General features: G+C 38.0%; 6 protein-coding genes across 11 annotated transcripts in view; 3 read left to right on the forward strand and 3 right to left on the reverse strand.

The window, feature by feature from the left end:
• Positions 1-805, forward strand: part of LOC149385466 (uncharacterized) — a 1,040-nt gene extending 235 nt beyond the window's left edge. Inside the window, exons 2-3 of the mRNA XM_089627362.1 lie at positions 1-41; positions 217-805. The exon at positions 1-41 is cut by the window's left edge and continues 44 nt beyond it. Of these exons, the coding sequence (XP_089483488.1) occupies positions 1-41; positions 217-662 (487 nt within the window). The 3' untranslated portion in view covers positions 663-805. The remainder of the gene's footprint in view (positions 42-216) is intronic.
• Positions 806-13,462: 12,657 nt separating this feature from the next.
• LOC149385467 (uncharacterized) lies at positions 13,463-13,906 on the forward strand. Its single transcript, XM_089626342.1, has one exon. The coding sequence runs from the start codon at positions 13,463-13,465 to the stop codon at positions 13,904-13,906; it is 444 nt and encodes a 147-aa protein (XP_089482468.1).
• A 9,563-nt stretch (positions 13,907-23,469) lies between these two features.
• LOC149385468 (uncharacterized) lies at positions 23,470-45,983 on the forward strand. Of its 6 annotated transcripts, XR_016301397.1 has the most exons (12): positions 23,470-23,588; positions 24,219-24,272; positions 24,384-24,437; positions 24,532-24,593; positions 24,674-24,838; positions 24,944-25,238; positions 33,117-33,192; positions 33,687-33,816; positions 34,380-34,512; positions 35,242-35,304; positions 35,784-35,839; positions 35,954-36,359. XR_016301397.1 is itself a non-coding variant. In XM_089626775.1 (6 exons), exons 2-6 carry the CDS (start codon positions 24,237-24,239, stop codon positions 25,179-25,181), a joined length of 555 nt encoding a protein of 184 aa, XP_089482901.1. In that variant the 5' UTR covers positions 23,470-23,588; positions 24,219-24,236; the 3' UTR covers positions 25,182-25,241. The 6 variants fall into 6 exon arrangements, 1 of the variants encoding a protein (XP_089482901.1); XR_016301395.1 differs by having other exon boundaries at positions 35,784-36,360; XR_016301396.1 differs by lacking the exon at positions 35,784-35,839.
• Positions 45,984-46,568: 585 nt separating this feature from the next.
• Positions 46,569-48,445, reverse strand: LOC149385469 (F-box/kelch-repeat protein At3g06240-like). Its single transcript, XM_089626340.1, has 2 exons — positions 48,313-48,445; positions 46,569-48,225 (listed from the first exon to the last, which is right to left on the reverse strand). Exon 2 carries the CDS (start codon positions 48,214-48,216, stop codon positions 46,861-46,863), a length of 1,356 nt encoding a protein of 451 aa, XP_089482466.1. The 5' UTR covers positions 48,217-48,225; positions 48,313-48,445; the 3' UTR covers positions 46,569-46,860.
• A 16,606-nt stretch (positions 48,446-65,051) lies between these two features.
• Positions 65,052-66,562, reverse strand: LOC149385470 (uncharacterized). Its single transcript, XM_089627067.1, has 3 exons — positions 66,357-66,562; positions 65,942-66,026; positions 65,052-65,864 (listed from the first exon to the last, which is right to left on the reverse strand). Exons 1-3 carry the CDS (start codon positions 66,369-66,371, stop codon positions 65,293-65,295), a joined length of 672 nt encoding a protein of 223 aa, XP_089483193.1. The 5' UTR covers positions 66,372-66,562; the 3' UTR covers positions 65,052-65,292.
• Positions 66,563-69,916: 3,354 nt separating this feature from the next.
• On the reverse strand, positions 69,917-71,334 carry LOC149385471 (uncharacterized). The gene is made up of 3 exons (XM_089627189.1): positions 71,201-71,334; positions 70,844-70,928; positions 69,917-70,754 (listed from the first exon to the last, which is right to left on the reverse strand). The coding sequence occupies exons 1-3, from the start codon at positions 71,213-71,215 to the stop codon at positions 70,084-70,086; spliced, it is 771 nt and encodes a 256-aa protein (XP_089483315.1). The 5' UTR covers positions 71,216-71,334; the 3' UTR covers positions 69,917-70,083.
• Between the last annotated feature and the right edge of the window lie 755 nt (positions 71,335-72,089).

Here is a 72,089-nt window from a genome sequence, read left to right on the forward strand (position 1 = left end):
GTGCTATAAGAAGATCAGAAGAATTCTCTGCAAATTTCCCCGTGAGTTTTCCCACCAAAATATTAAATGATAACACAAATTGGATAATCTTCCATTATCTATTTAACTTAGCCAGTACTGCATGTATCATAAACATATCCCATATATATATAAACATGAAAAGTAATAAATAATCAAATGACCATACAACCGTTTGGTGTCCAAAAATAAGCACAGAGATACAAGACCAGGTATACGACGAGGGACAAAACACGGTGACAATCAAAGTGAGATGTTGCAGCCCCGAGAAGATGAAGAACAAAATCATGTGCAAGGCCATAGACATACTCAAGAGCATCGAGATCAAAGTCCCCGAGACCCCGAATCCCCCGGAGCCGACTCCAGCGCCACCGCCGGAGCCCGAGCCGGCCAAGCCAGACCCGGAACCCGCAGAAGCAGCTCCAACGCCACCGGCACCGGTTCCTAAGACGTGCTGCGAGGATTGTCTCGAACGCTGCCATCACGGCCACGGCCACTGCCACTGCAAGGGTTGGAATCAGTGGCCGTGCAATCCGCCGCCGCCGTGCGGTGGTTATTATTATGGATATGGAAGGCCGGCGTGTGAGGATGTGGTCGTGGTTCGCTATGACGACAATTATGGACCGCCCTGCACTATTATGTGATTCATACACGTGGCTCCCCAACAAAAAGGCTTCTTTTGGAGTAAATGACTTTTTTAATTTTTGCAATTGTGGTACTTCTTAGATAAATAACCACTTTTAGTTATTAGTTCACGTCATCTTTATGACTGTTTAATTAAGATTTACGAAACGTTGCTTATATAGTAATTCTATATGTTTTCATATTTATCTTTTTTTTTTTTAAAGCATTTTGGTCTATCATTTATGATTTCGTAGTATTTTTGTAATTAAAAATAAATTTCTTGTATGAAATTTGACGCTTAAACAGCTTATAAAAAATTCTATAAACTTGTTCAACTTATTGATTTTACAAAAAAAAAAATAGAAAACTAATAAACGTATATTTGTATCCTGGAAGACTAGAGAATTCAGCGGTTGCAATAAGATTAGTAACGGCCACATAAACAATATATAACTGTTCAGACCCACTGAGGCTCATTTAGTTATTAAAGTTAGAGTAAATGGTGGCATAAATATAATATGTTTACGGGTTGTTGTAGATATATACCTAAAGTTTAAAAGTTGCGGTAAAAATACCTAATGTCGAATGTTTGTCTTTCCGTCACTACCAGGGTCTGTTAGTTTGGATGTATAGATAATGAACGGTGAGGATACATTTGGCTTCTAAAAATTGAATTAAAAATACTCTAAAAACAAAAAACAATTTTAAGGTAACATAATATATTTCATAACAAAAAAACAAAACAAAGAGCTATGATTCAATACAATTTTAAGGTAAAATAATATCCTCGTGGTTGCTTCAACAAGCTTCAGGCTTTTCTCGTCAGTGCTAAGAGCTACAGAGAAGGAAAAAAAATTAAAAAAAAAATCTGAGAGCTATGATCATCTTGAAAACATCGATTTCGTCTTCGTCTGAAGAGTTTTTTTTATCGTCGTGTATCTCTCCATGTCTTCGTCTTAAAATTTTTTCTTATCGTCGAGCCTCATAAGCAAGCTCATCATGTTTAATCGTTTAATTCTGATCACACAAAGTCAGATGAAGCCTTTCGATCCACCGTGCCGAATCCGCCAAGACAGTGAGCAGCTATGGACACCTCTCTCTCTCTCTCTCTCTCTCTCTCTCTCTCTCTCTCTCTCTCTCTCTCTCTCTCTCTCTGCGAACCACCTTCTCCGGCCGAATGCTAATTTCTTGCTCATAGAAAGAAACCCAAAAAATAAAACACAAATCCATGCCCTAGAATTAATATAAATAAAACACAAATCCACACCCTGAAACAATTTCGTCTTTATACAAAACCATTTCGCAAAAACACAACAAACAAGGTTATTGGAAGTTGTCCAAACTCATTTCAATGATCTCTCTTAGTTTGCCTTGCTCCTCCGTCAAAATCCCTCTCTTCGCTTCTCATATGCATCGGAAGATTCTCGATCGCTACCAGCGCTTCGTCGTCATTTTCCTCATAGTCTTGACCTTGGCGTGGTTGCTACTCCTTACCACATTAGAACTCGCGTCGTCAATTCCGGAGATTTTGAAGTTCTCGGGCGTAGATGATGAACAATTGAGATTTTAGGGATTTCGAATTGGGAGTTTTTCTTTTCTGCGCGAAGAAGTTCTCAATTTTTTTGCTTTGTTTTAATATATTTTGTATTTCAATTGTGAAAAAAGTAAAATGATAATAATTTGTATTTTGTATTTTTTGAGCCTCATTTTATATTCTTTTCGAGTTTTCAGATGACATCACAGCCTTCCACGTGTACATACATCCAAATTAACAGACTTTGGTAGTGATGGAAAGACAAACATTCAACATTAGATATTTTTACCGCAACTTTTAAACTTTAGGTATATATCCACAACAACCCGTAAATATATGGTATGTATGCCACCCTTTACTCTTAAAGTTATATCATAGAATTACTTACATAGCACAAACTGTTCAAAGGTGATCAGGCCACGATCTAAGTTCATCCACGCTTATAAAAAGTGGAACAATCCCAAACAACAAGACTCTAGGCATTCAACCAAACATCTTTTCCATATACTAATCTGGCCTAAATTATCGTTCAACCAAACATCTTTTCCATATACTAATCTCAACCAAGAAAATTGTTCTACTTATTTTTTGTCATCAGCACTATACATTTGAAAAAACAGATAAAGTTAGTTTAGTTTGTAAATAAATCTTAAGTTGTATACGTGTTGAATTTTATATTAAATTAGTTCTTTTTAGGGGAAAAAGAGTTTAATAAATTATTTAAGAATATACTAAAAAATGTAACCAAAAATATGACAAACGATTACGAACTATTGCTTAAAAAAAAGGGTAAATAATCATATGATATGTTTACGAGCTGGTATAGTGACATGAGACAAGTAAAATATACTCGCAACTGGCTTCACGCTATTCTATTTCTAAGGGTTGTTGTAATGTTGTGTGAGCGTCAAAAAAATAATAATAATTAATAATAAAAGGAAGGGGGAGGTGGGTGGTCCGTGGTTGTACTTTTTTAAGTGTCAATGGAATTCGATTGTTTCGTTATTTTAGAAAATATACTTGCTTTTTCTATTATTATTATGATGGAAGTATATATGTATGCTCAATTAAATGTGTTTATGCATAAAGTTTAAATACTATATGCAACAAATTAAGTTAGTTGGCATGATTCAAATAATTAATTTGGTTCAAATTTGGTCGTGGTTGACGTGAATATAGTCTGTTGCACGTCTTGTGGGAAGTTGTAATCGTATTAAAAAAAAAGTGTATTATACTTTTAAGCGTACGTACTTTTATATGTTGTCCAAATCACAATCAGTCAGTCTACAAGAAATCTTCATATGTTTAGCTTAAGTTTATTTCAAATTGCCATCTCTTAGAGTTTTTGCTGGCAAGCTCATCAAACAATATAGACTTTGAGGGGATGCTTTCTTCTGAACTCTTTTTTTTTCCCCCTTCTAAATTAAAGAGGTTTTAATCCGGTTTTATTTTATAACAATGTCTATTGTTTGCCCTTCTTATTATTATAGTTATAGTTTTCTGTAAATTTATCTCAATTTTTATTTTTAAGTAATCATTTGTAATATTGCTAATAACGTATTAAGCAATAAAGTGGTATAATCAATTAATCGCATGCACAGTTCGGAAGCTAGATTTTTACTATTTTTTATTTATTTATATGAATTGGTTTGATTTTCTTTGTTAGCATTCATTGGTAGCTAGTTAACATTACTTTTTTGTTTTGCATACATTACTTGTGTTATGTGGAGGAGTATTGTTATGCCACAAATCCCCAACAACAAAAACATAATATAAAATAATAGAAAAAAAAAACTCAGTCCAAAAACGACGACAGAAAAAGACAAGCGAGCCACTACTCTAAGGGCAGGGTCGAACCAAGGCCCACAGTTATTCGAACAGCATGACACCTGCGCCAAATCCCTCGAAAGATACGGGCAAAAGATCCTTGGCCATGTGCCAAGGACAACCCAATGAAGCTCCTGGGCCAAAGCCCTTGTCAGGCCTAGGCCAAGGCCTTTGGCAATGTGACGAGGGCAAGCCAAACGAGGCACCCGGGCAAATGTCCTTGGTAGGACCACGCAAAGGGTCTTAGGCCACGACCGGGGAACTCACCCGGCCACCCAATGGCCCTTCACATACGGTTTGGGAGGGGGACATTGTGTCTTGACACCCGGTCGCCCAGTGGCCCCTCAGTCATGACTGAGGGATGTGCTCGGTCACCCGGTGGCCCCTCGGCCAAGACCAAGTCGGGGACTAGGACATGTTGACCGTGGTCCGTCCACATGACTAGCATGACTCGGCCAAGGGCCACTCCTATAAATACAAGCCTCACTTAAAAGAAAGGTAACAAATTCTTAGCTCCTGAAACTCTGCAGAAATCACTCTCCTTCATTTACAAATACAAGCCTCGACCAACGCCCAAACACATAATCATCTCACCTCTAATAATGTTGAACGTTGGTACCTCAAATTTTTTTCATCTTATTACAGGAATCGACAACAAATGTGACTCAGCTACTCATAGGAAGTCGGAGCGTTAGGATTCGATGCATCTTGACTCAAGTGCAATTACAGGGTAAGACCCTAGATCAAACCATTCAAGTTCTTTAGTGTTGTCTGAAAACGAGCGAAAACAAGTATCCCACCCATAGAAGGAATTTAATCTGTTCTGATCGCATATGTTTAATGAAAGAGCTTTTAGACGTTAAAGAAAGGGAATAAATTATTGTACTACTATATATTATTCTTATCTTATACCCCAAACAATATTATTACAGTTTCTGTAGTTCATAATAATTCCACGACATGAATTGGTATAAAAAAATGGGGACTTTTTCTTTGTAGCTTAGTCTCCTCGATAGATAGTTAACGTTCTTTTTCTCCTCTAACATTGTTTTTATCTTATATGGAAAATAATATTATGGCATGTTATAACTAAATAGTCAACTAAAATTAACAGTTTTGTAAATTAGTTAAAGATTGTCTAAAATTAGTGAAATAGTTCAATATAAGATTCAATATTTTTGACCCTGTAATTAAAATTTTCAAAGTGATAAATTGTTTATATGAATCGTCAAACATTTTAATCACAATTGTGTAAAAAAAAAAAAATTTAACGACATAACTTTGACTACTTTATTGATCATCAATTAGCTTCATATGACTATTTTGTATTATTTTTCATAATATTATTACCTGGTCAATTTATCATACCGCAACATCATTTGATATAATAAAATAACAATAGAAAAAACGGGATTGCCTATTTCCATAGATATATATGTGTGTTATTGTCATATTGATGGTTTTCCCAATTAAGTACAGACTGATTAATTGGTATTTGGTTCGACGCGTTTGACACACTTAGATGCGCACTTTTCGACTCTAAAATGCATCGGACTTGGGCGGTGGTGATGGCCGTGTCTCTTGAGCGCTTGGTGCTCGAGACGGTTGAGCAAGAATATATCCCCAACGCTTTCTATAGATGTGTCACGCAGAGTGTTATATATAAGTCCACCCATTGCACTATAACTATTGAGAATTAAGGTTTTATTTTAGTTTAGATCAGGTGATTGAGTTGTACGTTAGTTATGTGTACAGGTTTAGTTAAATGACTTGTATATTTTATGTCGTTTTCTTTCTGCTTTGTAGTTGTTAGTTGAACGACGCCGTTTGGTTTGTAAGTGGTGCATTATGCTCTTTTGCTATTTGTATAATCAACTAACATTCAAGTTGAATGATTTATTAAGTCAATTCTCAATAAAACATACGATGTTTTTTTTCTCTAATTCATCTTCTCCAAAGATTCTTCTTCTCTGAAGCTTAGTTGTAAAATGGTATCAGAGCTTTCGCGTTTTACCTAGCAACCAAGCCTTCTTCCTCATACCTTCAGAGATTCGTTTCTTGATGAATCCTCCACAAGATGACAGAATAAAAAACCCAACCGGATAGAAGCGCTATAACTAGAAACACTGGAGGATCGTGAACCAGATCTGATGTGACAATCCAATTTGAGCCTTTTGTATCTTCATCACTCAGATTCACCAGGCATTATTCTTTTCTTCATGTCTTCACTGGAGACAACTATGTTTCTTAGTCTCGATCGATGAAGATTGCATTATCAGTGAAAAACAAGATCGGCTTCATCGACGGAACGATCGCGAAGCCAAATCCTACGGAAGTCATCCTATGCAATGCCTGGAATTGCAACAACAACATTTTCCTCTCATGGATCTTGAATTCTTGTTCCAAAGAGATCTAATCCAACATTCTCTATGGCGATTCAACGTACAAAGTGTGGAAAGACCTAGAAGAGAGGTATCAGCATTCGAATGCGTCGAGAATCTTCCAATTAAGACGCGAACTGATGAATTTGATCCAAGATTAGAAGCATGTGAGTGCCTATTTAACGAATTTGAAAGGAATTTGAGAGGAGCTCTCAAATTTTTGACCTAATTGTTCTTGTGGAAATGCACTTATGGAAGCGTCAAGGATCTCGAAGCGTTCATTTAGAATAGTATGTAATGGAATTTCTGATAGGATTAAACGAATCCTACACTCAAGTTCGTGATCAAGTATTGTTGATGGATCCTATTCCACAGATGAACACATTTTTTTGCGATAGTCTCTCAAGAATAGGAACAAAGATCGGTTAGTATTGATGTTCTTGGATGAACATATCACTTAAGCACGATGGCGATGGTTGTGCACGAAGAACTGAAGAAGTTCATCAAGAAAGACCGGCCGATGTGCACTCATTGCAAAATGTTGGGACACAGCATCGACAAGTGCTACAAACTCCATGGCTATCCACATGGATTCAAGCCTAAATTCAAAGGCCAAGCAAATACAAATGCGATGGAAGGCTCAGACAAGTTCAGTGATTTGGTCAATGATACGTCTACATCAACTTCAAATCTCTCTGCAAGTCATATACACTAGATCATCCAGACTCTTTCCAACCAGGTAGCTTCTTCTAATGGAGCAAGCATCGCCAATGACATCAAAACAACCTACCTTAAAACAGGTTTTTCTAACCTTATGGGTAGTGATAGTAGTAATGCCAATTCTGATAATATATGGATCGTAGATTATGGTGCATCTAGGCATATCAGTGTTAACACCTCTCTTTACATGAATCTTATACCTATATACAACTCTAATATTACTCTACCTAACCATATTGAGATACCTATTGTTCGTTGTGTTGATATTAGTCTTAGTTTTGACATCATTCTGAAAGATGTGCTACTAGTACTAGGTTTCAAAACCTTGAAGGTGATTGGCAGGGGTAGAAGAAGAGATGATTTGTATGTACTGTCCAGAATTTCAAGAAAAGCATAAATCAACGGAGTTTCGGCACAAATATGGCATGATAGATTATGAAAACTTTCTTTCAAGAAATTGGAGACAAAGAAGAAAAAGCAGGCATATCATTCTTCTACAGATAGAAAGAACATGTCTCATTTGTCCCTTGACCAAGCAAAGACGCTTGCCTTATATTTCTATGAATCGTTTATCTACTAATGCTTTTGATCTTGTTCACTATAATGTTTGCTGGCCATATTCAGTGGCGCTTCTAGACTTGATCACATATTTTTTCTTACTTTAGTATATGATAGTACTCGGTATTGTTGGATCTTTCTCATGAAGAACAAATCAGAAGTTCATCGCATTATTCCTCGGTTTTGCCCTTTCATCTCTAATCAATTCAATACTATTAAATAATTTTGATATGATAATGCAAAAGAACTTGTTTTCACATAATTTTTTTTGCCAAACAAGGTATCCTTCATTAATATTCATGTGTTGAGACACCTGAGCAAAATTCAGTAGTAGACAGGAAACATCAACATCTCTTGAATGTTGCACGTTCTCTGTTCTTTCAATCTCATGTCCGTATAGATTATTGGTCAGAATGTGTACTCACAATAACACTATTTAATCAATAGAACTCCTACCCAAGTGTTACAACACAAAACTCCTTTTGAGAGATATGTAATAAAGAAGTTGATTATGAGTTCATGATAGTCTTTGGTTGTTTAGCATTTGCTTCAACCTTAGATCTCATCGAACAAAGTTTCAACTTCATGCCAGGAAATGTGTATTCATTTGATATACACCTGGAATCAAAGGATACAATCTCATTGATAATTAAACAAAAGAAATTTTCATGTCAAGAAACGTGGTGTTTCATGAAAACTACTTCCTTTTTTAAACTCTTAGTGATATTGATAATGTTGCAAGTCCTTTTGATGATATGGTTCTATCAAGTGTTACACAGTCAAGACAGAACCAATTCATCCTCCAAGTTTACATACTCCAACACCTTCTAGGTAAGAAGAACACATTCCCAATGATACTGATGTCAACACAGGTCCAACACAAGTTCCATAAACAACTCAGTTGGGCAGCATACATCCATCTCATGGTGATCAAACCTTGATAAGATCATCAGGACAGTGGTTATACCTCATTACCTTCAAGATTACCACTGCAATTAATTGCATAAACTCTTAGGTCAAAGTTATAATACTAAACAATCTATTCAATCAGTTGTTTCTTATGATCATTTATCTAGTTCATTTCGCGAGTTTGTGCTTTCCGCTTTCCATTTCAGCTCACTATACTCCAAATTACTACCATCAAGCTGTCAAGCACGTAGAATGGACGAGAGATATGGATGAAGAACTACAAGCCATGATAGCAAATAAAACATGGTTAGTGGTTAACTTACCAGTCAATGCCAAAACTATCAGATGCAGATGGATCTACACCAACAAACTTAATACAAATGGCTCTCTAGCTTGACATGAAGTTAGATGAGCAGTCAAGGGTTAGAACCAAAAGGAAATGGTCAATTATATCGACATTTTCTCACTGGTGGCCAAATTGGTAACGGTGTGTTGCTAGCACTGTCAGCTTCTTAAAACTAGATATTGACATAACTAGATATTCATAATGCATTTTAGAATGGAGATCTATTTGAAGAGGTTCTAATGGAGCTACCACATGGATTCATTCATCGGGGGGAGTCATAGAAAGGTCAACGGAAGCTAGTTTGCAAGCTCCATAAGTCAATATATAGGTTAAGCAAGCATCTCGCCAGTGGAATCTCAAATTCACATAATCTATTCTCAGTGGAGGTTTCTGTTGGAATTGATCTAGGGTTTAAGAAAAAGTTTAACGCTTCGGTAAGCGGCGGAATTTTAAAAAATTTCTTTTTCAAGTAAAACAGTTTTTACTAACCTAGACAAAGAGCAAGCACATGTAAATAAAAACTAGTATGAGCATAAAAGATTACTAACCTTTTTAGAAGCTTGAACGTTGAGAAGCTTTTGGAAAAGGTTGCAACGTTCGTCTCCCTCGCAGCACGTCTCTCTTCCTTTCCTCGTTAACTCGAGCAACCACGAAAGTTTCTATCACTAAATCACTCGAGAGAAAAGGAATTAGTGAGTGGGCACTTTTAAACACTACGACTTAAGAACGAGTCTTGAAGTCGCAAAGCTAAACACTTTGTCAAATGAGGACCTAGGTACCAAAAAAAATCGAAAATTAACTAGAGAGAGAGAGAGGGGATCGGCCAAGTTCTAGAGAGAGAGTCTCTCAAATCTCTTAAACTTGGATGAATGAAATGTGTGGAATGAGGCTCCTATTTATAGGAGAGGTCTCACCTTCTATAAGGTAGTTTCATTTTCTATAGAATATCACATATTCATGAGCCAATTTCCCTTTTTCCTTCATAGAGTCACACGGCCAACATAGGCTTCAATAAGCCTTGGATTTGTTTCCTATTTTGTTCCATGTCTTGCCTTTGACTCTCTCTTGGCCGAATATCCTCATGCATGCATGGGAAATTTGTTTCCTCTTTTTCTTTTGGCAAGTATCTTGATACATTTATGCACAAAATATTATCTCTTTCTCTTGGGTATTTGGGCGCCCATTTCAACTCTAGAATGAGCTTCTAGAAGCTTCTTCATTTGTTCATGACAACATGAAAAAGGCCCATTAAGAATTTTCAATAAAATTCTTATGAAATGAAATTAATCCACAAGGCCCAATGATCAAGTCATGGCCGAGTGTTATTGAGTCATCAAATGACCTTGTCAAAAAATTTATTGACATTCATTTCACCCTATGTCTCAAAAGACAAAAATACCCTTTTGACTATTTTCGTTCTTATTTTGACTTAGCTTTCAGTTTAACTATTCCTACTCGATGTGATTCGTGACAGTGACCTCATGGATCCAAATGAACAAAGCTTGAGCTAAACACTTGGACTCAAAAGTTCACAAAACCTTTTCCAAGTTTAGCTTAATGTCAACTGACTCCACTAAAAAGTTGACACTGAAAATCTCTCGGTTCAAATGAATTTATTTTCTACTCAAGAATTCAACCTAATTGTAATGAGTGGATCCACAGAATATTATCAGTGTTTACCCTTCATGAATATCATCAGCTAGTCGGGATTTACAAAATTACCATTTTACCCTTCTAGCTGTTATTTCCTCAACTCATTTGTCGCTTGTGAATAAGTTAGAAACAATGTATTGACGAGGAGCTAACAAGTCACATTGTTTCATCCAAAAGAGTCAAGACTCAATTTGGACACTGGCCAGTTCATTTATTCACACTCTAAGGAACAAAGCATGAGGTGATATACATTGCATTTCAGCAATTTGTACATGAATTCCATATCTACGAGAACTTCACAAAGTTACTCATGACTCTCACAACTTAGTACTTCACCAATAGGCCTTGTTCGGAATCACATAGTGAGTCAGAACTCTGACTTTCTCAAATGAGAATACGTAAGGTGTGAAATGGCATGTCTCATTTCAGGATTAAGGTAAGCACGATGCAATTCATACGTAGTGACTTCGAGACATAGGAGGTTAAATGGTTTGTTCTTATCTTGTCTCTAGAAGTGCACTGGTCAATTCAGTACCTTCGGAAGATACCTAGAAGAACTATAGAGTCTCCAACTCTCAATGCCTCATAACCAGACATCATAGATTCTTCTAACAATCATACTGAGGTCAATAGTCCTTTGACCCTTAGATTGCGAATATATCGTTTTAAGCAAACTACGAAGAGTTTGTTCATGCAAATCTACATTTGTCTCTTCGTAAGTTGTTTAGTTTGTTTATGGACTAAAGACTAATGTTTTATCATAAAGCTTCAAACAAACAAGGAGGAATGAATGAACGTTTCAACTTTTTATTAATGAGTAAGCAATTACAAGCAAGAGTCTTCATGAGACTTTATTACATCAAATGTACAATAAAAAGATTACAACTCTTCTTGTGGGCACCATTGACAACAGTTTCACACAATCAAAGTCAGATTATAGTCTCTTTACTAGAGGGTCAGGCTCACAATTTTTTGCCATTCTATGACGATGACATAATTTTGGTTGGACCAAACGTTGTAGTGATCAGTGAAGTCAAGGAATTTCTCACGTCACAATTTTGACTGAGAGATCTGGGAGCGTTAAAGTATTTTTTGGGATTAGAGATTGTACATTTGAAGGGTGGGATTGTAGTCAGCGAAAGACATTATGCCTTGTAACTGCTTGAAGACTTTTGTTTTTTAGACTTTAATCCTGTCCAATTACCAATGAATCTAAGAATGGCTTTATCTGTCTCTGAATGAGTACTAGTTGAAGATGCTATGCACTATCGCAGATTCATTTGGGAGGTTATTCTATCTGACAATAACTAGGTCAGATATTACCTATTCAGTCCATGCCTTGAGTTAATTCCTACAAGCTCCCCAAGACATTCATCTCAAAGTTGTACACCACTTACTGAGATACATCAAGGGTCAACCTGGGTCGGGTCTTAGTTTTTTTGCAGCTTCTTCGACGAGTCTGAGAGCATTTTCAGACGTTGATTGGGCCACGTGTCTTGGTACGAGCATTCTGTTACAAGATAATGTGTCTTTATAGGTGACTCGTTGATCGCTTGGAAGTCGAAGAAAGAGAGAACAATTTCTCGTTCTTCTGCATAAGCGGAATATAGAGCAATGACGGCCACGACTTCCAAGTTGATATGGATTCAACAATTGCTGAAGGATTTTGGTGTTACACAACCATCTACTTCAGTTTTGTTTTTTGATAACCGAGCCGCAACCCATATTGCTTCTAATTTGTCTTTTCACGAAAGAACAAAGCATATCGAGATCGATTTGCACTTTGTTCGTGACCGCATCAAGTCAGGGTCGCTCAAGTTATTGCCAATCCGAACTCAAGACCAGCTCGCCGATCCTTTCACTAAGCCTCTTTCAGCTCCTCACTTGCGTCACCTTCTTTGCAAGATGAACTTCACATATATTTATGTCGGGGAGTATTAAGAATTAAGGCTTTATGTTCGTTTAGATCGGTTGTTTGAGCTGTACGTTAGTTATGTGTATAGGTTTAGCTAAACGACTTGTTTATGTTATGCCGTTTTCTTTCTGCTTTTTAGTTGTTAGTTGAAGGATACCATTTGGTTTGTAAGCGGTGCGTTCTGCTTGTTTGCTTTTTGTATAAGTAATGAACATTCAAGTTGAATGATTCTTTAAGTCAATACTCAATAAAACATTCAATGTATTTTTTCTCGGCTTCATCTCCTCCAAAGATTCTTTTTCTCTGAAGTTTAGTCGTAAAAATAACATCTAATTTCATGTGTGAAATAAATATATATATATATATAATAATTTTTTTATTCTGTTTAATAAATTTCTATAACGCGGTAGATAATTAATAAATTAAAGAATAAAGGTTAACTTTAAAAAAAAAAATAAAAAAAAAATAAAGGTTAACAAAGAAAGCCAGACTTTTTTGTTAATATTTTCCGTAATGTATAACCGATTGAATTTCTTCGTGGCAATAGCTAGTTGACATTCCGCGTCATATATAACATATTATTGTTATTCTTATCTTACGGTACCCCAAATATGCTGTTCAATGCACATGAGACGTTTGACTTCAATTGCGTTAATAATAATTAATAACTTCAGCTACAAGAACATTGTTAGAGCAAAGGTCCCACACAAAGTCTTTCACCGTCCAAACTCAAATGAATTAATACAAAAAAAACAATAGCAAAGAATATATATATAATATATATATATCAACATATAAAACCAAACTAACCTAATTAGTAGACATCTGTGCACGTTGCGAAAAACCCCGTTGTCTCTGTCTTTGACGTGCATGAAAAATACTACAAAACCCACCGTATAAATTTCGAAAATTCTCTTTCATATCATCAAAAATCAAAACAAACAACCAATTCAAAACTAATAATAACAAAATACGCAATGGGTAATTGCATGCATGTCTCGTATCAAGTTCAAGAGAAAAAGAAGAGCGTGAGAGTTATCACCTACAGCGGAGAGGTATTAGAGTTCAAAGGCTCGACCAAGGTGAAGAAAGTCACTTCGGGACCGTACGGTGGCTACAATCTGGTCCACCGTTCACAGCCATTTTCGAAATTACCTCCGAAAGTAAAGCTCAAATCCGGCGAGGTTTATTACCTCGTCCCAGATTCGGCAAAGGTGTTCTCTCAGGACTCGAGACAGAAGATAAAGATAGTGGTGACAAGGGAAGACTTGGAGAAGCTTTTGGGAAGCTCGGAGAAATTTCAGATAAGCAGAGAGGTCGTTTTTTGTCACGCTGACTTTTCAGGCGATGATCAGAGTTTAGGAGGGTCTCCCAAATGGAGACCTTCGCTATCGTCCATTTCAGAAGTTAAGGACTTTTGACGGAGGGGTTTCTTTTATTTTCTAGTTGGGCCCGTAGATTGGTCCATTTTAACTTGCATAATTACTTCAGGCCCAGTTACTTTTTGTCTTGGGCTTGTTGATACTATTTTTATTTATATTTCATAAATTCATGGTGTAATTAATCTCAACAAGGATGTGATTATTGTTGCCTAGTGACATTGACCCCAAAATAGAGATATTTCGGTACTCGGGTACACTTTGAGGTGGCCTTATGAACGAGAATATTATAAAGGAGGTGGTCAAACAATGGATATTGACACTAATATTATCATTTGACTGCTACTTGTCAAAAATTAACAAAAAAAATGAAATGTTGAGTGGACTATTATTAAAGATAACTGAGATAATTTTTTTCTTACAAACCTACCCTCAACAAAAAATCTCTCATATTCTCCTTTTTTTTCTTTTTTCTTTTTCTTTACTGTTCCACCATTTCGTCCGTAACTCTCCCGGTCTCTCTCGATTACTAGCTCTCTCCTATTGACGACAAGGACGATGATTTCGTCATCGTAGACTAGATCATTTTCAACAACAGGGCCGGCCCAACAAAGAACGAAGCCTAGGCAAAAACTAAAAATTTGGCCTTTTATAAATTAATAAATATTAAAAAAAAAAAGTAAAATTTTCAACCATAGTTATTAAAAATTTCAAAATAATATAATGCTTGATAAACCATAAAAAAAAAAAAACCCACTAACAAAAATTTTCAGTTGATATCTCATTTCTTCAAATTTTTCATTTTCAATTCATGTATACAGTCGTACTCTCCAAAAATAAAAATAAAACCAGTTCAATTTCTTGCCCTAACATGTTTCTTTTTCTTTTTTTTTTATTTCCAATATCAATGTCCAAAAATAAATAAATTAAAAAAAGATAAGACCAATTTCTAGGATTTTGTTTCACAAATAAATCACCTAAAGTCTGAAAAAGTGTATGAAGTGTGGACATGTATACTTGGTGTTTTAAGAAATTAACCAAGGCCAAATTGTGCTTTTGTTTTAATTTCCTTCCGTTCACATTAGAGAAATTACTTCAACTACTATCGTTTGATAATTTTTTTCCCATTTCCCACCAAAAAACATAATTTGGTCAAATATACTAGTAAGACAAGTGTGCAAATACTTTTTCACCCTCTCTCTCTCTTTTCTTTCTCTTTTCCTTCTTTCTTTCACGCTTATTCTCTTAAATCCATAACTGATTACAACAACTGGTTGAGATTTTCTCTCTCTCCCCAAAAATAGATTTCTCTTTTTTTTCATCTTCTGATCATCATCTTCATCATAATCAAAAGTCCAACACTATCGTCACCACCAACAACAACAGGCTTCAGCCTACTATCTCAACAGTCATACCCAATTTCACCTGGACAGAAATAGAGATGCGAGAAGAAAGACTACGGCGACGGCGAATGGCTTTCCGCGAAGGAGACAGAGGAGCAGCGGACTTAAAGATTCTCCAGCCATGGCAGCGGTGACTGGCTGAGCTATGAGTTTTCGCGCGGAACCGATGTTCTCCTCCATGAGCTCCGACGTCGTAATGCATGTCGTCGTTGTCGTTCTCAGCCGTGAAGCCGATGCGGTGGCCGACAGAGTAGGCGACGAGTTCAACGAGATCACCGCTGGAGTTTGAGGACAAAACGTGAATCGAAATTTCCGTCGGATTTGTGGTTCTGGTCGCCATAGAGATTTTTTGGCACTGGATTTCGCGGAGGATGATTTTCTCTTCGCGTTTGAAGCAATCGTAGAGATCGTCGATGGAGAGAATGAAGATGGCGAGGCTGCTTCAACCGAGGGCGGTGGCGGGTGGCAGTGGTGGTCAGGGTTGCGTGGTTTAGCTTCGTTTGGAGAGGGAGATAGCTCTCGTCAGAAACAGAAAGAAGACGGCGAGGCTCAGAATTTGCCATGACTGTGTACAGAATCGTAAAGAAAGAAAACAAGGAAGATGAAAACTCTTCTACTTTGCCTCTACTCCCCAAGAGCCAAGGTTTTAGTTTTTCTATTTAAATTCATGTTTTTGTTACGGGTTAATGGTGGCATAAATACCTAATGTTTGAACGAAACTATACTTATGTACTTAATCTTTTTTTTTCGACGGCAATAATACCGAACGTTACGTTTTTGTGTTTCCGTCACTACCTCCACTGTTAACTTATAACGGATGTCCACGTGGCATCATCATATTTAATCTGCATATTTTGCATTAAAGATTGTCTCTTGTCAAAGCTTATTTCTTTCTTTATCACGCAAAAAGTTGCTCGAGAGACAATTCCACGAATCCAAAACCGTCCTATTCTCGGAGGCGATACAATCCGGAAATTTCCCAGTGAGAAAGTTGCTCGAGAGGTCGACGAACTCGAGCTCGGGATTGCAAGTCGCTTTCGCCGAGATCCCTCCGCTGAGCTGGTTCCCGGCCAATCCGAGGGACCGGATTGAAGGCATCGAGAAGAGCGAGGCCGGGACGGGCCCCACAAAATCGTTCCCGGAGATGTCGAGCCTCTCCAATCCGATCAGCTCCAGCGGAATCTGCGACCTGAGCGAGTTGTTCCTCAAATCGAGCTCTTCGAGGAGAGTCAAGCTCTCGAGACCAGGCACGGTTCCGTTGAACGAGTTCTCGGCCAAGACAAGGCTTCTCAGCGACTTCATCGAGGACACCGAGCTCGGAATCTCTCCGGCGAGGAAGTTCGAGCTCACGTTGAGCGTCTCGAGCGATTTCAGCCGGCTGATCTTCGCCGGAAAAGGACCCCAAATCCCTAGAGACGCCAAAGACAATACCTTTAAAGCTGAGAGCTTTGTGACGACCGTGAAGAGCGAGTCTGTTGAGAAGGATTTTGACATCGGAGATGTTCTGTTTCCGACGATGCTCAGCTTCGTGATGACTCGGTGTTCTTTGTCGCAGACGATCTTGAGAGAAGGCGAGCTTGGATATAGCAGAATATGCAGATTAAATATGATGATGCCATGTGGACATCCGTTATAAGTTAACGGTGGAGGTAGTGACGGAAACACAAAAACGTAACGTTCGGTAGTCGTCGAAAAAAAAAAGATTAGGTACATAAGTATAGTTTCGTTCAAACATTAAGTATTTATGCCACCATTAACCCTTTTGTTACTAACTTTATTGTCAATTAGAACCAACATGTGCTTTTTATTTGTAATTTTTTTATATATATAATTAGAACCCAACACGTGCTTGACATAATGTCCACGAACTCCATCAAGCTTTTGTGACAATGTGGAGTTGATCAACAACTTTCTCTGACAATGTGGAATTGATCAACAATGATAAGGAGATATTGATTTATGTGTGTTACCTATGTCCAAGATTTCATATATCCCAGAGAAAAATTTACTGGTTTTATATGTGTGCTAAATCAACAACTACATAATTCTCTGTTACTTAATATATATTGTTTTTAGGCTAATAATGCTAAAATCTGTGGATGTTTCATCCAAAACTATACAACATTTACATGACGTAGGTTCTGCGATTTATTGGGTCAAGTGGGTTTTTAATTTCAGATGAAAGCATTTGAATTGAGATGGTTATTGAGGTCTATAGGTGTGGTCGATTTTTTTTTTCTTTTATGAGTTGTTAATTGATTGTTGCAAAAACAAGTTTAGGTTGGGTAGTCTTGACTTTAATTTTACAATAAAAGTTTACATTTGTTGATAATTACATCTACAATTGACCGTAATTGTTGACAACTATGTCAACAATATGCTTCAAATGTTGACGTCGTTGTCAACAATAGATAGTAACTGTTGACGTCGTTGTCAACAATATATAGTAATTGTTGACAACTATGTCAATAATTGACAGTAATTGTTGACATTTATATAAATGTCAACAATTAATATCAATTGTTGATATAGTTGTCAACAAAATCTGTCAATTGTTGACATGTAATTGTCAACAAATGTCAACTTTTATTGTAAAATTAAAGTCACGACTACACAGCTTAAACTTGTTTTTGCAATAATCAAATTCACAACTCATAAAAGTAAAAAAAAAAAAAAAAAAAAAAAAAAAAACTATATATTAAAGTATTTATTCGATTTATATTTAATGGGATCTCAAAAGATGTTGTAAATGGAACATAATTAAACTAAAAATAAAGGAAAGAAAAGAATAGAAAAACTGTATCGATTAAGCTTTTTATTTTGAGCGAGGTCGCCAGACGTAAAGATACTTAGCGAACTCATGATTACAATTTGAACGTAACTTGCGGAATATGAAATACAAAGGTGTATGCGCAAGGAAAAAATTTGTGCAATTCTTCTCTAAAGAAAAGAATTTATAGACTAGGCGAGATGCAGAATTCGCGGAGACGCGCGGTGAAGACTTCGTCCGCCTCATGACACGTCGCCTAATTGTTTAAACGAACGTTGGTTGAAGCCATCTCAGATCCGGTATTTGTGGCGAGGCTTGCGTGTTGACTACGACTTCGTCATGAGATGGTTAGCGTGGATTCGTCGAGATCACATAACATCATTTGGGCCAAGACAGATTTCTCGCATTTATTGGACTTCGCAAGGGTGGTTTTTAACCCCCCACAAATATGTCATTCTTGAAATAAAATACAGAACAATGGTTACTAGAAATAATTACCACTGTTTTCTATTTGTGGCTCGCTAGGGTGCTTTAAGGAGCTTTCCAATTTTTCCGCTTGTTTGATATCACGACTTCTCAAAGATCGCCGGAGCCCTCTGGTACAAAAAAAGGTTTAACTTCAATCCTATTCTCTCTTTGTATTTTATAAATAATGTTGTAAATAAAATGGTAAATGTCAAAAAATGCTATTTCTGTAGTAAAAAAATTAAGTACGTCATTCTTAAAATAAAATATAGAACAATGGTTACTAGAATTAATTACCACTTTTTCCTGCTTGTGGCTCGCTGGGGGTGCTTTAAGGAGCTTTCCTCTTTTTCCGCTTGTTTGATATCACGACTTTTGAAAGATCATCGGAGCCCGCTGGTACAAAAAAAGATTTAACTTCAATCCTATTCTCTCTTCGGATTTTATAAATAAAGTTAAATATAGCCACCCAAAGTAAATAAATATTGTAAATAAAATGATAAATATAAAAAAAATGCTATTTACGTAGTAAAAAGTTTAAGTATGTCATTCTTGAAATAAAATACAGAACAATGATTACTAGAAATAACTATCGCCTTTTCCTACTTGTGGCTCGCTAGGGTGCTTTAAGGAGCTTTCCTCTTTTTCCACTTGTTTGATATCATGACTTCTCAAAGATCATCGGAGTCCGCTAATACAAAAAAAAAGGTTTAACTTCAATCTTGTTCTCTCTTCATATTTTATAAATAAAGTTAAATATAGCCACACATAGAGTAAATAAATGTTGTAAAAAAATGGTAAATATAAAAAATGCTACTTCCGTAGTAAAAAGTTGAAGTATTTAATTCTTGAAATAAAATACAGAACAACAGTTTCTAAAAGTAATTACCATTTTTTCCTACTTGTGGCTTTTAAGGAGCTTTCCTCATGGGGAAATAGCCATAAGTACTATCACTTTTCATAATTTGGACCAAAATATGGAAGTCCATGTTTTGGACAAAAATAATAGTTGGTCCGGCCAAAACCCGCTTCGTCGCGAGCCATCATCTGCCTCCGACGCACGACTCCGAGCTCAGCCCAGTCCGACCGGAAAGAGGACATTCGCGAGTTCCGAGCCTCTCTTTTCTTCGTCGCGTGACTCGGCCGAGACAAAGGAGACGCGAGCTCCACCGACTCCAGACCAAGGAAAAGCCATCAAAGAAGCTTTTGGCGAAACTCCGACGAGCCTGAGAACATCTGCCGAACCAGAGGAGACCTTCGAACCAGAAGAGACTACCGAATCGAGAGATCGACCGAGAAAGGATTGGAGGAAATATGTAATGGTTTTTTTTTTTTTTTTTTTTTTTGTATTGTCGGAGCTGACATACAAGTCTACAATTTCATTTATTGTAGACTTCTATGTTGATAGGTGCGTTAATCACGCGGAAAACTCCTATTTTCCCCGAATAAATCCGAGCTTGTTCTCGAGTATTTGTGATGTTTTTTTTGTGTTTTTTTAGAGACTTGTAGGTTTTAGAGGCCAATGAGGTATTAAGGAGGTTAGTAGAGCATCACGTGAAGTAACAGAGCCATTTTGAGAAGATTCGAAGACTTTTCGCCAAGTTAGAGCAAAGAAGAAATACAACGTCCTCTTGTGAACAATTCTGAGAGTTTGAAGTAAATATTTTGGATGATCCAATTCCATGATTTGATAGAGCTCTCTCTTAGCTTTCCAACGCATATTTATTTGCAAGAATCGGACATCGGAGCTAGGAGTTATGGCCGTTACAAAACCGGTGCGCGCAGGAAGAAAAAGCACGCGGCGCGACCCTAGGGGGTCGCGCCGCGAGGTTCCGAAAATTGCCGAAATCGATTTCCGAGCATGAAGCGCGGAACGCGAGGTCCTCCGGGATGTCAACCTCGCGGCGCGACCCTCGAACTGCGCGCCGCGAGGTCCGCCGAGACAAAAAAAGAGGAAACGCGGATTTGGAGTCGATCTGAGCCGTTGGATCACTTTTAATTATCCAATCTGCTCTGAAAATTAAGAGAAACCCAATGATTTTGACCTAGGCCTATAAATACACCTCTCAATCTCTTGTTTAGGGACTTTTGGCACTTTTTCATTGTTTTCACTTAGTATTTGGGAGAGATAGAGAAAAAGAGGAGAACCGTTCTTCATCCATTCGCGCCAATCATAGTTTTATTCTTCTCCTTTACTCTTGAACTCCCGTATTTTAATTTTCAATTTAGTTTTCAATTATGGGTTCTTCTTCTTCCTATTCTTTTCTTTTATTTTTGTTTTCTCGCTACGCCATGAACTAATTCCATTAAGGACTATGGTGTAGCGGGTTTAGGATTCGGTTATGGATATGATTTAATATATTGAAGCAATTTTCATTCTCTACTACTTTGCTTAATTCAAATCCGTTTTTAATGCTTGATCGAGATTAGCTACCTTGTTCATGATTTTATAATTCAACTTGATGCTTGAGAAAGATTAGGTTGTTAGTGTTTTGGTTTGAATTACTATGATGCATGCCTAGGCTAGAGATAGTTAGGTTGCCATAGAATCGTGTGAATGCTCTTGATATTAATGCATGTTGTTGTTAGGGATTGAGATCGAGAGAAGATTTTCCTAATTTTGACATAGGTTGTTAGATGCTCGAGAGAGATTTAGTAACATTATTATGTGAGTATGGTTAGCAAGGAGTAGTGAGTTGATTATTGATTGTGCGTTAAATTCGTGTATCCAAACCGTTGAATAAACCCGTGAAGCCTTGGTCCTTATCCTCTCTTTCTGCTTACAACTGTTATTTGAGTGTTTTGTTATTTAATTGCTTTAGAACTTGTCAATAATTTGTGACATCTTTCCATCTCTTCTTTAGTTCAATTCGTGCTAGTTGATTTGTTTGCTAATTAAGCTTTTTCCTCGTGGGATCGACACTCGTACTTAATTCACTATATTACTTGAGCGACACGTGCACTTGCGCGCGTAAAAATCGCAACAAGTTTTTGTGGTTAGCAAGGTGTAGTGAGTTGATTATTGATTGTGCGTCAAATTCGTGTATCCAAACCGTTGAATAAACCCGTGAAGCCTTGGTCCTTAGCCTCTCTTTCTACTTACAATTGTTATTTGAGTGTTTTGTTATTTAATTGCTTTAGAACTTGTCAATAATTTGTGACATCTTTCCATCTCTTCTTTAGTTCAATTCGTGATAGTTGATTTGTTTGCTAATTAAGCTTTTTCCTCGTGGGATCGACACTCGTACTTAATTCACTATATTACTTGAGCGACACGTGCACTTGCGAGCGTAAAAATCGCAACAAGTTTTTGGCGCCGTTGCGGGGGATTACTAATAAATTAATAATAATAATAAAAAAAATTCTCCCCAGTCTTTCTCTACATTCCCACTCTCTCTCTCTCTCCTAACTTTCTGGCGAAATCGACGCTATAGCCACCGCGCGAGTTTCTGCAAGTCCGGCCAAAACCCGCTTCGTCGCGAGCCATCCTCTGCCTTTTCTTAATGAGGAATGAGTGAATTAAAATAAAAAAAAAGAAGGAGCCAGATTTAAAGACCTGGTATTTCTACTCTGTTATGAGATATCATATCCTATGGTTGGTACGCACTTTTTTAGGAGGCCTAAGCCACGAAAGTCTGCTAGAGGAACTGACATATAATTCAACTATCTCAGATCGAGTCGAGGAAAGAAACTAGGCACCGGGAAGGTGTGCAAAGAGGCATACTGACAATATAGGAAGCTAACCAAGGTACAGAAACCAAGCAAGAGGTAGAATGAAAGAGGTTTATCCGAAGAATCCGCCCAACAGTTATTCAGAGGTTATGAAATACGCACGACTCCGAGCTCAGCCCAGTCCGACCGAAAAGAGGAGAATCGCGAGCTCCGAGCCTCTCTTTTCTTCGTCGCGTGACTCGGCCGAGACAAAGGAGACGCGAGCTCCACCGACTCTAGACCAAGGAAAGGCCATCAAAGAAGCTTTTGACGAAACTCCGACGAGCCTGAGAACATCTGCCGAACCAGAGGAGACCGTCGAACCAGATGAGACTACCGAACCGAGAGATCGACCGAGAAAGGATTGGAGGAACTCTGAAATGTTTTTTTTTTTGTATTGTCGGAGCTGACATAGAAGTCTACATTTCATTTATTGTAGACTTCTATGTCTACAATAAATGAAGTTGTAGACTTGTATGTCTACAATAAATGAAATAGTATACTTGTATGTCTACAATTTCAGGCGTTGTAAACTTGTATGTCAGCTCTGACAATTAAAAAAAAACCATTTTTTACCCAAACACACGAACGAACCCATAAATATGAAGCCCATAAACACGAATGAAACCCATAAACATGAAACCCAGAAATAGACACGAACGAAACACGAAACCCGTACGTCAACAACGAAACTCATACAAGAAAAACAAGAACGAAACCCACCCAGAAATTCTCAGATTTCGTTCGCCAACATGAAGAGATAAAGTTTACCTCTTCGGCGATGCGACGGCGGACAAATCACTGGCGGCGACCAACAGAAAAAGGCAAGTTTTTTTTAACCTCAAATGAACGAGAGAAGAAAAAAGAGGAGAAAGAGAGAGCTCTGAAACAATGAACGCGGAGAGAGAGAGATGAGAGAAAGTTTGATGAAAATGAACAAAATAAAAAACTAAAGGACATTTAAGACTTTTCTCACATGGTGGAGAGAGAGAGAGATGAGAGCAAGTTTGATGAAAATGAACAAAATAAAAAACTAAAGGACATTTAAGACTTTTCTCACGTGACCATGTAATATTTTTGTTCAAAAACAATGATCATGAGATTTTGGGGGTCAAAACTCAAAAGGACTACTATATAAGCGGCCATTTCCCTTCCTCTTCCGCATGTTTGTCCCGCTGGTACCCAAAAAAAAAAAAAAAAAAAAAAAGTTTAACTTCAATCCTATTCTCTCTTTATCTTCGGAAACCTTTTTTTTTTTTTTTTTTTTTTTTTTAATTTCCTTATCGCTCGTTGCCATATCTCAATCCCTGAGCAAACAGACACAGGCCATTGGCTAGCACTCAACAGTCGAACCCTAATATTACATCTTTATCAGGTTCGTTTATTTTTCGGGTTCTGATTCCGAAATCTCACTTTGCTACTTTATAATCGCAGTAAATGGTCCTTTGACTTCATTCAGCGGTGAAAGTTCCTCCCTTTGCTTCCGAATCATGTTAAATTTTTATTCTGATATTGAGCTATGATATACAAATCATCTGAATTGCGTTTGCTTGATAAGTCTAACACAGTGCACTGATAAAAATACTATCTTTTGCCTCCGAATATCGTTTTTTCAATGATATTAAGTTATGATATATTTAATGTATGTGTATGGAGAATATCGGTTTCTCTGTAGAGTTTGGTTGATTTTTAAAGTTTTTGATTGGTCAATTTGGCACTGATACAAATACTCGTGTGATGAGCAGGCGCTTATGTTTGACATGCTTTAATCATATGAAGTTTTCTTTGAACTAACAACCCTGGTTTGGTTCCTGTAACATAATCGGTTTAGATTGAGTTATCAAAATGTCAAATGGATTGTTATGGTTCGACTTGGTAATATAAATTCCGACCAACCAAACATGATTACACCCACGAGTAAAGCTAATTAACTTTTGATTATTAATGGCATGCCTTTGACAACTATCGGATTATGCTCATTATTATTAATTTTTTTTTTGTTCAGTGGCTATTAAGTATTAACATGCAATATTCAACCTCAAGATTGGAACAAGATTGGGTATGATTTTATCACGACATGCGCATGTTGTTCTTGCCTTCTGCTTATATGAATGATTTACTTTCAATTCTTAATTTATTGTTTGATTTTAAATTATTGCTTTTGATTCAGGTCTATGAATGTGTAAAATGTTCACGCTCAGTCTTTAGTGGTTATCTTGAAAAAGTAAGTCTAAATGGATTCACTATAAGCTTACTTGTTATGATTTCAATATGTTTTAGACAAATTATGAGTAAGAAAAACGACTCGGTGTTTATAGATTACGGTTGTCGGGGAATTTGCAGATGGAGTTAGTGAAGAGTTCTTAATGTTTAGGTCAAGGTAAGTACTTCTATTCTATGTATTTTTTTTTGCTTAATATATTATAACATATATTTAAGGTGATTGATTTATGCTTGTAGTTTTCGGGTTGTTGTGTCTCCCAACCGTATTCTATACAAAGGCAACGCGTTTTACGCGGCAACTTGCCGGTGTGATGAAGAGCTTGGCTATCTTCTTCTGCATTTGAGGGGTGGTTGGCGCTCAGGAAGTTGGCAACGACATATAAATCATTATTGTGTAAGAGGGTAATGTGATGAATCTCTGCTTGTTTTATTTCTCTTTGTTTGGATTGGATTAGATTGGATAGTTTCCTTCTCCTTATACATGCTTCCCTTCCTATCTCTTGACAGAGAAAAAGTCAAAGCCAGGCCCAAATCTTACATTAGAAAGGTCACGGAGTTGGTGGAGAAACGAGTACGTTTGGCAGTGTATTGGCTGAGCAAGCGGTTTTCCCGTTCGCGTAGAAAGGCTATATCTCCACGAATGCTAATCATGCCACTGCTGGTTTTATATTTTTTGGTAAAAATGCCACTACTGCTTTTCTTTGTCATTTGGTTGGCTATGTTGGGACTCACACGGTGGCTATAGACAATGCTGCTGTTTTTCGAGCGAGCAGAAGATTGAATAGCTTGTTACTCTCTCCAGGTATTATTTATAACTTCATAGGGAAAAGCAATTTCATTTTGTTTATGAATAACTGTAGGTTTGTTTCAATGCAAAGACTGATAATTGGGTATGTTAGACTGTTATGTATTTTCTGCACTTAAGCATGTGTGGTATCTCTATTCCATTCCAAATCAACGTTTTTATAAAGTCAATTTTAAAAATCTACATTAGGTAAATGCTCATTGATTCTATTATTATTGTTTCTTTGTTTGTTTTATTTGGGGTATGAAAGACTGTTGTGTATTTTCTGCAATTAAGCATAGTGTTTATATTCAAGTCCAAATCAACGTTATTATTAAAGTCAATAATAAAAACCTACATTATGTAAATTCTCAGTAATTCTATTATTGCTTCGTTTTTTTTTTCCTTTATATTAATAGAGGCCAAATAGCCTAAATACAAAAAAGGGGTAGAAACACAAAATCTCCCGCAGATTGGGAGTGAAACTTCTCTAACGTACAACCACAAATAGGGCATTCCCCAACCCCTAGTCCCTAAAATTAAATAGCACTTGTCCAATCTCTTTGAAGGTCAGCCAAAGAGTAAGGCTTGAACTCCTTGCATTAGCTATGGAGCCACAGTGCCATGGTGAGGCTGAGAGCTTCCCGTAACCCTTCCGGTTCCAATTTTCATCTTAAAAAATACACTTGTTTCTTCGAAGCCAAATTGTCCACAACCCTGTGAGAACACCCATCTTGACCACTTCCTTCCAACGAGCATTCTTTCCCAAAGCCAAATGAAGTTGAAAGAAGTCCGCCAGCAGAATGACCGAGGAAGCAGAAATCCTGACCTTCCCGAAAGACCATCTCTATAACTCTGTGGCAACCGGGCAGTCAGCGAACAAATGATGAATGTCCTCGGCCTCTCATCGACATAAGATACAACAGCTTAGGGACAGTGCTAGAAGTGGGCTCTGTTTTTGAAGGACTTCCGCCGTGTTAACTCTTCTAAGAGGCACTCGCCATGCAAATATTTGAACTTTTTTTCTCGGTGCAGCAGACTTCCAGATTGCTTCAAAGAATGGTGCTATAGGAGCTGAGGCTGCGGTATCAAGTACTGTGGTCATTGCTTTGACCGAAAACTCTTCCGTGTCATCCAGCCAAGACTGCGATCCTCTAGACCTTCCCCAAGTGAGACTGTTTCTAAAATGTCTAGAAGCGTCGCAAATTCCGAAGCCTTTTTCTGATAAATTCCCCAGGAAGCTAAATTCCCAATCCGTCGTAACCAGGAGGAACGAAGAAAGGGAAACCATATGCACAATGGTGACCTTTTATTAACGGTACTCGAGCGATAAAGTCCAGGGAATCATGTCTCAAAACACTCATTAACGCACCAAAGATCTTCCCAGAATCGAATCTTTGAACCGTCACGAGCAACCCACCGACAACGCTTATAAAAGTCTTTGTCGAACAAGTAAACAAATTTCCACGGACTCCTTAGAGTTCTCCCGAGTGCAGCCCCAGGGTGTGAACCGTTGGCTTGGAGACCGTGATTGGCAACGATGACTTTGTGCCATAGCTCCCTGGGCTCTAAAGGGAACTGCCATAACCATTTAGCAAGTAAAGCTTGATTTTTCTGAACAAACGTCCCAAGTAACTGCTGACCGACCTGTTTTCCTTCCGAAACCTTCCCAAAAATACCCTCTCATAATCTTTTCCAACTTGTCGGCGACCCTGATCAGCATTTTAAAAACCGACTGAAGATAAGTCACGAGAGCAGACAAGACTGATTGAATCAATGTCAATTTTCGGTGTTGTTAAAAAAAAAAAAAACTAAATCAATGTCAATTTCCCTCTTCCAGCCTTCAAGTCTGTTGGCAAACTTTGAAACAACGGGATTTCAGAATGATTTGCATCTCGTGTTGTGACCGAGGGGCAGGCCGAGATAGGAGATCGGCTTTGTTCTAATTTTTTGTCTTCGAAGAGACATGAAATTTTATCTATGATTTGTAATAAATTTCCGAATTATACTCTTCCTAACTCAACAAATTGCATTATTGCAATTTATTGTATGACAATAAAATTCATCAATTCAAAACTCTAGCAGACAACAATTAAAGCTATTGATTGTAAACCCTTTTAAGTTGAAGTTTTTGCAAAAACAATTATTCAAGTTTAATACTTAAAACAAACAGTCATGTGAGCGAAAACGAAAGTCAACTGAAAACAATCACATCCTTTACAAACATTCAGTAGAAAACAAATCAATCAAATTTAATTCTCAAGTTTAGTGAAAGTGTTAGTTGGAGTTGTTTTCCGAAACATTTCTCGTTGAAGGTGCTAGTCGGAGCTGCTTTCCGAACCAGTTAGAGCTGTGCTATTCGGATCTTGCACTTGTTGCTCTTCTGCTTCATCATCAATTGTTGCTCTTCTGCTTCATCATCAATTGTTGCTCCACCGTTCACTTCTTGCTCTCAAGCTGCATCTTCAATCTCAAGAAGAGGACCATCAGCAACTTCTCCAATGAGTGCAAGTGAAACATTGACCACGAGAACACTATTACTTCGTTGGCTACTTCCGTCGCCATTGACTATGGGTGCAGCATCTTGTACGACCATGAGAGCTGGTAGGTTGTAGCTTCCTTGGTCGCCGCCATCGACCACGGGCAGACCCGCCGGCGCACCTGCGATCGGAGCACCGGCGACCAAGAAAGCCACAACCTACCAGCTCCCATGGTCGTACAAGATGTTGCGCCCATAGTCAATGGCGACAGAAGTGGCCAAGCAAGCAATAGTGTTCCTGTGGTCAATGCTCTACTTACACTCATTAGAGAAGTTGCCGATCATCTTCTTGAGATTGAAGATGCAGCTGAAGAGCAAGAAGTGAACGGTGGAGCGGCAATTGAAGATGAAACAGAAGAGCAACATGTGCAAGATTCGAAGAGCACAACTCCAACTGGTTCGGAAAGCAGCTCCGACTAGCACCTTCAACGAGAAATGTTTCGGAAAGCTCCTTCACTAGACTTCCTAAACATTTCTCGTTGAAGGTGCTAGTCGGAGCTGCTTTCCGAACCAGTTGGAGCTGTGCTATTCGGATCTTACACTTGTTGCTCTTCTCTGCTTCATCATCAATTGCTGATCCACCGTTCACTTCTTGATCTCAAGCTGCATCTTCAATCTCAAGAAGAGGACCATCAGCAACTTCTCCAACGAGTGCAAGTGGAACATTGACCACGGGAACACTATTGCTTCCTTGACCACTTCAGTCGCCATGGACTATGGGTGCAGCATCTTGTACGACCATGGGAGCTGGTAGGTTGTGGCTTCCTTGGTCGCCGCCATCGACCACGGGCAGACTCGCCGGCGATCGGAGCACCGACGACCAATGAAGCCACAACCTACCAGCTCCTATGGTCGTACAAGATGCTGCGCCCATAGTCAATGACGACGGAAGTGGCCAAGGAAGCAATAGTGTTCCCGTGGTCAATATTCCACTTACACTCATTGGAGAAGTTGCCGATCCTCTTCTTAAGATTGAAGATGCAGCTGGAGAGCAAGAAGTGGACGGTGGAGCGGCAATTGAAGATGAAGCAGAAGAACAAGTGCAAGATTCGAAGAGCACAGCTCCAACTGGTTCGGAAAGCAGCTCCGACTAGCACCTTCAACGAGAAATGTTTCGGAAAGCACTTTCACTAGACTTCCGAAACATTTCTCGTTGAAGATGCTAGTCTGAGCTGCTTTCCGAACCAGTTGGAGCTGTGCTATTCGGATCTTGCACTTGTTGCTCTTCACTGCTTCATCATCAATTGCTGCTCCACCGTTCACTTCTTGCTCTCAAGCTGTATCTTCAATCTCAAGAAGATGACCATCAGCAATTTCTCCAACGAGTCTAAGTGGAACATTGACCACGAGAACACTATTGCTTCCTTGACCACTTCCGTCGCCATTAACTATGGGTGCAGCATCTTGTACGACCATGGGAGCTGGTAGGTTGTAGCTTTCTTGGTCGCCGCCATCGACCACGGGCAAACCCGCCGGCGATCGGAGCACCGGCGACCAATGAAGCCACAACCTACCAACTCCTATGGTCATACAAGATGCTGCGCCCATAGTCAATGGCGACGGAAGTGGCCAAGGAAGCAATAGTGTTCCCGTGGTCAATGTTCCATTTACACTCATTGGACAAGTTGCCGATCCTCTTCTTGAGATTGAAGATGCAGCTGGAGAGCAAGAAGTGAACGGTGGAGCGGCAATTGAAGATGAAGCAGAAGAGAAATAAGTGCAAGATTCGAAGAGCACAACTCCAATTGGTTCGGAAAGCAGCTCCGACTAGCACCTTCAACGAGAAATGTTTCGGAAAGCACCTTCACTAGACTTCCGAAACATTTCTCGTTGAATGTGCTAGTCGGAGCTGCTTTCCGAACCAGTTGGAGCTGTGCTATTCGGATCTTGCACTTGTTGCTCTTCCCTGCTTCATCATCAATTGCTGCTCCATCGTTCACTTCTTGCTCTCAAGCTGCATCTTCAATCTCAAGAAGAGGACCATCAGCAACTTCTCCAACGAGTGCAAGTGGAACATTGACCACGGAAACACTATTGCTTCCTTGACCACTTCCGTCGCCATTGACTATGGGTGCAGCATCTTGTACGACCATGGTAGCTGGTAGATTGTGGCTTCCTTGGTCGCCGCCATCGACCACGGTCAGACCCGCCGGCGATCGGAGCACCGGCGACCAAGGAAGCCACAACGTACCAGCTCCCATGGTCGTACAAGATGCTGCGCCCATAGTCAATGGCGACGGAAGTGGCCAAGGAAGCAATAGTGTTCCCGTGGTCAATGTTCCACTTACACTAATTGGAGAAGTTGCCGATCCTCTTCTTGAGAATGAATATGCTGCTGGAGAGCAAGAAGTGAACGGTGGAGCGGCAATTGAAGATGAAGCAGAAGAGCAACAAGTGCAAGATTCGAAGAGCACAACTCCAACTGGTTCGGAAAGCAGCTCCGACTAGCACCTTCAACGAGAAATGTTTCGGAAATAACCTTCACTAGACTTCCGAAACATTTTTTTCGTTGAAGGTGTTAGTCGGAGCTGCTTTCCGAACCAGTTGGAGCTGTGCTATTCGGATCTTGCACTTGTTGCTCTTCTCTGCTTCATCATCAATTGCTGCTCCACCGTTCACTTCTTGATCTCAAGCTGCATTTTCAATCTCAAGAAGAAGACCATCAGCAACTTCTCCAATGAGTGCAAGTGGTACATTGACCACGAGAACACTTTTGTTTCCTTGGCCACTTTCGTCACCATTGACTATGGGTGCAGTATCTTGTACGACCATGGGATCTGGTAGGTTGTGGCTTCCTTGGTCGCCGCTATCGACCACGGGCAGACCCGCCGGCGATCGGAGCACCGGCGACCAAGGAAGCCACAACCTACCAGCTCCCATGGTCGTAAAAGATGGTGCGCCCATAGTCAATGACGACGGAAGTGGCCAAGGAAGCAATAGTGTTCCCGTAGTCAATGTTCCACTTACACTCATTGGAGAAGTTGCCGATCATCTTCTTGAGATTGAAGATACAGCTGGAGAGCGAGAAGTTAACGGTGGAGCAGCAATTGAAGATGAAGCAGAAGAGCAACAAGTGCAAGATTCGAAGATCACAGCTCCAATTGGATCGGAAAGCAGCTCCGACTAGCACCTTCAACGAGAAATGTTTCGGAAAGCACCTTCACTAGACTTCTGAAACATTTCTCGTTGAAGGTGCTAGTCGGAGCTGCTTTCCGAACCAGTTGGAGCTGTGCTATTCGGATCTTGCATTTGTTGCTCTTCACTGCTTCATTATCAATTACTGCTCCACCGTTCAATTCTTGCTCTCAAGCTTCATCTTCAATCTCAAGAAGAGGACCATCAGCAACTTCTCTAACGAGTGCAAGTGAAACATTGACCACGGGAACACTTGCTTGAGTGACCACTTCCGTCGCCATTGACTATGGGTGCAGCATCTTGTACGACCATGGGATCTGGTAGGTTGTGGCTTCCTTGGTCGCCGCCATCGACCACGGGCAGACCCGCCGGCGATCGGAGCACCGGCGACCAATGAAGCCACAACCTACCAGCTCCCATGGTCGTACAAGATGCTGCGCCCATAGTCAATGGCGACGGAAGTGGCCAAGGAAGCAATAATGTTCCCGTGGTCAATGTTCCACTTACACTCATTGGACAAGTTGCCGATCCTCTTCTTGAAATTGAAGATGCAGCTAGAGAGCAAGAAGTGAACGGTAGAGCGACAATTGAAGATAAAGCAGAAGAGCAACAAGTGCAAGATTCGAAGAGCACAACTCCAACTGGTTCGGAAAACAGCTCCGACTAGCAACTTCAACGAGAAATGTTTCGAAAATCACCTTCACTAGACTTCCGAAACATTTCTCGTTGAAGGTGCTAGTCGGAGCTGCTTTCCGAACTAGTTGGAGCTGTGCTATTCGGATCTTGCACTTGTTGCTCTTCACTGCTTCATCATCAATTGCTGCTCCACCGTTCACTTCTTGATCTCAAGCTGCATCTTCAATATCAAGAAAAGGACCATCAGCAACTTCTCCAACGAGTGCAAGTGGAACATTGACCACGGGAACACTATTGCTTCCTTGACCACTTCCGTCGCCATTGACTATGGGTGCAGCATCTTGTACGACCATGGTAGCTGGTAGATTGTGGCTTCCTTGGTCGCCGCCATCGACCACGGTCAGACCCGCCGGCGATCGGAGCACCGGCGACCAAGGAAGCCACAACGTACCAGCTCCCATGGTCGTACAAGATGCTACGCCCATAGTCAATGGCGACGGAAGTGGCCAATGAAGCAATAGTGTTCCCGTGGTCAATGTTCCACTTACACTAATTGGAGAAGTTGCCGATCCTCTTCTTGAGAATGAATATGCTGCTGGAGAGCAAGAAGTGAACGGTGGAGCGGCAATTGAAGATGAAACAGAAGAGCAACAAGTGCAAGATTCGAAGAGTACAACTCCAACTGTTTCGGAAAGTACCTTCACTAGACTTCCGAAACATTTCTCGTTGAAGGTTCTAGTCGGAGCTGCTTTCCGAACCAGTTGGAGCTGTGTTATTCGGATCTTGCACTTGTTGCTCTTCTCTGCTTCATCATCAATTGCTGCTCCACCGTTCACTTCTTGCTCTCAAGCTGCATCTTCAATCTCAAGAAGATGACCATCAGCAACTTCTCCAATGAGTGCAAGTGGAACATTGACCATGGGAATACTATTTCTTCCTTGACCACTTCCGTCGCCATTGACTATGGGTGCAGCATCTTGTACGACCATGGGAGCTGGTAGGTTGTGACTTCCTTGATCGAGCACCGGCGACCAAGGAAGCCATAACCTACCAGCTCTCATGTTCGTACAAGATGTTGCGCCCATAGTCAATGACGACGGAAGTGGCCAAGGAAGCAATAGTGTTCCCGTGGTCAATGTTCTACTTGCACTCATTGGAGAAGTTGCCGATCCTTTTCTTGAGATTGAAGATGCAGCTGGAGAGCAAGAAGTGAACGGTGGAGCGGCAATTGAAGCAGAAGAGCAACAAGTGCAAGATTCGAAAGGCACAGTTCCAACTGGTTCGGAAAACAGCTCCGACTCGCACCTTTAACGAGAAATGTTTCGGAAAGCGCCTTCACTAGACTTGAGAATTAAATTTGTTTGATTTGTTTTCTATTGAATGTTTGTAAATGATGTGATTGTTTTATGCTGACTTTCCATGGTTCACAGAACTGTTAGTTTTGATGAATAGATTGTTGAAGTATTAAACTTGAATAATTGTTTTTGCAAGCTTCAACTTAGAGGGGTTTCCAGTCAATAGCTTTAATTGTTGTTTGCTTGAGTTTTGAATTGATGAATATCACGCTTGTTATTTTACTGTTGCAGGTAAAAAATATTGTTGCCGAGAACAGTCTGGGAAAAGCTATTGGCTTGAGAAATACTGCTGCTAGGATCAAACAAGGTACAGATGGAAGAAAAAAGATTTTTTTAATAATGATAACTTCAAACAAAATTGCTAACTCAATTTAATGTGCATTAGAAATGGGATCCAACTGATTAAAGATTAGTGAATCAATATTATTATGTATACTCTTTTTATATATATATATATATATATATATATATTCATTTCGTGAATTAACAAATACAATTAAATAAAGATGTTGATTAATAAATAAAATAACATATTTTTATGTTGATTTCGATTAACTAACAAGGAAATCAAAATATTAACAATAAAATATTAATATTTTTAAAAAGAATGATAAGTAATTATTAGCCTCTCTTTGACTTGAATTATTTTGTTTTCCCTGGTTGCGTTATTACTTTTATAATTTTTTCCCTTTAGTGTGTTGATTTTGTGACATTCGAAGTTCATAGATTCCAAGTGATTCATTCAATAAAATAGCATTTCTCTAGAGCCTAATGTTTTATTTTTTGATCTGACCTTCATAGCGTTGGAAGTAATGTGTCCTGTGCTCTGAGACTAAAGAAATGGCCATAAGAATGTGTTGCTCTTTGCGTTGCTTCTAGTTCTTGGTTGAACTTCTGGCATTTTTCAAGGACTCGTGTCTATGGCCAAATCGTAAGTTTTTCTGAATAAAAGTGTATTCTCCGTCTTTCATGACATTATGATAGCTTCTGCAATTTTATCTTGGCCAGATTGTCTGAAACCATTTTTAAAGCTAGGGTTGTTGCCACTTTATGAGTATTTCATCATATGCTTGCTTAATGATTTAAGCGGTTATATGGCTTTAGTGTTGTGAAAGGGCACTAGAACTTGGTAATTATTGGTGGTATTTACAGTTGAGAAACTGTATACTTTGCATACGTCTATTTAATAACTTTATATGTTATTTTTACTGTTCATAAGCTCGAAACCAATGAAATCTTCGTAAATGTTTACCTGGCATTGTTGTGAGTGCATGTCTATGTTATTTGATTTTTGGACATCTGTCGCTTGATTTGTCTAATTCCTTTATAAAACACCAATTGCATGTTGCATCTTCTCATTTTGCAAATGTTTCGTGAAGGAACTTTGGCCATACACAAAAGTATGACATTTTTTTTGTTTCTTTTTTTTTTTTTTTTAAGTATGCCGTGTTTTTATGGATAAAAACTTGACATCGTCTTTGTGTGATTTTGTAGGTATGTTTACAGGCTAGGACATAGATTATACAATGATATAACGGTTTGGAGTCCAGAGTACGAGTTCAGATCATCTCCTTATACATGCCAAAACTCTGTTCAACGTGTTGTCGTCTTTGGAGACATGAGAAAGGTTTAGATCATCTCCTTTTACCGGCCAAAACTCCTTACACAGGCCAATCCTCCTTCTATTTCTTCTTCTTTACTTTTTTGTATTTGTGAAGTAAAATCAGCATTGCATTCTTCATAGTCACTGCATGAGGTAAGCCTCTATAATGTATGGGCTTGATCACGTTTGTGCCGGACTCGATCAATTTCATTGTAAACTTTTTAGTATAAATAGGTCACTAGGGGATATCATTAAGTTCATGAGATATCTGGATGAGTTAATTAGCTGTTACTTTTGTAATATAGTAGTCTAGAGGGAGAGAATGAGCTACATGGCGAATAATAGAGAGATTTACTGTAAACATATGGTGTTCACAGATTGTCCTTCCAACAACCGGAAAGTTATTTTTTCCATCTACGGAACGGTTAGGAGAAAAATTGCAACAGATCCTTAACGAGTTTTTTTTTTTTTTTTTTTTTTTACGTTGGAAATTGTAGTTTCTGTTTGTGTTGTCGATTCGTTTTTAACTCTCTGTTTGGTGCTTCTTCTAAAATCTCTGCTATATGAATTTTTATAGATTGAGTTCATAATAATGTAGCCTTTTCTATCAAAGAATCTTTTTAATTAACCACTATTATTTGGTGTATTTTGGGATGGTCATATTTACTAGATTTACCCTATAAAGAAAGTATAGGGATTTTCAGAGAGAATGGTCTTCTAAATAAATTAATACTGGCTTTAATCCGTCTCTAGGGCTGTCTTTTCCTGGGCCCTTCGCTTAAAACTGTTGTATCTCAAGTGGATTTCCCAACCAAGGTAAACAATTATTCTCTCTTTTACATTTTATTTTCTCATGTGGGTTTTTGTTTAGGAACCACTTTGCAAGAAATATTACTCATTGTTAATATAACGCCATAATCTTGTTTGCTTTTTACATATTTACTTATTTTAGATTTCCTTATTATTTCAATGAGGTTTTGTTTTCTTTGTCATTGGAAAGGGGTTTTGTTTTGGGTTGTTCTTGGCAATATAAAGGGACACAAGCAAAGTCTCAATCACTTAGAGTTGGAAATTAATTTCATCAATTAATTAAATTTCAGACAGTATACCAATCAGAACTTTTGTAACCTGTGAAAAAAATGATTTACGATAATTGAAGTGAAATTAACTACCCAACCTTTTGCGTCGACTAATTCAATGTTGTTTTGGTGATGGTGGTTTTTTCAATGAATTCTTAAACTCAAATCATTTCTACTATTTCCTATAATTGACAGGTTATCTGTTAAATCGTGTAGGTGAGTTAAACTATGAATGGGATTTTCTGTGCGATTGGCTGCAGTGCATTAATAGTGTAATCTCCATTGTTATTGTAAATGGATGAAAGATGTGACTGTTCCCTATCTGATCATTTCCCTTCTGTTTTGGAAAGCTAAGTCCGTTTTCTACTTAGAATTTGGCATTACAGGGTTAGGTTTTATACACCTCGTGCTACGAGTGTCCCAGCCAGCGAGGTATGCATACTTTTCATTCAGTCTTTGAAATCATATCTTCAATATTATTTGGGTATTACTCGGGTACATGAACACTGATTGGGTGTGTGAAAACTAATCGGAAACCAAAGAAAGACTTGTAGTGTACTTGGAATTGGGAGCGTCCCTTTCAAGTTCATATTATTCAGCTGCTTTGTTCTAGCTTTTGATGGTTCCAGCCTGAAATTTACAAAATAGGTAGATATCGGAAATTTAGTATTAGTAAGAAAGTATCGAATACATTACACCTTACAATTTAGTATTAGTAAGTTAGTACTTGATAAGAACTTCAGTGCAACAAATGTACATGCTTCGAATCTTAAATTATGATGAGACTTAGATTTTTTATTTTTTATTTTTTATTTTTTATTTTTATGTAAAATTTAGCCAAATTTATATAAAATCAAATTTCCAACCTGTTGTTGCTATGTAGTCAAACTTGAATAAAAATATTACCAAACCCGTTATTGCCCTATGGTTTAATCAGTCTGTAGTTCTTCGCAATTCCAGACATTATTTTAATCAGATTCTTCAAAGATTCTGAAAGAACAAAGCGCTCAGTCGAGGGAGAAAAAAAAACAACTACCTCGTGTTCGAAGAACCGACAAGAAAAAGAGCAAAGTCCAAATCGGGAGAAAAAAAACAACTACCTCGTGCTCGAAGAACCGACAAGAAAAAGAGCAAAGTCTCATGCAGCTGTTGAAGTTTCCCACCACGCTATTGAGGCCTCTAATACCTCAAAAGAAAAAAAAAAGATAGAATGCTTAATTTAGTAGCCTTTATCAAATTTGGAATTTAGTTCAAATTTAGCTCACTGTAAGTTGTTCCTCTAAATATTAGATGGTTTTGCAAGCTTCGTGAATGCTCGTTTTGTTTTCTTTATTAGTATTTTGTTGTAAATATTTGTACTCTCAGGTCAAGTTGAATTTTGTTCCATATGATCACTTGTTATAAATATTTTTTAGTATACTATTTTGTTACTGTAAATAGTTTTCTATCTCTGCAATACAATAATAAGGAAATGCTTTCAGTTGAGGAATAAGAGTTTCAATACAGATTAAGCCACCGGCTACACCTATTTTGCGAAATGTTTATCATAGATACAATCTTTCTGAATTAGCTGTTTTTTAATATTATTGTTTATATGTATAAGAACCTTTTGAGACATACTACAAAAATTAGTTTCATCAGGTAATTTATTGAAAAAATATTTTTCTATTGCAAACCGAATTCATTTCATATCCTCCACGTATTTGACACCTAGTGTATACACGTGTGCACTGCATATATGTCTATTAATTTTGGTCTTTTGGTGCCAAGTACGAGTAAATTGTCCACGTTATAAATTTCTCAATTAAATATACAGAATACAACAAAAGTTTTTAGGGAAATTGCCACAACTACTACCAAATCAATAACTTTTTCCAATTTCTCACCAAAACCATAATTTGGCCAAAAATGCCATTAACTCAAATGTACAACTACCATTTTACCCTCCACTTAAATTTTTATTACAATCCACACCAACTCTCCCTCATATCTCATCTCACTCCTCATTTTCGCTCATTTCCGCTCATATCTCTCCCTCGTTTTCTCCTAAAAAATTCTCTCTCCTCAAACGGTCACTCACCTCTTCTCTTCCTAAAACCGTCCACTTCTCCTCTTTTCCCGTCTAACCATCGTCATTCTCACTTCTCCTCTGTCCCGTCTAACCATCCTCGCCCTCTCTCTCATTCTCGCGTTCTCCCTCTGTCGCGATCTCGCTCTCTCACCCAACCCCCAAATCCTAACCCTAAACCGTCCCGGAAATGGACGACGATAACGACTTTCAATCACCCAAACAACCCCGGAAAAAACAAAATGAAGTTGTTAGACGGAGTCCCCGGACAAAGACGAAAGTGCCGGAGGAGTCGCCGTCTTCTCCCAAATCGTCCCGGAAAAGAAAAACAACAACTTCACCCAAAACGGTGAAGAGTTCGGCGAAGAAACCTCGGCGTGGGAAGGGGAAGCCCATGCATGTCACGTCTGACGCCAAGGAAGAAGAGCAACCCCCCAAGTCCGCCAATATTCAGGTTAGTTTGGGGGTTTTCGGTTGTTTTGTTGTTGATTGATGGGACCTTGATTGATTTGGGGATAGACTTGATTTAATTTCGGTTTAGTTTTGGTTAACTAGTTTTGGGTTATCTCGGTTTGCATTGGGCTATCTCGGTTTTATTATGGTTATTGTTGTTGTTGAACTAATTGTTGACATTGATGTCAACTGTTGATGGCAATTGTTGACATCTATATTCATATCATTTGTTGACGTATAGATGTCAACAATTGACATCAACAGTTGACATCAATGTCAACGAATGGATGTTTGTTGACTTTGATGTCAACAGTTGATGGCAATTGTTGATATCTACATGTCAACAATTGTTGACGTATAGATGTCAGTTGACGTATAGATGTCAACAATTGCCATCAATAGTTGACATCAATGTAAACAAACATCCAGTTGTTGACATCTACCATCTTAGTGTTTGAAGGTTGTGTTTTGATTTTCTCATTCTTTTTTGTAATGGTTTTCAGGGATGGGAGAGGTTTGTCCCCGAAGGGGAAATAGTGGACCATAATTTCAGTTTTTATGGTTCACTAAATAAATTTGAAGAAGCCGCTGACATGACAGCGGAGGAGACGGCTCTTTTTCAAGAGTCTTGCTTTGGCCAGTTTCTGAAGCTTCCGAAGATCAACAGGTCGTCAAAGATAATCAACCACTTGTTGATGAGGGTCGATCAGTATGAAGGGCAGGCGAGTGAGGATGCGCTCTTTATTGAGCTCGGGGGTGAACCTCGGGCTTTTATCATCCACCATTTCGCAGAGATCACGGGTCTTCGTATAGTCGACAACTACGAAGCTGTCAACTATACCAAAGTTGTTGAAGACGGATTGTTCACGAGCGTCTTCAACAACGGGACATACAAGACTCGTGTCGTCCTAACCTCGCAGCTTAAAGAGAGCAAGGGTTGGCAAAATCCGACAAAGCGGGTAAAGCTCTTGCTTCTCCATTTTCTCATCAACGTTCTTCTTGCTTCCGCACCGCATACCAACATCCCAGACTGGGCGTACGTGAAGTTGGTAGAAGACCTAGACCAATTTAACTCCCATTCGTGGGGTAACGTGGTCTGGAAGTTCTTCTTGGAATGTGCCAGGAAGTACATAAAGAACGTCTCCTTGAAGTCAGCCTCTAAGGGAAAGATCAACTTCCCTTCATTTTTGTATCCATTACAGATATGGGCGTTTGAAACAATGTCAGTGCTCACGTCTCTCTCGTATTGCGAGAAAGTTTCAGAGACAACATCTCCACTGATGCATCGGTGGAAATCGGTGACACATGTTGTTGACAACAAATTCCAACACATCGATTTCCAATCCGAGGATTTGGAATTCAAACCCCTGGGCGACGAGGAGTACATCGTGAGAAAGAACACGACGACCAAGCCACTGCCGAGGGTACTAATTTCTCATAAATCAATTTCATATGATATTTGTCAACTATACATGTGTCAACAATTGACGTCTATTGTTGACATCAGATGTCAACAATAGATGTCTATTATTCGTAACAATTTTTGACATTTTGTTACAGGCACGGGTTGAGTCATGTGGACAAACATCCCATCCGTCGACAACAGCTCATTCTGGATCGAGCCAAGATTCTGAGGCATGTCAATTGAACACTGGCTCGGTTGTTGTTGATTTCCTTCAAGTATGAATAACATTTCTAACATCTTTTTAACACATGCTCGGTTGAAAAATGTGGAAGACACAGTCAACCACATGAAGGGTGAATGGAGCTTATTCCGGATGGAGATGAGACAAAGTTTTCATGAATTCACCAAGAGTGTGAAGGATCAATTGTTGGAGCTGTCCAACAAGAATTCTAAAGATAATCAACCAGAACAGCAAGAAGAAGAAGAAGAAAAAGAAGGAGGAGGAAAAGAAGAAGAAGAAGGGCAAGAAGAAGAAGAAAAAGAAAAAGAAGGAGAAAAAGAAGAAGAAGAAGAGGAAGAAGAAGAAAAAAAAGAAGGAGAAAAAGAAGAAGAAGAAAAAGAAGGAGAAGAAAAAGAAAACGAGAAAGAAAAGAAATAGATGGTACGTACATTATGCCAATAAATGCAATTATTGACTATAATTGTTGAGATTGTTGTTAAATGATATTCCTATTTCTTGTTAATTCAGGACCGATCGAGATCGAAGACAGTCAGTTAGATTCATCCCAAAATCTAACTGAATCACAAGCCAGATCGCACCTTCTACGACTGGATTGCGAGCAGTTTGAGAGAGAGATGTACAACGACAGCCAACCGATTTATATTGGCTCAGTTCCTAAGGGCAAAACCTTGGGGGATATGGATGAGGAGATCAACGCTGCAACGGACAAGGAGAATCGAGAATCATGGAAGATCGTTCCGATAAACATAGACGATTCACCGAGAAGACCTGTCCGAATCACGAGATCTCCGGAGAAATACACTCCGACTCCTCTCCCAAGGCCGTACTTGAAGTTCACAAAAAACATCGATCGCCCGATGAAGAACCCTCTCACTGGTCAGTTCGATTCAACGTCTCTTGTGGACGTACTCGTAATGGAGACTTGGCTTAAGATCGGCTTGAGGAAGAAGAAGGACGATGATGGCTTATGGTATGTGAAAAGGGAAGATCATTTACCATGGAGATGGGATTTCACAGAGGTAGAAGTCAGGTCAAAGACTTTCTTTTACACCCTTTGGACCGAAGAAGAATGGTTGTGCGATCAGGTATGACTACTACTATCTACTTACTTTTCATGTAATAAGATTGATGTCTGTTGACAATAGATGTCAACAATAGACGTCAATTGTTGACATATAGATGTCAACAGTTGACATCAATGTCATCAATAGACGTCTATTGTTGACATCTAGATGTCAACAGTTGACATCAATGTCAACAATAGACGTCTATTGTTGACATCAATGTCATCAATAGACGTCTATTGTTGACATCAATGTCAACAATAGACGTCAATTGTTGACATCTAGATGTCAACAGCTGACATCAATGTCAACAATGGACGTCAATTGTTGACATCTAGATGTCAACAACTGACGTGTATTGTAAAAAATTAACGTGTATTGTTGACATATAAATGTCAACAATTGGCATCTATTGTTGACATCTAGATGTCAACAGTTGACGTGCATTGTTGACATCTAAATGTCAACAATTGACGTGTATTGTTGACATCTAAATGTCAACAATAGACGTCTATTGTTGACATCTAGATGTCAACAGTCGACATCAATGTCAACAATAGACGTCAATTGTTGACATCTAGATGTCAACAGTTGACATCAATGTCAACAATAGACGTCTATTGTTGACATCTAAATGTCAACAATTGACATCTATTGTTGATTTCTATTGTTGTATGTTTTTTTTACAATTGATCTTATATTATATTAATATCCCTCACCTTTTCATTGTTTTTGCAGCATGTAGATGTTGTGTCGTACTACCTGAGGAAGAAGAGAATGACAGGTGAGTTGAAAGAATCGTTCACAATAATGAGCAGTTTCTTTCATAGCTACTGCATCAAAGGGTACGAAGCATGGCTCAACTGTGAAGATAAAGATAGGTTTGATTGGACAAACCAGTCCCGAATCCATGACTACATTACAGCCACCAACAAGTCCTTGAAGCATTCTTCTCCCTGGGTGGACGTCGGGGTAGTTTACCTTCCCGTATGCTTCACAGGTAGGTCACATTGGCTTCTTCTAGCTGTGACGATTCGGGAACGTTCTATCATGATCTACGACTCGTTGTCCGGGAACAAGCATCACCGACAAATGGTAACGGCCAACGTACAAAAAATTGCTGAATTTCTCCCGTTAGTTCTTTGTCCTGTTGGTGCGTTTGATGGGCTGGGGATTGAAGACACAAGTTCGTCGAAGTTCAAAGTCGGAACTTACACGAACATGCCTCAACAGAATAATGGGTATGTCTTGCTATTATAGAATAATATCATATTATTGAACATTCAAGATGTCTAATTTCAAATTTTTAAAAACAGCGGCGATTGTGGAATGTTTGTTATAAAGGCCATGGAGTTTTTGACTCACGGGTATGATCTATCGGAAAACCGACAAGACGACATGGCCATGTATCGACAAAAGATCACAATTGATCTATACAGACACGGGGCGGTTAAAATAGCAACAAAAGTGGGTTCAGACTTTGAAATGCATGATGATTAGGAAACTTTTTATTTTGGTTGGTTAAATTATGACATTCTCTTGATTTAAGTACTAGTTTGTTCATATAATAGATTAAGCAATCTTTTGTAGTTCATGTACTAGATTATATACTCTTATGTCAAACATCTGTTGTCAATGACTAGTTTGTTCATATATAAAACATAGTGTAAATAGACATATTAAGTAGTTTCAAGCATTCAAGTCATACAACAATCCATACATAAATATCACGAAGTTTAGACCAATGATGTGGGGAATTCATCGGCAGAATCATTTTTTGTTAATCCTCATCCTCCTATAGTAGAGGAGTTCCTCTCTCTGGATTTTCAGCATAAACACTCGTGTCCCCTTGGGCACGACTTCCATAAAATCTCATTTTTTCTTCAACTGAGTCTCCCAGTCGTCTCCGAGGATTTCTTTCATTACACTTTCGAGACACATGATCGGACCCGATTCAGTCTCACTACGAAATGTATCCAAGTACCATATGTACTCAGCCTGGCTCATTTGAAACTCCGTGAGTTGTGCATCACCGAGTTCCGATCCGCTTGCCTTATTAACATCAATTGACTACAATTATAGGTATGAATGTCTACAATCATAAAAAATAATAACCAAAAATCAGCTTTGCTTGGCATCAAAATGTACCTCATTTTTAGAACATTTTCTCTTTCGGGGCTCGAAGTCGTCATAGCTTGTCACCGGAGATTCAATGGAGTGTTTTTCTGACATTTCTGCATAATTTGGACAATATTAGAGTCAACAACGTTCATTAGTTGTTGACATCAGATGTCAACAGTTGACGTCCATTGTTGACATCTAATGTCAACAAATTGACATCTAAACTCTATAGAGTTCATCAGTTGTTGACATTAGATGTCAACAATTGACGTCCATTGTTGACATCTAATGTCAACAAATTGACATCTAAACTCTACAGAGTTCATCATTTGTTGACATTAGATGTCAACAATTGACGTCCATTGTTGACATCTAATGTCAACAACTGATGAACTCTGTAGAGTTTAGATGTCATCAGTTGACATTAGATGTCAACAATGGACGTCAATTGTTGACATCTAATGTCAACAACTGATGAACTCTGTAGAGTTTTTAAATTACCCAAACAATATCCGAATATCTTAACCATAAAGTTCATCCAAACAATATCCCAAACAATATCCTAAACAACTGATGAACTCTGAAGATTCTTAACATACCCAAACAATATCCTAAAAAGCGAAACAAACCTTGTGCGCGACCTGATCTTGGACTAAATCTGGAGTTTTGAGTTTGGCATTTGGATCTCGTCGGCGTTTGGGTCCTCGGGTTTTAGAGAGCTGGTGCGAGAAAGAGAGCTGGTCCTCGGGCTCCTGGGTTTCTTGGGTCTGGTGGATTTGGGGTAAAGAAAGAGAAAGAGAAAGAGAAAGAGAAAGAGAAAGAGAAAGAGAGAGAGATCGGGAAGAGAGAAGAGAGAGTGAGAGGAAGAGATAGATTGACTGGAACGAGAGAATAAGAAGGAGGAGAGATAAGACTGACGCGAAGAGAGAGAGAGAGAGAGAGAGAGAGAGAGAGAGAGAGAGAGAGATAGATAGATAGAGAGAGAGAAAGAGAGAGAGAGATATGAGCGGGATGAAAGTTGGTGTGGGTTGTAAGAAAAATTTAAGTGGAGGGTAAAAGGGTAGTTGTACATTTGAGTTAGTGGCATTTTTGGCCAAATTATGGTTTTGGTGGGAAATTGGAAAAAGTTATTGATTTGGTAGTAGTTGTGGCAATTTTCCAAGTTTTTATATATGCTGTACACGCCAACATAATTAACATCTTCAACGATAACGTTATATTTGGTATAATTTTGACACCAAACGTTTACACCAAATTCCTATTTTACTCCAATGATATTACTCTATAACTTACACTAAAGAGAATATTTCGATGGTCCTCTTCTTGAGATTGAAGATGCAGCTGGAGAGCAAGAAGTGAACGGTGGAGCAGCAATTGAAGATGAAGCAGAAGAGCAACAAGTGCAAGATTCGAATAGCACAGCTCCAATTGGTTCGGAAAGCAGCTCCGACTAGCACCTTCAACGAGAAATGTTTCGGAAAGCAACTCCAACTAGTACCTTCACTAGACTTGAGAATTAAATTTGATTGATTTGTTTTCTACTGAATGCTTGTAAATGATGTGATTGTTTTATGCTGTCTTTCATCTTGGTTCAGAGAACTGTTTGTTTTGATGAACGGATTGTTGAAGTATTAAACTTGAATAATTGTTTTTTCAAGCTTCAACTTAGAGGGGTTTTCCGTCAATAGCTTTAATAGTTGTCTGCTTGAGTTTTGAATTGATGAACACATGAATATCACGCTTGTTATTTTACTGTTGCAGGTAAAAAATATTGTTGCCGAGAACAGTCTGGGAAAAGCTATTGGCTTGAGAAATACTGCTGCTAGGATCAAACAAGGTACAGATTGAAGAAAAAAAGATTTTTTGAATAATGATATCTTCAAACAAAATTGCCAACTCAAAGCCATGTTTCACAAAGATAATTGATTTTGATTCTTCGTCTCTAAAATTTCGATCTTGATTAACCTCATGTTTCACAAAGCCATACACAATGAGCTTGACGGCTATCATTATACTGCTACACCAATATGGTGCAAGAGCTACTGATTTTTTAGCGCAATCTACAAGCATCATTGCAATGTGGAAGAAGGGATAGTGCCATGGTCTTCTAAATAATTATGAACTTTCAATTATTTGTACCATTGCTTAATTTACACTTGAATTTTGATGAGATTAACTACTTTGTCATTATACCCAAAACATAGTATACCAACAAATAGTAGAGTGATTAATTAGTCAACATCAAAATGAATAAATATTTGATTTAAAAAAAATTTGCCTCTGTTGGGCACAAATATTGTTGGATATGCAAAGCAAGAACGTGCGCAACGCCATTACAAGTTGTTTAACTTATTTACAATCGAAAGAAAGCTAAAAACTAATTAATAGCACAGAGTAGACTTCAATGCTTCACCACATTATTCCTGCATGAAATTGCACAAATAAGTTACTCAACTTAAGAATTCACATATAAAAATGTACATATTTTAAGGTATCAAAATATGAGTTCTAAATGTCGAATATAAACACGGCCGAGCTAGGATTGTAAAAAGTTGATGTGTCGTATTATTATTGGATTAGAACGAAAATGAATAGTAACTTTGCATTCTCACTTATTATATTATATAGATATAGATTATTGAATACTTAGAAAAAATTCTAAAAAAGTGAGAATAGATAAATTTATAATATTATTGAACACCTAGAAAGAACTCTGAAAAAGTGTTATCTAACGCAAAAATGGAACAATCAAGAGAGCCAAAAGAATCTCTTTCACTACATCAATTTACTTTGTTTCGATTTGTTTGTCAGAATCTACTTTTGGGTTCATGTCGTGTTCTGCTCAAATAGATTTGTCATTGGCGTTGGATTTGCACTGTTGCCAAGAGCTTGATTCATCGACCTTACATTCATTTGCTTGATGCTTACAGTCATTTCCTGTGATCAAATGTGGGGGAATGCATCTGAATTCATCGATGTCGAAGCTATCAAATATCCAATTTTTTCTTTAAAATCAAGGAAACTTGGTTTCCAAATACCAGAACATTGTTCAGACTCTTCATGGAGTCTTTGTTGCTGCAACGAGCCTCAAGCAGAGGCACTTATTAGTGATATGGGATAACAATGTGTTGACAAGCTTTCCATGCAAGGCAACGGAAGTACGGTGCTTGATGAGGACACGGAAGATGATGATAGTTTTGCGGATCACGAAGAACATGACCGTGACTATGATGATATGTTTAACCTTTAGTTATTTATGTAATCTTAATTTAATCTATCGGTTGATCTAAGCATTATAAGTCTACAACTTTTTTGAGATTATTTCAGATTTTAAAAAATATTTTGAATTTATGCCTGACTATCAAGGCTTACGCCTCGCCTTGAAAACAAAAATCGCCCAAGTTACCGTTTACGCCTTTTTAAACCTTGATAGTAACTAATCAAGATGTTCCCAGTTCTGAAAAAATAATTGGTTTTATTTGAATATCATGATCAACCGCAACTACTTTTCGATTAAAAAAAAAAAATGCACGCATATGTTTATTAAAAGAACACTCTGTGTGTAGTCATATCATATATGTATACTGATTTCTTGTCTATATTGAGAATGAACATCGTTTTAATCAAAATTAAAGATAACAAACTGCATTTAGTTCAGAATAATAAAGAACACCGACTGATACATGAGATAATATATAGAGAGTAGAAAATATCTCAGCTACCTTGATAAACATTTCAACATAAATAGTTGTACCATATCTGCTTAAATAGAGTCACTATACTTCATGATATATATAATTCGGATGGTTTGTTCCATAGTTTCACGTTAGGCCAAAAAAAAAAAATTTCTTTTGAGCAATGATATCCGAAACACGATCACCTATAGATACACTTTTTTCCATAACCAATATCAGATAAATAAGAACAATCCTAAATGGTGTTCAAACAAGACCAGCAAACCAGTCTTTAGAAAGCTGATACGTCTTCCAAAATAAATCAACCCAATATCGCACCTTGGCTTCTCTTTTGTCTCTGACCATAGCCTCTCGATTCGGATACACAGAGACCAAACTTTGCACATAATCATGCACTTCCCATTGGGTGTTGAGATGGGTCATACTCAGCACTTCTCGACGGCCAACATTTTCGTAATCGGGCTCGAACGGGTCACACATTACCATCTGCGCCGTCGTGCACTCAGACACTTTGCGTTCGTACGTGAAAAACATATCCCTCGAAACCCCAGAAAACTCCGAATATTCATCCGCGCCCGGAGGCGAAGATTTCCCTGACCAACAGAAGCTTCCAACATCATCTCGACCGTCTGAATCGAAAACCAACTGAAACCCGATTTCGTATCTCCGCTTATCTGGAAACGACAGATACGCGAGCCTTTCTTTCCACTTGACTAGCCGGTGCGGTGTGGGATCGCGATAAAAGAAGTCTTCGTCGTCAGGGAAGGTGTAGGCGTAGGCGTACGACAGGTGTCCTCTCGGCTCATCGGCGATGACGCGGAGCTTCTCGGAGCGCAGATCGAACGACAGAATGCAACGCTGATAAGATTGAACGGCCAAGATCAGCCAGTAGAGACGACCATCGAGGAGCACCGGCTTACGGCTCTCGGCAGAGACAGTGTATCCCGACAAGCCGGTCTCGAGCCGCCTCCATTCCCCGGTGTTCCGGCTAAAAACGTCGACGTTCAACAGAGTCGGTCGGGTCGGAACCACTCTGACCACCTTGTAGTCGTTACGATATGCGTCGAAACCGAATCCGAAAACGTGATAATCGCGGCCTAAATCGCCCTTGTAATCCGACAATGGCATATGCAGTGCACGGATGTCCCTTCCCTCTCTGGTTTCCGGGTTGAACAGCAACATTGCTTCATGAGACAGTCCGTACCACAGCCTCAGGCAGATCAAACCATCACAGGATCCAACAATGCAACACGATTTGAATCCATGGGCAAGCTTTTCGATGCACGAGTTTATATCTGTAACTTCAACCCTATTGCCCCGAAGATGGTCCAAAAAGAACAACCTTTTGTAGTAGAAGTAATTGAACTCCATCGGTAACACTACAGAGAGTTTGGACGTCTGCGAGTGGTGTCGGAGGTGATTGGATACGAGCCTCGGGGTGTTGGTGATGTAATCGTGCCACTTCTTGGACACGCATTTGAACCTCGTGAGCGACTCAACGGGCAATCTGGGCAGGATTTCTTCGAACAATAGATCAGCGTGCAGAGAATAATCGCCAACATCGTCTGATCTTCTCCTCCGTTTACACAGTCGCAATTCCATTAACACGACCTGCTTTCAGATTTGTAGAATTAAACACCAAACTATTTCAGCACGAAGAAGAAAAAAAAGCTCTCATCTTTTGATCTCCGTGCTTACCTCTGCATTCTCCTCTAAAGGGTGAGAGTCAAACAATGAGGAAACGTGAATGCAATTTGTTATATTAGGAACGGAATTGAGTAAAATACGGAAACTTTATTTGCGAATCTTATATATGTTTACAGTATAATTCTGATCTAAATGCAGTTTGTTATCTTTAATTTTGATTAAAATGATGTTCATTCTCAATATAGCCACGAAATCAGTATATATATATGATATGACTACACACTGTGTTCTTTCAATAAACAAATGCATTTGTGGTTATTTATCGAAAAGTAGTTGCGGTTGATCATGATATTCAAATAAAACCAAATTATTTTTTCAGAACTGGGAACATCTTGATTAGTTACTATCAAGGTTTAAAAAGGCGTAAACGGTAACTTGGGTGATTTTTGTTTTCAAGGCGAGGCGTAAGCTTTGATAGTTAGGCATAAATTCAAAATATTTTATAAAATCTGAAATAATCTCAAAAAAGTTGTAGACTTATAATGCTTAGTTCAACCGATAGATTTACTTAAGACTACATAAATAACTAAAAGTTAAACATTGCATCGTAGTCACGGTCATGTTCTTCGTAATCTGCGAAACTATCATCATCTTCTGTGTTCTCATCAAACACCGTATTTCTGTTGCCTATACATGATAATATATTATTAAAGTTATCAAGCAAATCACAAAAAATAAATAAAAACCATAGAACTTAGTTGATCAAAGTATAATTACGTCTCGCTTTCTTGGTTGTTCTTCCTCCATCGCTTTTCTTCTTTCTTTTGGAAGAAGAAGCATTCGTTCCATTAGTCGCATTGACTTCTCCGCTCTCATTTCCACTTTCATCTTCATTTTGATCCTCGTTTTCAAATAGCCATTCATCATCGGAAGCCATGTCGTCAACGATCAAAGGATCAAATTCCTCATCGCCGTTACTTTGTCTATTCTTTAGCTTCAAGTGACGATCTTTCAATATCTTATTATACATGACATATACCAACATGACATATACCGAATCAGAAGTAATGAACAGTAGCATGGAGATGGAGGAGAAGAGCAGCGTGCATGGAAACGGTGGAAGTTCGAAGGTTCCAGCAAGTCACGCGTGGAGAGCAGCATGCGTCAAAGAAGAATAATAGCCATTAAACCCTAAGTGTCTAATAATTTTCGTTTGTTTATTAGTTGTTTTTTTATTTAAAATAAGAATTAAAGACATTTTTGGCCCCTCGTATTTGACCTCTTTAACAACTTGGTCACTGATTAAAAAAACCTGCAATCTTGACCCATTATGATCAGCCAATTTTCATATTTGGTACTTCTGTTAATTTTGTTGTCAAAATTGGCGGATACTCATCACGTTCAAGTCACGCGTGCGAATTGTGGAGGGTAATTATGTAATCCCGTTCCTTTTCTTCCTTCTTCTTCCTTCCTTTCTTTTTTCTTCTTCTCCTGACTCGCGCGCGCAAGACCTGAGACAAAAAGAAAAAAAAATCGGCCATTGTTACTTGTTAGTAACAACACCGAGCTTCATCAACACCATACTGACTTCCATCTCTTCATCTTCTTTTCTTCGTTGCTCCGCGCCATCACTCTCGCCCGAGTCTTCATCACCGCGTGCGCCAACTGAGGAGAGACGACGCCGCCGTGAGCCGCCGTGACGCCGGACCAAGGGGTAATCACCGGGAAGAGATACTCACTTCCATCTCTTCATCTTCTTTTCTTCATTGCTCCACGCCATCACTCTCGCCCGAGTCTTCACCACCGCGCGCACCAAATGAGGAGAGACGACGCCGCTGTGAGCCGCCGCGACACCGGACCAAGGGGTAATCACCGGGATGAGGATGAGGAAGTTGTGGGACCGAGAAATTCTGTGAGTCGAGTTGAGAATTCCTCTTCCTCAGAGTGATTCATGATTAGGGTTTATGAGTTTGATTTTGGGGGTTTTGTAATTCCGGGTTGCAAGTGCTGAATTGGGTTGATGTTAGTGGTTCTTTGGACTCGATTTGTGATATGTATGGCTTGGTTTCGAGGTTTGAATTCAAATTGATGAAATTGAATGATTTTTGTTGGCCGTGGGTTTTATCTTTTGGTTTGGCTGAATGGTTGTTGGTAACCAGACTGGGGGAAGTGGTGGGATTTGGAGATTGTTTATACATGGATTCGATTTATTAATTGAATTGGGGAAAGAGTGGGGTTGATTGTTTGTTTACGTCGAGATATTCTTTGGCGTCGAGAGGGTGAGTGGACTCACAGTATGAGACGAGGCCTGATATCATGTCGGAGTCCAAAGCCAATCCAGTCTCCAATTCTTAAATTAAATGAAATGAAATGAAATATAGGTGAGACATAATTACCCTCCAAAATTCGCACACGTGACTTGCACGTGATGAGTATCCGTCAATTTTGACAGAAAAATTAACAGAAGTACCAAATATGAAAATTGACTGATCATAATGGGCCAAGATTGCAGGTTTTTTTAATCAGGGACCAAGTTGTTAAAGAGGTCAAAGACGAGGGGCCAAAAATGTCTTTAATTCTTAAAATAAACCAAGCCAAAAAATTAAAACTGGGCCATTTTTTTTTCTTTCTAAACTTGCCATTCCAGGCTTGCCTGGAGCGTTTATTTTCGATGCGTACGTTTCAGGCGCACACCTTAATCTGCCAAGGCGCTAGTCACACTTTTTTTTTCCAAGCTTGAGCTTGGAGGAGAATTTCGAACGCCGCGCCTTTAGACGCGCCTTGAAACCGCCTTTTAAAACCATGGTTACTATTGAAGTTGATCCTGCAAAATACTTTTTTCTTTAAAAGTTTTTACTACAATATAAACAAACCAAACTAGTAAATGTGTGATTGATATGATAAAGAATCACCAAGTAAAAAAAATGAGTAAACTATCCATCCCGATATTTGGGCTTGGATTTGCCTTGTTGGGCCATACCTTTTGGTCATGTTCCGGTGTCGTTAAGTATTCTTTTTGTTATATCTTGTTTGGCTTTACCTTTCTTACCACTATTAACAATTGTTAAGTGTTCTTATAAAATAATTTAGGTGAAGGGTCATTTAGCATATACACATAAATCAAATAATTATATTACTTTTAAGTGATTCTTATTTATGTTAATCATAATTTATAATCAATTACAAATGTACGGATTTGGTTTGTTTTTCATATTTCGTACTCAAATTTTTTTAGACAAAAGCATTTTTGGAATGGTGTCCGAGGTGGGCAAAAATAATGATTTTAATCATCGCAGGAGAGAATAAGAGCAAGACTTGACCAAGACCTCCAGAATGGGACGAGCATGTACCGGCGAGCCGTGTTCATCAAATCCAGTTCGGTCAGATCGTGGTTCTTGAAAACCCTGATGTGGGAGACTGTGGTAAAATTTATATCGTGACTTTTTTTTTTTTTTTTTTTTTTTTTTTGTGTGTGACCACTTTCATCGATTTTGTGATACATTTCGTTATCGATTTGTCATGACATTTTGGGAAGAATACTACCATCTTTACACACCTCAACAAGTAATCAAAGTGTCAAATATTTTTATTTTTGTGGATTTCTAGTAATTGGCATGAGATTGGCAATTCATATTGCCAATGAAAAAAAAATGTTCTTATGCATAGCATGGAAAAATATATATTTCTTTTTAGGAAAAATATCACATGTCTCTATTGTGTTTAGTCGAAATGCGCCGTTTATTCTCTTGGTTTTTAGAAATATCATAAGTATCTCTTAATATCATTATTAATATCAATTTTATACCCTTAAAATTTTTTTTATTGAATCTAATTTAACATTTTTATAACTTCATCAGTAAAAAAAAACATCTCAAATACGTATACTACCCTTAATGAGATCCCAATTAATTATTCACTTAAAAAAAAGAACCCCTTCGTCTTCATCATCGGTCACCCTTGCCTAAAAAAAATGGATAGAGCTCTTATGTCATTCGGAAAAGTTCAATAAAATTAGAAAATTTGATATGCAATTACCGAGCCTTTTATTGAGAATGAGACATATGGCGGCCATCATTATTGGTCTTGGAAGTAACCAATAAAGCCTTTTATTGAGCTCCGATGATGGCGGTGGTTAAGGACGGTGGCGTCAAGTCGAGCAGCCTTGGGGAGAGACCGTCGATATCTTTCTCTCTCCTCAAACCCATGGCTCACTATCTTCTTCTCGAGAGGCCCTCGAAGCTGTGTCGAGAAGCACAGAAAAATTTCTTGATAGCGTTTCGACAAACAGTTGGTGTGCGAGGAAGGAACGGGAACTTACAAGTCCAACCTGATGCAACCACCCCTGAAAAGTCAAACCCAAAGTAGCAACCCCTGAGAAAGTCAAGAGAGAGATTGTTTGAAGATCCCTAACCCTTTCGTTGTGGGCTGTAAATAAATAATACATATCGTGTGGTAACATTTATTCAATAATACATAGCGATTTGAAACCTCTTCTAAGTACAATTCAATATTAAAGCTTTAGTGGTTATATAGAAGGAAGGTCATATCAAGATTCAAGAGCACAAAACACAATTGTGCTCATCAGTGTTCACCTATGGAAGGTAAGATATGCCTTACGTTTATATCACATGTCTAACTTATCCGATACATTTGTTCTATTATAAATTGCTAGATTTGTTACTTGTGAATTCTAAAGATCTTTTGTTCATGACTTGTTATGATGTTTTTTTTCCTTCCCTGTAAGAGAAGATTCAGAGCGGAGAGAGAGAGAGTTCTGAATTATCCTGGCTTTTGGAAGGAAACGGAAATTCACTTCCGTTAGTTTGCTTTTCATTGATTAACGGAAATGATATTTCTGTTATGTAATTTCTTGCCTTCTATTGTTTAAAGGAAGTGGAATTTCCGTTAAATTTAGTGAAAGTTAGCATTTCCGTTAATTTCCATCCAGTAATAAAAAAGAATTAAAAAATCAAATTTAAATGGTAAATGAAAGGGACTCAAATGCTAATAACTTTTTTTAAAAAAAGTAAAAATATTACAATAAGACTACACTTCATTAATAGTCATATTTTAAAAGTTTATATCAAAATTACCAACAAGATCAATGTTCACAAATGTTTCTTGAGAACGTTGTTCGTGTTGACACCACTCTTTGTAAACGATGAGTGCCTCGACCATTATTTGGGTTTCAAAATCTGCCTTCGATCGTCAATGATGCGACCCAAACTGCTAAATGCGGATTCGGACGACACCGTTGAAAGCGAGATCGAATGTACATCTCATGCCATCTTGGACAATATCGAAAACATGTTTTCGTGTTGTCGCCACAATGCCAACAAGTTGAAGTCGTCTTGGTTCATGGAGGCAAATTGGTGAGAGGTGTATAGCGCGATCTCGTCGTGTTCAGACGTCTATTGAGTGGTTGGGGGATGTGGCGATGATCTTGGAGATGAAGTTTCGCCTCGGGCAAAATGAGCTATATCTCAGAAAATTTATTAATGAGTGTCGGGGTGGACTCGGCTTGGGACAAGTAGGAATTTGTCGTTGGTAAAACTTGAAAATGAGTAAAACTCTTCCACGACCCTAGTATGATCATGTGTCACGTAATCTTGTCCAGTATCATATTTTAAATATTGTAAAAATGTAAGATAACCCCCAAATTTCATTCGGGGGTATAGAATGCATGCAAAACCATATAAGTGAGGAATCTTTGAAGTTCCCCAATATTTAATTTTTTTTTGCTCTCATAGCTGTGACACGGTTGAAATATTTCAAAGTGGTAGCAATCGTGAAGATGTCGACAATTTTTTGTAACATTGTGTAAATAAGATGTAGGTGTATAAACGGCAGACAACGCACAAGTTTCATCGTAAAAACATGAAGAAAATGAGTAAAGCACTTAGCCACTGCGATATCTGCTTCGATTATGTCATGACCTCCGTTTATGTTCACATATTCACGTGTAACTTCTACATATATATCGGCCAAGAAGGAATTCAACATTAAATACGTTGAGTTCCACCTAATCCTGTTATCGGTGTGGAAGCTCCTCTCGTCAAGACCGTTAAATAAAAACGCCTCACAAGTTCGTATACTCTCTGGGCTGAACTGTTTATCCAAGCTATGGCTTCTCTAATATTACTAATACACTCATCAAAATTTATAAACCCGGCTTTCACTATAAGGTTTATGAAACGGGTAGCACATATTTTGTGTAAAAGAGAGTTTTGATTGGGTATCTTAAGCCGTAAAGCTCTCACCATGGAGTCGTTGTTGGTGGCATTATCAAGAGTTTGGAAATGATCCTCTCACGAAAGTTCCACTTCTTTATAACATCTAGAAGGATTCCTAATATGGTAGTTGTTGTGTGACTATTCCCTATTCTTTTAAAGGTTATGATCATCTTGTTTAGATCCCAAGCCTCATCTATGTTATGAACTACAACAGTCATGTAGTCCATTTCGGCGTTTCCCGACCAAATATCATAAGTGAGCGCCACATTGAACCGAGCAAACATGAAGCAGGCTCTAAGTTTGTCTTTTTCTTCTAAATTTCTTTTCATAATTTCTTTACGAAGACTTTTTCTTTTAATAATATTAATACCAAGAACTAGATAATGCACAAATCTACCAAAGCCTTCCGTGAGAAAAAAATTGGTCGGTAGAACTATGTATTTAAAGAGTTCTTTTCTAAATTCAACGGGATCGTGGATAATTACCTGAGATGAAGAAGATCCAGCCTTGATGCACATCTTGTAGTGGTGGCACAACGAGGAAGTCCCATGAGTAGAAGAGTCGCCTTTGATGAGCTTCCCACATTTGCTACATAGACCCTTCTTTCCTTCGTGATCGTGGATCTCCTGGAAGTATTTCCACATTTTCGGAAAGTGATTTTTTTTCTTCTTTGGTTATTGAGCTTGTGGGTTTTCTTGGTCTTTGGGATTTGGTGGATCTTTGTGTGCAGGAGGTGACTCGTGTTGAGGTGATGGATGAGGTGATTGATGTTGAAATCTACGAATTTGTTTTTATATACGAGGTAATGGTCTTCGTGTGGATGTTAGTGGGAGTTAGAAGGTTGGTCATGAATAGGATGATGACGAGGATGTTGTGTATAATATTGTTCTTGAATTGGACGAGGATGAGGTGGAGGTTGTTGTAAAAGAAATTGTGGTAGATATTCGGGTTGATAATGTTGGAATAGATCTAGGATTAAGAATAATTTATCGCTTCTAGCAAGCAGCGGAATATAAAAAATTCTTTAAAACATGTAAAACGATTTTACTAACTAGACAAAGTGCATGAGCATATAATTTAAAATTAATAACTATAAAGAGTTTTCACTCGGTAGAAACCTCGCTTGAAGCTTAAGCGTTGAGAAGCCTTTGGAAAGGTTGAATCGCTCGTCTCCCTAATGAGCTTATCTCCTTAGTGTCTTCTTGAATCCTGAGTAACCACGATAGTTTCTACCACTAGAGTCTTCGAGTTTAGAAATGATTTAGTGTGTGTGCACTATTAAAAACAATGACTCGGGAACTAGTCTTAGAGCCAACGAGTTAATAAAAAAGAGCAAGAAGAGAGAGAAAGGGAGAGGATGGGCGGCCAAGCTAGATAGAGAAGTTCTCAATCTCAAAAACTTGGGTATTCAACAGTGTGAATGAGGTGTGGTATTTATAGGAGGAGGGATTTCCATGAAGAGGTGGTTTCCTCTTTTTTTTTTTATTGAATATCACATATTCATGAGCACAATCTTTATTTCTCATTCATATCAAAATACCAAGGTTAGAAACTAGTTTCCCTTTTCCTCTTAGTCTTGGACGTCCAACATATCGTGTCATATGCCATAAATTTGTTTCATCTTTTTCCTTTTGACAAGTATCTTCATACATCAACGCACAAAATAATGTTGGAATCGATCTAGGGTTTAAGAAAAAGTTTAACGCTTCGGTAAGCGGCGGAATTTTAAAAATTTTCTTTTACAAGTAAAACAGTTTTTACTAACCTAGACAAAGAGCAAGCACATGTAAATAAAAACTATTATGAGCATAGAAGTTTACTAACCTTTTTAGACGCTTGAACGTTGAGAAGCTTTTGGAAAAAGGTTGCAACGTTCGTCTCCCCTCGCAACAAGTCTTTCTTCCTTCCTCGGCAACTCGAGCAACCACGAAAGTTTCTATCACTAAATCACTCGAGAGAAAAGGAATTAGTGAGTGAGCACTTTTAAACACTACGACTTAAGAACGAGTCTTGAAGTCGCAGAGCTAAACACTAGGTCAAATGAGGACCTAGGTGCCAAAACAATAAAACGAATTGAATAGAGAGAGAGAGAGAGGATCGGCCAAGCTAGAGAGAGAAGCTCTCAAATCTCTAGAACTTGGATGAATGAAATGTGAAGAATGGGGCTCCTATTTATAGGAGAGGTCTCACATTCAATAAGGTAGTTTCCTCTTCTATAGAATATCACATATTCATGAGCAAATATTGCCCATTTCCCCTTTGATTCACTCGGCCAAGGCTGCCTTCTAGAAGGCTTGGATTTGTTTCCTTTTTTGTTCCTTGCCTTGCCTTTTTGTCTACTTGGCCGATTCCCTTAGTACATGTGTGGGAAATTTGTTTCCTCTTTTTCTTTTGGCAAGTATCATGATACATTTATGCAAAAAATATTATCTCTTTCTTTGGGTATGTTGGGCGCCTATTTCAATCTAGAAGGGGCTTCTAGAAGCTCATTCATTTGTTCATGACAACATGAAAAAGGCCCATTAAGAATTTTCAATAAAATTCTTATGAAATGAAATTAATCCACAAGGCCCAATAAGACTAATATTGGCCGAGTGACATTAAGTCATCAAATGACCTTGCCAAAAAATTTATTGACATTCATTTCATCCTATGTCTCAAAAGACAAAAATACCTTTTTGATAATTTTCGTTCTTGTTTTGACTTAGCTTCCAGTTTAACTATTCCTACTCGATGTGATTCGTGACAGTGATCTCATGGATCTAAATGAACAAAGCTTGAGCTAAACACTTGGACTCAAAAGTTCACAAACCTTTTCCAAGTTTAGGTTAATTTCAACTGACTCCAGTAAAGAGTTGACACTGAAAATCTCTCGGTTCAAATGAATTTATTTTTTTACTCAAGAATTCAACCTAATTGTAATGAGGGGATCCACTGAATATTATCTATGTTTATCCTTCATGAATATCATCAGCTAGTCGGGATTTACGAAATTACCATTTTATCCTTCTAGCTGTTATTTCCTCAACTCCTTTGTCGCTTGTAAATAAGTTAGAAACAATGTATTGACGATGAGCTAGTAAGTCACATTGTTTCATCCAAAAGAGTCAGGACTCAATTTGGACACTGGCCAGTTCATTTATTCACACTCCAAGGAACAAAGCATGAGGTGATATACATTGCATTTCAGCAATCTTGTACATGAATTCCATATCTATGAAAACTTCACAAAGTTACTCATGGCATTCTCACAACTTAGTATTTCACCAATAGGCGTTGTTCGGAATCACATAGTGAGTCCGAACTATGACTTTCTCAAATGAGAATACGTAAGGTGTGAAATGGCATGTGTCATTTCAGGATTAAGGTAAGCACGATGCAATTCATACGTAGTGACTTCGAGACATAAGAGGTTAAATGGTTTGTTCTTATCTTGTCTCTAGAAGTGCACTGGTCAATTCAGTACCTTCGGAAGATACCTAGAAGAACTATAGAGTCTTCAACTCTCAATGTCTCATAACCAGACATCATAGATTCTTCTAACAATCATACTGAGGTTAATAGTCCTTTGACCCTTAGATTGCGAATATATCGTTTTAAGCAAACTACGAAGAGTTTGTTCATGCAAATCTACATTTGTCTCTTCGTAAGTGGTTAAGTTTGTTTATGGACTAAAGACTAATGTTTTATCATAAAGCTTCAAACAAACAAGAAAGAATGAATGAACGTTTCAACTTTATTAATGAATAAGCAATTACAAACAAGAGTCTTTATGAGACTTTATTACATCAAATGTACAAAATAAAGACTACAACTCTTCTTGTGGGCACCATCGACAACAAATAATTTCCCTCTTTTGATGATGGTGGCAACGAAATGTTGATCTAGAACAAGCTTCTAGATGTTTTTTTATTTGTTCATGACAACGCAAGAAAAGCTCATGTAGAATTTTAACATAAAATTCCATAAAATGAAATTCAGTCCTCAAGGTCAAAATCCTATTCATGGCCGTGTGCATTAATCTACATTGTCATCATATGACAATGTCCAAAGTCTTATCTTGACATTTATATTATCTTATTGTCCTTATGACAAATTTACCTTTTAGACAATTTTCGTAAAATTTGTCTATTTTAAACCTTGAACTTGTTCTGACCTAGCTACTAGTTTAACAAATCCTACTCTAATGACTTGGGGTAGTGACCTCATGGATCCAAATGAACAAAGCTTATGCTAGCATCTTGGATACAAAAGTTCACAAACATTTTCCAAGTTCTAGCTTAATGTCAACTGACTCCACTAAAGAGTTGATACTGAAAATCTCCTAGTTCAAATGAATATGTTTTCTACACAAAATTCTACTTAATTATGATAAGTCCATTGAATATTATCTATGTTTACCTTTCATGAATATCATCAACTAGATGAGATTCATAAAATTACCATTTTACCCTTCTAGTTGTTATTTCCTCAACTCCTTTGTCACTTGTGAATAAATTAGAAACAATGTATTGACGAGGAGCTAACAAGTCACATTGATTCATCCAAAAGAGTCATGAATCAATTTGGACACTGGTCAGTTCATTTATTCACATTCCAAGGAACAAAGCATGAGGTGATATACATTGCATTTCAGCAATCTTGTACATGAATTCCATATCTATGAGATCTTCGCAAAGTTGTTTATGACATCTTCATAACTTAGTACTTCACCAATAGGTCTTGTTTATATCACATAGTAAATCTAGAACTCTGACTTTCTCAAATGAGAGTACGTAAGCTATGAAATGACATGTCTCATTTCAGTATTGAGGTAAGCATGATACAATTCATACATAGTGACTTTGAGACAGAAGAGGTTAAATGGTTTGTTCTTACAATGTATCTAGAAGTGCACTGATCAATTCAGTATCTTCAGAAAGTACCTAGGAAGAACTATAGAGTCTCCAACTCTTCATGTCTTATAACCAAACATCATCATAGGTTCTCCTAACAATTATACTGAGATCAATAGCCCTTTGATCCTTAAATTGTGAATATACTGTTTTAAGCAAAGCATGAAGAGTTTGTTCATGCAAATCTATATTTGACTCTTCATTTGTTGTTAGGTTTTTTAAAGACTAAAGACTAAGGTTTGTCATAAAGCTTCAAAAAAACAAGGAAGAATGAATGAAAGTTTCTACTCTTTATTAATTATTCAGCAGTTATAAGTAAGAGTCTTCGTAAGACTTTATTACATCAAATATATATAAGTTATAACTACCGCTCTTCTTGTGGACACCAATGCCAACATAAAAGAGAAATCGGGTTGAATGTGGCTAATTCTAGAGGGACATTTGGAGGATGTCATTGTGGTGATTGGTATTCGGTGTTTTCGTAATTGGAAATTTGAGAAAGGTTTACCAGTTTAATTTGTGGAAATTGGTGTAGTGGGGGGTTGTTGACTTCTTTGTGTTGTTCATCTTACTGTTGTGATTGTGACGGTGTGAGAGTACGATTAGAACTTCGACGCGATTCACAGGAACCTCAACGAGAACCACAGTTAGAAGATGACTCGCTATACATTTTCAAAAACAAAATCAAAACTATATAATATAAATTTTACTAAAAATTTAAGTATAATATATCAATCAAAACTAGATATTATAATTTTTTTTTATAGATAATAACTATAAAACTTTAGTTTTAATTTTTTTTTTATTATATAGAGTATAATTTAGATAATAACTATAAAACTATAATGTTAAAATTTAACTAAATAATATATTTTTATAAATTGAAACTATATAATATAAATTTAAGTATGTAGAATATATATCAAAATGTGTTGTATATAGAAAATTTGTAGAGCGGAATATAGATTGTAGAGAGATTTGATAGAGTTGAGAATGTGATTTATTGTGAAAATTGAATGAAAAATGGGGTGTATTTATAGTGTAAAATTGTTGGAATCGATCTAGGGTTTAAGAAAAAGTTTAACGCTTCGGTAAGCGGCGGAATTTTAAAAATTTTCTTTTACAAGTAAAACAGTTTTTACTAACCTAGACAAAGAGCAAGCACATGTAAATAAAAACTATTATGAGCATAGAAGTTTACTAACCTTTTTAGACCCTTGAACGTTGAGAAGCTTTTGGAAAAAGGTTGCAACGTTCGTCTCCCCTCGCAGCACGTCTCTCTTCCTTCCTCGGCAACTCGAGCAACCACGAAAGTTTCTATCACTAAATCACTCGAGAGAAAAGGAATTAGGGAGTGATCACTTTTAAACACTACGACTTAAGAACGAGTCTTGAAGTCGCAGAGCTAAACACTAGGTCAAATGAGGACCTAGGTGCCAAAACAATAAAACGAATTGAATAGAGAGAGAGAGAGAGAGGATCGGCCAAGCTAGAGAGAGAAGCTCTCAAATCTCTAGAACTTGGATGAATGAAATGTGAAGAATGGGGCTCCTATTTATAGGAGAGGTCTCACATTCAATAAGGTAGTTTCCTCTTCTATAGAATATCACATATTCATGAGCAAATATTGCCCATTTCCCCTTTGATTCACTCGGCCAAGGCTGCCTTCTAGAAGGCTTGGATTTGTTTCCTTTTTTGTTCCTTGCCTTGCCTTTTTGTCTACTTGGCCGATTCCCTTAGTACATGTGTGGGAAATTTGTTTCCTCTTTTTCTTTTGGCAAGTATCATGATACATTTATGCAAAAAATATTATCTCTTTCTTTGGGTATGTTGGGCGCCTATTTCAATCTAGAAGGGGCTTCTAGAAGCTCATTCATTTGTTCATGACAACATGAAAAAGGCCCATTAAGAATTTTCAATAAAATTCTTATGAAATGAAATTAATCCACAAGGCCCAATAAGACTAATATTGGCCGAGTGACATTAAGTCATCAAATGACCTTGCCAAAAAATTTATTGACATTCATTTCATCCTATGTCTCAAAAGACAAAAATACCTTTTTGATAATTTTCGTTCTTGTTTTGACTTAGCTTCCAGTTTAACTATTCCTACTCGATGTGATTCGTGACAGTGATCTCATGGATCTAAATGAACAAAGCTTGAGCTAAACACTTGGACTCAAAAGTTCACAAACCTTTTCCAAGTTTAGGTTAATTTCAACTGACTCCAGTAAAGAGTTGACACTGAAAATCTCTCGGTTCAAATGAATTTATTTTTTTACTCAAGAATTCAACCTAATTGTAATGAGGGGATCCACTGAATATTATCTATGTTTATCCTTCATGAATATCATCAGCTAGTCGGGATTTACGAAATTACCATTTTATCCTTCTAGCTGTTATTTCCTCAACTCTTTTGTCGCTTGTAAATAAGTTAGAAACAATGTATTGACGATGAGCTAGTAAGTCACATTGTTTCATCCAAAAGAGTCAGGACTCAATTTGGACACTGGCCAGTTCATTTATTCACACTCCAAGGAACAAAGCATGAGGTGATATACATTGCATTTCAGCAATCTTGTACATGAATTCCATATCTATGAAAACTTCACAAAGTTACTCATGGCATTCTCACAACTTAGTATTTCACCAATAGGCGTTGTTCGGAATCACATAGTGAGTCCGAACTATGACTTTCTCAAATGAGAATACGTAAGGTGTGAAATGGCATGTGTCATTTCAGGATTAAGGTAAGCACGATGCAATTCATACGTAGTGACTTCGAGACATAAGAGGTTAAATGGTTTGTTCTTATCTTGTCTCTAGAAGTGCACTGGTCAATTCAGTACCTTCGGAAGATACCTAGAAGAACTACAGAGTCTCCAACTCTCAATGCCCCATAACCAGACATCATAGATTCTCCTAACAATCATACTGAGGTCAATAGTCCTTTGACCCTTAGATTGCGAATATATCGTTTTAAGCAAACTACGAAGAGTTTGTTCATGCAAATCTACATTTGTCTCTTCGTAAGTTGTTAAGTTTGTTTATGGACTAAAGACTAATGTTTTATCATAAAGCTTCAAACAGACAAGAAAGAATGAATGAACGTTTTAACTTTATTAATGAATAAGCAATTACAAACAAGAGTCTTTATGAGACTTTATTACATTAAATGTACAAAATAAAGACTACAACTCTTCTTGTGGGCACCATTGACAACAAACTCCCACTTGACTCAAAGAAGATGTGTGTAGTCCTTCATTCCTAATCCCTCTCGATGTTGGTCGAAGACCTTGTTCGCTAGGGCCTTTGTGAATGGATCTGCTAGGTTGTCCACCGTTGAGATCTTCTTCACTTCCACGTCTCCGCGCTGCACGATCTCTCGAATCAAATGGTATTTCCTCTCAATATGTTTAGAGAGAGAATCAATAAAAGCAAAATAAAATCAATTAGCAGACATTTTAGTAAACAAAAATATTCTGAAATAACTTAAATAGAAACATTAAAATAGTAATAGCAATTTTGGGTAACTTTATGGGATTGGTTCATCTAAATTTCCATTAACAATAGTAATTTAATAATATAAAAAAGCTTGTTATTTCCCAAACACGAATCTCCTAAAAGCCAAACCCCATCACCGAAGCTCCTACCTTTGGAAAAGGCTTCTTTGGGTCGCTATCGCATTCTCTATGGGAGCGCTTGCCTGGTTGCGATGGTTCTACCACAACAAGGTTTTCAATGGCCAGTCCCGTTTCAACCCGCGCTTCCTCATCGAATGGACCTCTCGCCTTCTCGACGACATCAACGCTCAAGTCATCGACTCCAGCAACCGTCTCTCTCCAGCGTCCTCGAATCCCTACTAAATTGCCGAGATTTCTGCTGCTTTAACCTTCATCAGTGTAGACGCGACAATCCGCACTCACAATAACCGCAAGAAGATCGACGTGATTCTCCGCACAAACACCGATAAAGTCATCGTCTCGCACGTAGATCCAATTTCCATTTCCCTCGCTCCCGATATCTAGTTGAGGCCAAAGCTATTATGGAAGGTCTCAAGCTCGCCCGCCACCGTAATATTAGCGACAAGGCCGACCCAAACTCATTAGGGGCCTTAGGCGAATTAATATTTTGGGGTCCTTCGATGATAACATATAAAAGCAATGCGATTTCTATCATTGGTTTAGATCCCAAGATCCTAATCCAAGTTAGGGATGATATGCACTGTCTTTTCTACAATTGGGTCGGAGACTACACACTATAAACACTCTCAATGGCCCTTTACAACCGATAATTCTTCTTCAATTCTAGAGAGAAATAAAGTAGATCATTCCTCTTTTGTGATTTTTTAAATTAGAGGTGAGAGATGTGGAGTAACTCTAGCACTATTTTGTAGGTATGTGTTGAGTGAATTTTGAGAGAGAGAGAGAGAGAGAGAGAGAGATAGAGAGGGAGAGGTTGTAGTTTTTTTGCTTCTCTTAGAATTGTTAATCTTTCTTCCAAAATGTATGTAATATTTATAGGAAATTGATTCTTGAGCTCCAAGTTATTTTGGCTGAGCTTTGAGAGCCATTTTGTGGCTCACCCTCATAGATGTTTCGTGGTTCGGCCCTCAAAGCCGTTGTGTGGCTCACCCTTCAAAGACGTTTTGTGGTTCATCCTTAAAAGCCGTTTCCTTGTTGTTTTTTAATTAGGAGTGTCGTTTTTCACTTTGTTTTTACGAATAGTCTTTTTCCTATCACCCCAAAAAAGAAAAAAAGAAATGAGTTAACGGAATGACGCAATCTCCGAATAAGAATAAGGTGAAGTGTCCGCTAACAACGATATATTCTCCAAATAAGAATGATAATCAAATATTATTAGAAACAGTTTTAACACCAAGGGGTTGGTCTAGTGGTAATGGCGATTCTTGGGACATTGTACGTCCCCAGTTCGATTCCCCCTAGACGTAACAATTGGGGCCACTGAGGTAATCTCCCGGTCAGTAATGTCAGGGTACGTCTCGTGGATATTAGTCAAGTCTACCCGGATATCACGATTATAAAAAAAAAATAAGAAACGGTTTTGAAAACAAATTAACTTAGGTAATTTCCACTCTTAGCATGTCGAAGATTTGAACTACCGAGGTCGGCCCAATGGTAGTTGCCAAAACTAACTAGTGGAAATGATCCAAAATGTCATCCTTTTGAAAACTTTGTTTTAAAAAATACATTGCTTCTCATTTTTTTCACTTTTTGCTATTTTGTATCTTAAAAATTTATAAATCAACTTTTTTGTTGTTGCATCTTTGCTCACTTAATTTAGATTAATGATTTCCTCAATTACGAGAATACTATTTTGTTTTTAAGTTTATTGTTTTTTTCTTTATTTATAATTAAATAATAAAAAGATTATTTTTTATGAATTCATTTAATATTTTTTCTCAAATGTTTACCATTTCATTCAAATTAATGGCAAAAAACTTAAAAAGTAAATTTCGAGAGTTAAACATGCCGACGTTCATTGAAAACACTGAGCACCGACACTATTATATAGCAATTCCCAATTCGAACGAAAACGGTCACGTCACTGGCCATGCGTGATTTTCACCTTTCTATAAGTCAATGTTGTCATCCCCCAAAACATCAACGTAAAGAGAAAAACATGGCATGAGACAAGGAAATAAAAGCATCACAAAGGTCCCAGGAGCAGCTTTTTTCAACTTATTCATTTACTATCATAAACCACAAACAAAATACAACTCAATTCCAACCAATACACCATCACATTAAATAATTCAACGTGCGCTGTCGCATAGCTTCACAGTTACATACGTATGTACCACAACAATAATAAAATTTACGAAACGAATCTCAAATGTTTTAATTGGCTGGTTACTTATTTTTTTTATTTTTTTTACATATTCACATGATGGCACAAGCCCCGGTATTCTCTTCCGAGAAGTAATCATCGCACCGATTCACTTGATGACAGCTCCTTCCGTAGTAACCGCCGTCGTACTGGACGCCCTCCGAATAATAATGATACCCTCCGGCCGCCGGAAATCCATGCACGTACGACATTGAGACCGGCACCGGCGCCGGAGCGGGGACAGGCTTCGGCTTCTGCGGCTCTTCCGGCGGCGGCGGTGGCGGGCCCCTCCGCTTCTGTGTCTCTTTTGGTTGTGGCGGCGAGGGGTCTTTGGGCTTTTGTGGCGGCGGGTCTATGGGCTTTGGAGGCTTCTCGGTCGGTGGCGGCGCCGGGGATTTGGGCTTTTGTGGCTCATCTGGAGGCGGCGGCGGAGGGCCTCTGTTCTCGATCCAGTTGGCGGGCTTTTGGTTTGTTGGCTTTGGTAATATGTCGACTTTGATGTTGATCCCCTTCAGTGTGTCACCGGCTTTGGAGATGATCTTCTTCTTGATGCAATCGGGACTACAACACACGACCTTGATCGTCACCGTGTTTGCTTTCTCATCGAACACCTGGTCTTGTATTTCTATATACATACGTATAACTAGTTCATATATACTCAGTTCAGGGAATCGATCGGGTTAGAATAGGAGAAAGGCTCACGTGGCAGTTGGCAGAGGACTCTTTTGATCTTTCTGTAGCATTTCGAGCATTGAAGGTCAACCTTCAGAACCATAGTTGTAGCTTTCTGTTTCATTAATTGTAGTTATTTACAATAGAGTTGTAAGGTTAAGTAAGATAAGTTTTGTAAAGAAATAGGGTTTGATAGTGATATGCAGTCGGTATTTAGTAGTGTGAATTCATGATAAAAAAAGGCAAAGAGAAAAAGAAGAAAGAACTAAAAACGAAATGTTCATTGACTTTGACTTTTTGGAGAAACGAAACCAAGAGCGGTGTCAGGGCTCTGACAATGTGAAAATCTAAGTGCTTACATTTACCAGCCACACACAAGAAAAACGAGTAGAGAAAATTAGAAGACAATCTAGACTAAATGAATATGCCCAAAAAAAAGATATACCTTATCTCCACCCATAGCTTTGAGCTCTCATTCGAGGGCTGTCCTTTTGCATTGGGAGCTTTACTTATAGGGCTGTTTCTTTCTCATTGCTGACTCCTAGTCATCACTTTTATCAAGAGAAAATATGCCATTTGCATGTGCTTTCGCATGGCCACCTAACTTCCCACTAATAATTATACAATAATCCAAAATAGAAAACAAAATAAAAAGCAAAAACATAAACCAGCCGCCAATTACCTTTTCTTTTCTTTTTTTTTTTCTTTTTTTCATCTAGGAATCCTATGTCTGCTTTTTTTTATCAAGGACAAAAGTGGTGTATGTTTGAAAATTATGTGATGAAAGAGAATTTTCATATAGAAAAATAATGAGGATAGTTCTTTCTTTACAAACGACCTGTAATATAAGAAAGAGAAATTTCATAAAGTATTGTAGAAAGTTATACTATTAATTTATATTCTCAAATTAAAAAATGATACTTCATTTCATAATATCCAAGACAAAATTAATCAAGAAAACTATACTCTATGATTTATCACCATCTACAGTTGTAGCCGAATACAAAAAAAAAAAAAATCTAAGAAAGTGAGTCAGAATCTGGCTTGACATATTGTTTTTTAGTGCACAAAAGTATTTCGTTCCAAACAAAATGATTTTTTGAATTTTTTACATTTGGGATCTAATTAAATTTACTGTCCTTTTACTCATATTCTCTAAAATTTCTCTTAACAAAACTTGAATATATGTATGTAGCTCGAAGAGTATCATTTGGTGCTCTATCACATGTGGTTCGAGAGCGAGCACGATGAAACATTGTTGGGCATAGACGTAGAAGCGCACCTCCTGTCTGTCAGGTCTTCTCATACGTGTGGACATGAGTTCAATCTTTCAACACAGTGTTGTCTCTATGGAATTCTATAAAATTTTGGGGATTTATAAAATTATATTCGGAATTTTATAAAATTTTGGGGATTTTATAAAAACATGGACGAAACTCGAGTCTAATGTGTTTAAACCCATCAGACGCGACTAGTCCCTCTCCTATTCTAGTAAATATATATATAGACGCGATATTTTCAAATAGATGCGAGAAATCGCGTCTACATCAAATGAATTTAACAAAAAGCGGGATAAATTTCGCGATTAAAAGTTTGGGAAAATTTATATGTGGATGCGATAACTCACGTCTGAAGGATATATTCTCGCGTCTAATTATTTTCGTGTTTGAAGGTGCAGTTTGTTGTAATGACCTTTATTTGATCTTTACCAAAAAAAATTGTAATTTGAGCTTAAAATATTTCATATAATCAAGTCTATCATTTGTATGAATGAAAAATAATCAAAATAAAAAGCATGTGGCATCGATCGAACTAGACCGCAAAGTGCGCGCGGTTTACCAAGTATCTCGCTATATAGTTGTCATTCCAAAATTCATATTGTTTCGGTGGTAGTTGTTATTTAATCACGCAATTTTTCTGAAAGAGCGTTAATGTATATTATGCCATAAAAATTTGTGAAGAGATTTTCTTATATTATGTCCTTCTGAGACATTTGTTTGTAATATTGGATATGTAATAAGTTGAACCACTATTCATACTTTTATCAGTTTGTATAAGCATATATTATCATGCGTTAGTTTGAATGAAACATTCACTATCTTAAGATCGAAAGGACAATCGAGTTGACGATTGTTAAGCAAAACTATTGATGTTGGGTTTGATGACATAAGAGTTGCGACACTAAAGTTTATCCTAAACATCCTAGCGAAGATGTTCAATGAAACCAATGATGTTTTAAGGCTTGTAGCCGAGATCAATTACATGTTCAATGTCTTAATGTCACAAAGAACGGCCCCATCATAAAGTGAAGACCCAAATCCCTGTAACACTTTATAGCTTTTGACTTAGTTAGTCTAGGAAAATTTCTCTATCAAGTGTTGGGTTGATAACTCGACACTTGCGTGATGATTATTGTTAACACTACTAGGCCAAGTTTATAGAAGGGATGTTGAACAAACACATTAAGAATCTAAAACGTGCTTTAAAAATAAGTTCAAAATTAATTTTGATCGGGCTTACGTCACTTTCTAAGCATGAAGCCAGTGTTGGACAAACATTCTTCTAATGACCGAATTAGATTAGGGTTGAAGACTTTAAAAACACAAATTTAGACAATAAGCCCACTTGATTTGATCAAGGGTAGTATAGTATGCCTCTTTTTTCTTTTCTTTTTTTGGTCAAGATATGTCAAAAAAGTTGATACATGTAATTTTTAATTTTAAAAGCTCGAAGTAATCTATTAGATAAAGAGTATAAAACTCAAGACTACAAACATCGTACGTACTTTAATACAATAAAGATTCATAGCATCGGATAAAAGTATATATTGTGTGCTCTTCTGACGGACGAAAGATCAGTCACACTAAACTTCGAGCAACTCAAATGCTCTTTCAAAATACACTCATAAGTTCATGAAAGAACCAAAATATTCGAGGACCGATCTAAACCTAAATAACATAAATTTCTAGAGTAATCCAATCTAAAGAAGACATTACATCATAACAATAAAATAAAATAAAAAATACAAATAACTACTAAGAGCTAAATCAATAAACCCCAATCTAATGCCATTCACAACCCATAAACCCTATCTAGATGCCATTCACAAATAAAGAGCCCTCCTCGGAAAAATACAAATCCGGGATCGCCGGGGAAGACGGTAACGGTATGAACCAATTCACCAACGGAGAGAGCGGGCTCTACATCAGTGACCAGCTGGGAACCGCTAGTCCACTCTGCCAGGAGCTGTGGCGGAGCCGGGAGCCGCCGATCTGAAAAAATCAATCCCATTTGAGGACTCTATTGCAGCTGGAAAAAAGTGTTGTCAGGATCTCCAACCAAGGAAGAACACTTGAGCTTTGGGATCTCGTCGAGGTAGAACATGAAACCACGAGCAATAATGCGGGCCACCCTTCTTGGAAAAACCTCGGTGAAGGAAGACTTGACCACCAAGGCTCTTCCATAAGATGCGATGCAGGGGTATCTTTTGGTGGCACCACAAACTTCCGCCGCCGCGATTACCTAAAACATTCATGGAGGAGTTTAAATTCGGTTAAGGTGTTCTTGAGAGGATCCTAAAAGATTGGATCATATATATGACACATTGCAAACGTTTAAAGATTAGATCATCCAACTCTTTTTGGACAACATCGACCTCCCATCTCCCTTCTCTTTCCCCTTGCTTCCACACTTTAATTTTGTGTTAGGTGGTTCAAAAGATTCATTTCAAGTAAATTAGTCATGTCAAGTCCATATTTTTTTTTTTTTTTTGTATATAATAATAGACATTTGTTTTAAGTTAAACTATATATTCCCAGGTCTTTATTAAATACCATCCTACTATATATGTACGTACAATCATATTCTCAGTTATTTTCTTTTCAATAAATTACCATTTTGTATTTTATCCATGTCGTCGATATAATAATGGATTTGCTTGCGTCTTAACTTACCAAAGTGAGAATTAGACAAGTTAGATACTATCACACTACGTAGCTAAGGAAATGACTAATTAAATTTATGAAACTTTCCATAAACCTTAAAAATGAAAGGAACAAATAGGAACACAGGTTAATAATACGACTCGGCGATTAGAATCCAAAGATAAAATCATCTCCACCATCACATATCTAGCACTCAATAAAATCACTTCATCTCATGTTTTTTTTTTTTTACATGATGACACAAGCCCCGTCGTTTTCGTCGGAGAAGTACTCGCAATTGTTGACCTGATAACTCCTCCCGCCGCCGTAGCTGTCGCACACGGGACGTCCACAGTACCCGTCGTACTGGTAGTAACCCTCCGAACAATACTGATGAAACCCTCCCGACATCGCCGGCAAACCCTGCACGTAAGGCATTGAAACCGGCGCCGCGGCCAGAACCTCTGGCTTCGGCTTTTGCGGCTCTTCCGGTGGCGGCGGCGCAGAGCCTTTCCCTTCCAGCGTCCCATCTTTGGGCTTCACCGCCTCAGTTGAAGAACCACTGTCACTCTTGGCCCCACCATTGATGGGCATCACCGGCGTCGGTGGAGGCGACGGCCGAGGGCCTTTGCCCTTCAGCTTATCGTCGTCTTTGGGCATCACCGGCGTCGGTGGAGGCGACGGCCGAGGGCCTTTGCCATTCAGCTTATCGTCGTCTTTGGGCATCACCGGCGTCGGTGGAGGCGGCGGCCGATGGCCTTTGCTATCACTCGTCCCATCCGAACCATCAGAGATTTTGATGGTCTTGACAGAGTCACCTCCTTTCCTTGCGATCTTCTTCTTGATGCAGTCGGGGCTACAACACACTACCTTGATTGTCACCGTGTTTGCCTTCTCGTCGAACACCTGGTCCTGTATTTCTGATATATATATATATATACACTCACATATGTGTAGATATAGTCCCACATTGCGTAAAGAGAATCGGGTTAGAGTTAGAACGGCTCACGTGGGAATTGGCAGAGGACGCTTTTGATCTTCATGTAGCATTTTGAGCATTTTAGGTCCACCGTCAGAACCATAGTTGTAGGTTTCTGTTTTATGCCAATAATGTGCTTACAAATTTAGCTCAATGTGTAAAGATAAAGGATTTGGCCTATGTAATGTGTATCACTAATAGAGTGATGGGTAGAGAGGAAACAAATTAATATTCAGTGATTTTAACTTTTTTTGCAATCAAACGGAGTTAGAAGAATAGAGAATCGGGATCTAACATAGCAGGAACATATTTAAGAACTCTCCCATTCTCAGCGGCCACAAAAATGAAGAAAAGTTATAAAATAATCCACTCCAAGTGAAAACATACCTTATCTCCTCCCATGGCTTTGAGCTCTGATAAGATGATGGTCCTTGCATTCGGAGACTTACATGAGTTTGTTTCTCTATTATTGCTTACTCCTAGTCAACACAATTCATCAAAGATAGAGATAAAATATAGCATGTGCATGTGAGCTGGCATGATTGTCCCACGTATTATAATTTTAAAAAAGAAAATCATAAGGCCTAAAAAAAAAACCAAGAAAAACGATAATTCGAGCCGCATATATGCTTTTCCTTTTAAAAAAATTACACATAATAGGCTAAACGTAACATTTGAATTGAAAAATAGCTAACATTTTATGTTCTTTTAAAAAATAGCCAATTAAAATGACGTGGTACTTATCCTACAATTTGTCTTCCTAATATGTCCCTATAACTAATATGCGCGAATTTTTTTTTCCTGCCAATACTATTGCAATTTGTTTAAATGCAAATTCGATGGTTAATTGCTCCTTGAATAGAGAGAGAGAGCGCGCATTATGAATGACGAGGAAGAGGAACTATTTGACCTAATAAATAAATGAGCGGTACGCACCATCAAACGATAATACTTTTTATGTTTACATTTCTTAAAGCGTGTCTATTTCTCGCGTCCAATAATAGACATGACAAATCGCATCTATTTTCTTTAACGCAAACCGCCAAACGTGATCCATGTCGCGTATGTTGTGAAAATAGACGCGATTTTTACGGCTTTAGTGCAAATTTCGTCGCATTTAAAGTCTCCTTTTGTCCAAATCAGTACAAAATATCGTTTTTTGTTTCTCGAAATTCAAAACAGTCGCATTAGTAAGTTGTTATGACGTGACGGCTATTTTTGGTTATGTCTTAATATACGTGTTGTTGTAGTCAAAGAAGAAAAGAAAAGAGAAAAT

This window comes from Urtica dioica, chromosome 9 (assembly GCF_054948205.1).
Source record: "Urtica dioica subsp. dioica isolate 48M chromosome 9, U.dioica_male_clone48M_v1_H2, whole genome shotgun sequence".
Lineage (NCBI taxonomy): Eukaryota > Viridiplantae > Streptophyta > Magnoliopsida > Rosales > Urticaceae > Urtica > Urtica dioica.

Excerpts from the sequence above, each read along its gene's own strand:
- LOC149385467 (XM_089626342.1), top strand. The coding sequence starts at position 13,463 with ATGGGTAATTGCATGCATGTCTCGTATCAAGTTCAAGAGAAAAAGAAG.
- LOC149385468 (XM_089626775.1), top strand. The coding sequence starts at position 24,237 with ATGCAATATTCAACCTCAAGATTGGAACAAGATTGG. Across the intron at positions 24,438-24,531 it reads TTAGTGGTTATCTTGAAAAA|ATTACGGTTGTCGGGGAATT; the intron begins GTAAGTCTAAAT and ends CGGTGTTTATAG. Across the intron at positions 24,839-24,943 it reads AATCATTATTGTGTAAGAGG|AGAAAAAGTCAAAGCCAGGC; the intron begins GTAATGTGATGA and ends ATCTCTTGACAG.
- LOC149385469 (XM_089626340.1), bottom strand. The coding sequence starts at position 48,216 with ATGGAATTGCGACTGTGTAAACGGAGGAGAAGATCAGACGATGTTGGC.
- LOC149385470 (XM_089627067.1), bottom strand. Across the intron at positions 65,865-65,941 it reads AGTCCTCTGCCAACTGCCAC|AAATACAAGACCAGGTGTTC; the intron begins GTGAGCCTTTCT and ends GTATGTATATAG.
- LOC149385471 (XM_089627189.1), bottom strand. Across the intron at positions 70,755-70,843 it reads CGTCCTCTGCCAATTCCCAC|AAATACAGGACCAGGTGTTC; the intron begins GTGAGCCGTTCT and ends TATATATATCAG.